The sequence below is a fragment of the Chelmon rostratus genome, chromosome 6, assembly GCF_017976325.1.
Source record: "Chelmon rostratus isolate fCheRos1 chromosome 6, fCheRos1.pri, whole genome shotgun sequence".
Lineage (NCBI taxonomy): Eukaryota > Metazoa > Chordata > Actinopteri > Chaetodontiformes > Chaetodontidae > Chelmon > Chelmon rostratus.
This window is the reverse complement of record NC_055663.1, coordinates 25,534,140-25,595,087: the sequence shown is the minus strand read 5'-3', so window position 1 is coordinate 25,595,087 and position 60,948 is coordinate 25,534,140. Positions and strand designations below refer to the sequence as shown.

The 60,948-nt window shown below is 43.2% G+C and overlaps 4 protein-coding genes across 11 annotated transcripts; 2 read left to right on the top strand and 2 right to left on the bottom strand.

Annotated features, from left to right (window-relative positions):
* Nucleotides 1–556: 556 nt before the first annotated feature.
* On the top strand, nt 557–35,948 carry lsp1a (lymphocyte specific protein 1 a). 2 transcript variants are annotated; one of them, XM_041939054.1, is made up of 13 exons: nt 557–985; nt 11,372–11,518; nt 15,787–16,189; nt 16,675–16,817; nt 16,924–17,161; nt 17,919–18,056; nt 20,305–20,348; nt 23,244–23,325; nt 25,907–26,044; nt 26,263–26,358; nt 28,130–28,216; nt 28,848–28,956; nt 35,155–35,948. In XM_041939054.1, exons 1-13 carry the CDS (start codon nt 927–929, stop codon nt 35,172–35,174), a joined length of 1,704 nt encoding a protein of 567 aa, XP_041794988.1. In that variant the 5' UTR covers nt 557–926; the 3' UTR covers nt 35,175–35,948. The 2 variants fall into 2 exon arrangements, with proteins under 2 accessions (XP_041794988.1, XP_041794987.1); XM_041939053.1 differs by having other exon boundaries at nt 559–985; nt 16,921–17,161.
* Nucleotides 29,639–38,971, bottom strand: prr33 (proline rich 33). Its single transcript, XM_041939051.1, has 3 exons — nt 38,916–38,971; nt 38,463–38,510; nt 29,639–34,641 (listed from the first exon to the last, which is right to left on the bottom strand). The coding sequence occupies exon 3, from the start codon at nt 34,624–34,626 to the stop codon at nt 31,276–31,278; it is 3,351 nt and encodes a 1,116-aa protein (XP_041794985.1). The 5' UTR covers nt 34,627–34,641; nt 38,463–38,510; nt 38,916–38,971; the 3' UTR covers nt 29,639–31,275.
* A 2,731-nt stretch (nt 38,972–41,702) lies between these two features.
* Nucleotides 41,703–53,620, top strand: tnnt3a (troponin T type 3a (skeletal, fast)). 6 transcript variants are annotated; one of them, XM_041938475.1, is made up of 15 exons: nt 41,731–41,775; nt 43,629–43,669; nt 43,969–43,982; nt 44,615–44,623; nt 45,121–45,279; nt 46,745–46,762; nt 47,557–47,575; nt 47,706–47,751; nt 47,847–47,963; nt 48,095–48,172; nt 48,459–48,572; nt 49,584–49,696; nt 49,875–49,965; nt 50,788–50,828; nt 53,315–53,620. In XM_041938475.1, exons 2-15 carry the CDS (start codon nt 43,650–43,652, stop codon nt 53,349–53,351), a joined length of 876 nt encoding a protein of 291 aa, XP_041794409.1. In that variant the 5' UTR covers nt 41,731–41,775; nt 43,629–43,649; the 3' UTR covers nt 53,352–53,620. The 6 variants fall into 6 exon arrangements, with proteins under 6 accessions (XP_041794414.1, XP_041794410.1, XP_041794415.1 ...); XM_041938476.1 differs by lacking the exon at nt 44,615–44,623 and having other exon boundaries at nt 41,730–41,775; XM_041938477.1 differs by lacking the exon at nt 46,745–46,762 and having other exon boundaries at nt 41,732–41,775.
* Nucleotides 53,621–55,826: 2,206 nt separating this feature from the next.
* Nucleotides 55,827–59,736, bottom strand: myod1 (myogenic differentiation 1). 2 transcript variants are annotated; one of them, XM_041938892.1, is made up of 3 exons: nt 58,991–59,736; nt 58,041–58,122; nt 55,827–57,381 (listed from the first exon to the last, which is right to left on the bottom strand). In XM_041938892.1, the coding sequence occupies exons 1-3, from the start codon at nt 59,579–59,581 to the stop codon at nt 57,158–57,160; spliced, it is 897 nt and encodes a 298-aa protein (XP_041794826.1). In that variant the 5' UTR covers nt 59,582–59,736; the 3' UTR covers nt 55,827–57,157. The 2 variants fall into 2 exon arrangements, with proteins under 2 accessions (XP_041794826.1, XP_041794827.1); XM_041938893.1 differs by having other exon boundaries at nt 55,827–57,378.
* Nucleotides 59,737–60,948: the final 1,212 nt, after the last annotated feature.

Sequence of the window (60,948 nt, the reverse complement as noted above, 5' to 3'; positions counted from 1 at the left end):
GAAAATATTCACTTTTGAGCAAAACTCTTCCTGTTGTCAGATCAGTTCTTCTACTTTAGATACTCCAATACGCTTTACTGCTGATGTTTCTTTATTTTTCATAGAATAAACTTTGACGCAGTATTTGTATTGGAGTATTTTGCATTTTGACGTTGATACTTTTACTTTAGTGAAGGACTCAGTTTTCTCCTCAGAGATAAAAGACAACCTTTCACTCTATTTTCTTCCTGATGTTTCTTACTAATCTATTGGAGGGAGATTGAAATGTTGGGTAGGGGTGGTTCAGTAGTGGATTTTTTTTTTCTTTTTGGGGGGGGGGGGGGGGGGGCGTGTATCGTCTTTCACTCTCCCTCAGGGAAGACCACATGACCCGGCATGACAGAGAGAGGCAGCACAGACAGAGAAAAAAGAGAGAGAGAGATGTTGGGCCCCGCTGCTCTGAGCTCTTCAATGAAAACCACATGTAGGACAGAAGGAGGGGGTGAGGTGTGTGTGTGTGTGTGTGTATAGTGGGGGGGGGGTTAGTGTAATGACTAAAAACCCAGCCTCCAAGACCGAGAGGAGGGAGTCACTCTGAGCGCCGCCGATATTCCCAACAAGCTTTGCAGGGGAGAAAACTGTGTGTGTGACACACAGCTAAAGACGAGTGTGTGGTTTTCTGTGTGTGTGTGTGTGTGTGTGTGTGTGTGAAACCACTAGAAGAGGCTTTGACAGTACAACACACACACATAATTTTGAGCTCTGGGCTTCAGTGCGACTGCAGGACAGAAAGCTGCCTTCAGTGTCGAGGTGGAAGCTGAAAAGAACAAGAAGAAGAGGAGAGATTTGTTCTCAGTGGCTGGTGTGATCTGCTTTGTTTCTACCAGAGGAAGAAGAAGAAGAAGAAGAAGAACTAGAAGTAGTGTAGAAGAAGAAAAGAGGCCAACATGTCCAACGCTCTGCTGAGGAGAAACTCCAGCAAACAGGGTTTACAAAACCTGATGAGGTATGTGATCGATCTTGTTCTGCTGCTGGTTTCTGTGTGTTTCTGTTGTGTACACACACAGAAAGAAGCAACTCGGGTTAATATTTAAACACCACACACACTTTAAACACACATTTACATCTCTCTCACACACACACATATTCAATTCAGTTAGAGATTAGAAAAAAAACCCTAATCTTTGCCTGAGAGGAGCGATCAGTAACCTGTTTTCATATTTTCAGTGTCTCTGATAAACACGTCTGTCTAATGGGAACAGTGGGATTACTGGTGTTTTGGGTCACGCAGGGTTTTGGGGGGATTTTGGGGTTTTGTATCGACTTACCTCCACTCACATGAATTAATCATAACAAAGGAACAGTATTAAAAATCCATTTTGTGCAGTGATCTTTATTATTTTGCTTTTAAAACATGGTTTTAGCGTGTTCAGTTAGTGGTAAAATAAGCCAAATGAAGGCAGGAAATGTTGGTTTTCAGTCTCTCGTCCGGACTGACTGAGGGGTTTGAGGCGACCTGGACGCCCGAGGCTTCTCTGTTTCACAGAGAGGGGAAGTAATGTCGCTGACCTGTGTCAGAGGTGAAAGGTCACCTGAGCCAGTCTTTTGTTTTCTGGGTGCTTTCGGGCGGCGGCACGTCCTGTCTTTTGGGAAGATGTTCTTTTCCATCCTGTGTTTGACTCCTCGGTGGTTTGACTGGAGGACATGAGAGCTCACTCACAACAGAAGTCTTTGGTCTTTGTGTGGGATGAGACGGTCATACGGTCAGAGAGTCTTGACTTGGCGTGACAGACCACATGCTGAATCTGGCCGGTCAGAGGTCTCGGTCTTTCATGGCTTGCGTGAGATTTAAAGGTGATCAGTTCCCCTCGACATCATTCTCCTCACTCGTCTCCATGTTCACAGCTGAAGAGCTCTCTGTGCTCCTATTGGTCGCTCAACACGTCGAAGAAGTTGTCAGATTCAGTGAGAGAAGGTGGAAAAATTCTCACTTTTTGTGCTTCATCAGGTGCTGGTTGTCTTCCACTAACACACCAGATGAAACCAGAAGCGGTCAGACCTGATGCTCATTTGAGTCCCAGATTTAGATCCCAGCATCAGCTGATGATAATTAGAGGTGTGGATTGGTCACTTCACTCAAGTCAAACTTCAATTTGAAGATTTTCTGACTTTTAAACAAAGTCAAAATATGCTGATTTGCTGTCTGACATGTCGGATGAGAAGATCAATACCACAATATGAAGCTACAGGTCACAGCTGGTTAGCTTAGCTTAGCACAAAGAGTGGAAACAGCTTGCCTTGCTTTGTCCAAAAGTCACAAAATCTGCAACTAGAACTTCTAAAGCTCATAAATGAACACATATCATTAAACATACGTGTAATCCAAAGAAAGACTTGAGTACAGAAAGACTAGCTGTTCCCTCCTGTTTCCAGACTTTGTGCTAAGCTAAGCTAACCAACTGCCAGGTGCAGCTTTATATTTAATGGGCAGATATGTTGTATTGATCTTCTCATCTTCTGATCTGAAGACTTCTGGTCTCAACGTGTTCATCAGTTCCAGTCAGGGTGATTCATCAGATGCTCGACAAGTGTGTGAAGCTTTGTGGACTAAGAAAATACTAGTAGAAGGTCTTCGCTCTGGTGACTTTCCGTTCCCTCCAGAGTTTCCCTATAGAAGGCTGATGCATGGATTTGTCACTGACTGTATTAAAGCCTTGCAGTTGTTGCTCTGAGAGCCCTCAGGGCGTCTCATAATCAGCGAGCTCGATGTAAACCTCTGACTCACAGCGAGATCTGAGCTCGGGCTGTATGTTTATGAAGCAGATAACAGCTGGAGGAGGCGGCGTCTCGCAGTGATTCAGTCCACTCAGCAGATGGCATCAGTCTGGCTGACGGCAGCGGTGACATCACTCCGAAAACCAACTCCCACACCAGCGCGACGTGTACGTGTTAGCCGAACTGTTTTACATCCGTCATCCACATCTGACAGCCTGATTCATTCTGCATTTTTAGGCTCGGAGCTGTTGAGGAGTTCAGGTTTATCCAGGCTGCGTTGCCTCACAATGATTCCTTCCAGTTTATTTGCTTTGCTGGAACTCAAATGTTCACATGGTTCTCACCACAGGGTCCATTTAGTAGCAGTTCTAGAGCTTTTGCTCATATCACATAATCTTCCTCAGCAGATGGAGTTTGTCCAGTCGTCTTGGAATTGAAGCGGTGTTAGGACTGAAGTTCAGTCTTTGTGTGAGCACTATATCTGTGTGTTAATAGGTGGTTTTGATGCTTTTATTTAACAACTTTCTGGTAAATCATTCAAAGTTACGGTTTTTCAGGCCTGTTTCGAAAAAGGTTTTAATGTTTTTATTATATTCTCTACATGGATAGACAGAAACACATGAGACTTAATGGCACTGACAGTTTAATCTGAACCCAGCTGTGGTTTACCAAAAAACAGCTGTGGAGACTAGCAAAGTACAATTTGAGGTATTTGTTCTGTTTCTTTCTACCTCAGTGCAAATATTTCACAGCTACTTTCAGATTAAGATCTGACATAAGATCAGTTTATTAAATACGACCTGTATCAGTACAGAAATCGTTCCGATTGGCTCCACATTCAAATGCTGCAGAGTTTAATCCCTATCAGAACATGTCATGATGACATCACTGCTGTCACTGACCTTGTTAGTAAAAAGAGATAATTGACGTGGAAGCATTCATGACCCCACTCGAGGGGCGTTTGATTTTCACGCCCTTGTAGTTTTACGGGTTGTCGCACTTCCTTTATCCGTGCTCATTGTGCACCACCCGTCTGTTCATTTTGTCTGTTTTCTCTCTATAACGCCATTAAATGACTCGTTAGCTTTTTCAAGAACTGTGTCACCTGACCAGCGTTGTTGTCTGGAACAGGTTTGGTGCTGAACATTGCCCACTGATGCTGTCATATTTCCATATTTACCTCACAGACTGCCTGTGTATCATCATCGCAGTGTCTGATCAACACTGAGCAGCCAGCTGTGGGGGTCTGGGACAAGCCCACCAGGAGAAAATATTTTGGCTGTAAAATCCCAAATCTGTTCTCCTCTGGCACATTCTAATGCCACTATTCCAACATGCACACTGATCTTAATTACTGCAAATTTTAATGAGGTGTTTGCCAACCTGATTGCAAACATGTAGTGAATAAAGGAGACTTTTTTCAACCACACAGTCTGTAAACAGCTTTTAATATTTAAAACCAGACCTGTTCCTGATCAGAACAATGCAACTGCAGGATGTCTGTCTGTCTGTGCAATCGTTTCAATTCTTGATGTGTTTTTAGATCAATTATTTTGCTAACATTGAAGACGAGTCACCACTGTCTGCTGGACAGGACACACACACACACACAAACACACACACACACACACACACACACATCATAGAGCATGTGGCTGATACAGTCGGTGCGCACACATTGTTTTGAATTGGAGGTGAGAGGTCACGTATTGCGAATAGCAACACATTCATCCAAACAGTTTTATAAGAATCAAGAATTATCATAATAAATCAGCCAGACGGCCGTTTGGTGCTATTTAAGAGCTCAGCGTCATCAGATAGCGCCGCCGACTGGAGCCCAGAACACACTGTTATCAGATCAGGTCAAGGCAGGCTGGCAGCAGGCCTGGTTTTAATCAGCTCTTTCTGGGAGACGAACGCCCCCCCGACCCGGTCCGGCTCGGCCCTCGGCCCTCTGCGATGTGATGTCATCCAGGAGGCATACCTGCTTCAAAACAAACTCGCTGCTGCGACCTCTGACCCCTGAATCCCCCACATGTGGGTGGGTGTCCTCAGTGTTTACGATCCAGGCAGATAACAGGCGGAGGAATGTTTTTGGGGGGAGGTGAGGGTGGAGTGAGCTGATGAGTGATGGGGTGCTGAGCTCCCCCCTCCCTCTGCAGGTTGTCTGGATTGAAGAGATGGAGGGAGAGTAAACAGAGCGGGGTTTCCTGTTTCCACTCATCTGTGAGGGCAGATGATGGGTTTTTATCTGTCGACTTCAGCGTGATGACGTGACTAAACAGTGACAGCACAAACTGCCAGACCCTGTACGATGGATCTGATCTTCATGGCACATTATGACATCCTTTAAAAAAGGAACAAAATCGATGCAGCTGAATCAGACGTCGTCTTTTTTATTCCACACTAAACTACTTAAAGGAGCGGTGAGTCGTTCTGCAGACAGATTGTTGATGTTCAGTGAATATCTGTCTGTTCTGTGCGCCCTGAAACAAAACCCAGTGTTTATACACAGCCCTGGATCTGTGGACTGGGCTACACAACACGATTGTAGCCAATCAGCAACAGGCGGCGTTCACGATCATGCAATCACAATCAATCAAGTGATCACATGTTGAAGAGGGTGAGTATGAAGTAGCTCAAACTATCTTCACCTTGAGCAGCTACAGCAGTAAAATGCTGCTGACTCATTGATGCATCAGTAATAATGATAATAATGATGATGATGATGTCAGTTATTGTTTTGTAGAATCTGATTTTCTGTACTTTTACTTCAGTAAGATTTCGAATGCTTTCACTGCGTGGTGTCAGCTCTTGTGTGGACGTGAAGGTTCTCGCAGGTCTGGTTGTTCCACTTTGCTTCAGTGTGATCTGAAGTCGAAAGTGAGAAACAGCTGAATCAGCTGAAGGACTCGTTTTGTTTGTTTCTGAAGTCGTAGTGTTACGAAATAATTGTGCAAAAACCAGATGTGCCATGAAAAACATCTCCGATTTCTTTGCTGTGAAGCTTTTGCTGCAGACGTCGTCCACTTAATTAAAACTCACCTTCGATGTTCTGGAGTTCCTCTCTTAAGCAGCACAGAGATGAGAGAGGCCGAATCAGTTCATCTAACAGATGGTTTACGAATTCAAAGGCATCAACCTTTAATTTGTAGCAACAAATGGAGCAGTTTAAGGGTATCATCTGCTGATGTGGGAACTTCTGGCTCCGGCATGAAGCAGAATACTTTCCCAGCTTCTCCGGTCGGAGGAGAACTTTCAGGGCGCTCACCTCTTCACCTTCGCTCTCTTGTTTCTGCTGCTTATCATTTTTGGACCAAATAAAGCTTCAAATACAAAGTTTGTTGTTGTTGGTCTTTGGACTGCTCACACAGAGAAAGATGTCCTGGCTGCATTTTTTGGATTTCGGTTTATTTGGTTTCACATTGAGCGCCTCCTGTCCCCCCCCTCGGTCCCTCGCGATGACGCTCGGCCGGTCACTCTCGTGTGTTTGACGACTGCACGTCTCCTCCTCGTCCTCCAGTTAAAGCCTGTGTGCAAACAAACCTGCAGGTTTCCCAGACTTCAGGGATCTGTAGGAAATGAGCTGCAGCCGTGTGCCCTGCATGGGGGGGACGAACACCCAGACACGCAGCCACAACAGGGCGATTACTGTCTGCTCAGTGACTCGGGGGGGTTTGTTGGACTTCTGGTGGTGACAACTGGTGTCTGACTGCTTGCTGTGTGCAGCTACTGTTCAGCTTTTTACCGCAATGTAGGAATATTTTGTATTTCTGTCTCTTTAAAATCAGGATCAGCTTCCTCTGCTGTTAATGAAAAACTACCAATGAGAGAAATGAAGGGGCTCAAGCAGAGGCTCAGCAGCTCTGACACATAAATGTTCTAACGAAGCTGACCGGGACTGTCAGGCATCAGGTCTGGATATCTGGTCGTGCTCAGCGAAAGGTGACAGGGGAACTTTTTGAAAAGGCTTCTCAACTGAAGAAGCTAATTCCAGATGTGTTTGATTCATCATTTCTTGACGAACAGCTGCCAGATCAGAGCAGAGTTTACAGACACTTGAATCAGAATGTAAAACCTTCTTCATCTCCCATCATTCAACAGGAAGATCTCACCTAGATCTAAATCAAGGATACAGAATGTCCCAGGCTGAATCATTTAAGGGGTCCAGACTTGATCCAGTTAAGACATTAATCGTGTCAGAGCTGTTGTTGAGGAACAGTCAACCTCCAGGTGACACTGAGAAAAAGTCAGTCCAACATCATTAGCGTTTGGCTTCTGGGAGCCGCGAATGTCTAAAACTTGGTGCCAGGCCATCCAGTAGATGTTGATCCATCAACAGAGTCACTGCACCACGTCTTACCAGAAAAAATGGAGCAATATAAGAGAGTTCTTGTGTGTTTTAAAACCGCGGGACAGTGACGGGACGCTGCAGAAGCCGTGTTGAAGCAGGAACTGGGAACACATTCACAGCAGTTTGACTCTGCAGGTCTGTTCTGGGCAGCTCGAAGTCCCCAGCTCCTTCCCCGTAACTCGTCCGGCGACTCTGGTGACTTTTTTTCTGGGAAGTGGCGTCTTTTTTGTTGTTGTGTCAGAGTGATGCAATGCCCTCCGCTGCCCTGACTTGTCTCAACACAACACTGACTTCATCTCACAAACATCTTCCCACCGTCCTCGTCTGTCCCGCGGAGCCTGGCGGGCTTTCAGGCTGAAAGGAAACCGTGTTATTATTGTGTCATTCAACCGAGTCATCCCGCCGATGACAGCATGTGTGCTTACAAAAGAGCAGCTGAGGCCTTAATACTTTTAACCTCTTTCCTCCTGACGGCGAATCCCTCTTTCACTCTGTTCCAGTGAAAAGCTGCTGGACAACAAAGCTGAAGCCTGGACAAGTGCAGGCAGATAGAGAGCAACAGTGTGTGGTTTAGGGGTTTAGATGCTCTGTTGGCAGGCGATGAAGCGTTCATCTGGTTTGTGTGTTGTGTCTCTGGTTGATTCGAATGTTGGTGTTTGCACAACTGAAGGTTTTCTTTTTTAAAGCCTCAGCGCCAAAAACCCTCCAGAAATCATCTGTGTCACCAAAATGCTGGATCAGTTTCATGTCTGTGCGTTCTGCTAACCTAGCTTAGCACAAAGACTGGAAGCAGGGAAGAAGTGTTATTCTTGCTCCATCAAAGATGAAAGAAATACACCTTCCAACAACTCCACCCTGTCTGATTGATGCTGCATCCTGTTGAAGATATAAACATGTAAAACAGAGCATCTCAGCATCCTCAACCTGGTTTGAGCTCTGTCACCATGCTGCCAACTGAACCAGCTGCCTACAGGATGGATTAGCCTGCTAGCTAACCTCCATTAACAATCTCTTCTCTTTTTGGTGATGAAAAACCTAATCCAGGTGGTGTAATGTTTCTGGACCTTCTGCCAATCACACGACCTCCAGGGCTAAAGGGCACATCGTCAGCCTTCATGCGAGGAAACGTTCGTGGAGGCAGCGTGCTCGCTCTTGCCTCTGGTGTCAGTTTACGGAGAATCAACAGCAGACTTAGATAAAACCTGCTCAGCTACCACTGAGGAAGTGAAAGTGTTGTGCTCATGCTGTTGTGATTGTCTGGAGAGGCATCATTAGCCCGACACAGTCCAGACCAGCTCTCAGGGTTTCGGATGAGGCGGGTGATTAGATGACCTGACCGAGGAGGAGGAGGATGTGAACCTGCCGGTAATCCACTGACGGGGATTAATCATTCAGTCTGGATCAGGCGATGGAGTCGGTGCCAAGTATGACAGAATCCCACAGCGCTGATTAGAGAAAGGAGACGTAACGAGAGGGCAGAGGACGGAGAGTCTGCAGCTTTCAACACCCAAACTGCTGACAACGCAGAATAAACTGACCAATCGGCAGCCAGAGCCACCTACGCTCTGCTGTCAGGACGCCAACAGGAACACAAGGCCATTCTGTGCTGGATGGGGGTCACAGTTTACATTTAAAGCTGCTAACAGAAAAATATCAACAGCAATTTGTTGTATAAAACCACTGGTGGAATGTAACTAAGTATATTTACTCTAGTACTGTACTGGAGTACAATTTCAACATACTTGTACTTTTCCATTTTGTATTATTTTATACTTCTAGTCCACTAATTTTTGGAGGAAAATATTGATTAGTTTAGTTAGTATTCACTTTTTCGTCGATTGCCAAATCTGAGATGTGTTCAAACTAAATCTTGGCTGATGTGTGCAAACATCTGACAGATGCTGGTGTGTAACTAACACTTTTTTTTATCTCTTCTCTATTTGTCCTACTGTTACGCTACATGTTAGCATTTATGACTAAGCTGTAATTACCACTTGTGGCCACAGTGGCCACTGTTCAGCAAGAACATCAGCTGTGGCTCTAATGTGTTTTGAGTACCACATTGATGGATTTTAAACAATACCAATAAGTTCCAGGAAGCTTTTATTTTGAAAGTAAACAGTTTCTGTGTTTCAGTGACTGCCTATCTGCTGCTTCCACCACCTCTAAAACAAACACTGTTCATCCTGAATGTTACCTCTTCACCACCCAGCCTCTATCAGAGAGTTTCTGACCCACATCCAGCTGTTCACCGGCCTCTCCACCTCCCTCCCTTCATTCATTTCCTCTCAGTTCGACCCGCCTGCCCGCAGGAAGGAGGAGGAGCAGGAGGAGGAAGTGATGCTGATGCTTAGTGCGGAGCTCATCAGTATCCTGGTTGCAGACCTCTGAATCAATGTCCACATGATCGCAGATCTTTTTCAGTGATTTTCAAAAACAGCCGAGTCCATCGGAGCTCAGGATTAACGAGGACGTCTTATTGTGAAATATCAAACACAGTTCAGTGTATTTTCCACTTGGAGTCTGTCACCAAAAGCTTAACGGTTATTTAAACCTGCAATAACAGACTTTTTTGTCCACTTGGGGGCAGCAGAAACAAGCTGTGGCCACATCAGTAACACATGTCGAACTTGTTAGCAAACAGTTGATTATTTACACACCCAGCAGTTACAGAGCAACATGACATTAGTTTTATAGTCGTGTCTGTGTCACCTGATGAATGTAAGTCAAATATTGACACTCTTTTAGCTCTGTTTTTGGTCTCCACCAACTCCTGAGGGAAATATCCGGCTCTTTAGCTGCTAAATGCTCCACCGGAGGAGGAGCGAGAGGGGAGCCGACGCTGCAGCTTTAACTGCATGTAAACTTCACCTGAGAGGAAACGTGAAGGTTTTATCTGTAATGATGATTATGACTTTCAGAATAAAAGCTTCTCACAAAGGCTAATACACAGAAAAACTTACTTTGTACTCCTACTTCACTGCTATTCGAGAGGAAAAAAATGTAAATTGATGAACACATTAATGCGTCAGTGATTATAAATCAATCATGTAATATACGTTATTCTTAAATGGGCCATTCTGCATAATAAGTACTTTAACTATATTTTGATGTGAGCACTTTTTTACTTGAGTAAAATGATGAATTTGGGACTTTTACTGGTAACAGAATATTTCTACACTGTGGTATTACTACTTTTACTGAAGTAACGGACAGTACTCAGTACTGTGATTAAAGCTTGGTGTCGCTCAGCATTCATAACCGTGTGAGCGTTCACGTTTGACGCGTCGTCTCTGGATTAATAAAGATTAACAGTGTTTGTGATAAACGTTGTGACTGTTTATCCTGCAGATAAACAGTCGCCGAAGCTCGACAGATGTTCTGAATCTCAGCCTCTTCACCACTGAACAGACTCTTTGTTTTTTATATTAGTATTGTTCCACAGCCACAAATGATGAAAGACTGTGAGAAGCAGCGATGCCACAGTGGAAAAGTAGTCACTAAATGTAAAAGTGATTACTTCTGTCACCTTTCAGGGTTTGGAGGGATTTTCTTTTTATTCCATTCTGGAGATTTTCATTGACTTCACTGATTTTGTCCACAAAATTATAGATCTGAGCTTTTTCCTTTTTGAAGCTTTGTACTGATTTTAAAGTGGGAAACTTTAAAAACAGGTTTTTGACCAGCACATAATAATTCTGTAGAGAAATTATTACCACTAGTGCGAAAGCAATTAGTTGATTCATCAATCAATCAATCAATCAATCAACAGAAAACTAATCTGCAGTTATTTAACTCACTTCTCAAGCAACATTTTCTAATTCCAGCGTCTTAAATGTGATTATGTTTTATATCATTGCAAACTGAATATTTTAGGGTTTTCACCAGCAGAACATATAAATATTATGCTAAATAATTGTTGGAATTATTGATTTGTTAATTGATAATGAAATCATAGCTGTAGGTTTAGTTATCGAACGAAGAATAATTTAACATGAGGAAACAAATTTAGTTGTCAGGGTATTTATTTGTATGTTGGTGATACATGATTTGTTGGTTACTGTGGGAGTGGAGAAGAACACATCGATGCTGGTGGAGCAGAATTTATGAGCTTGTGATATTTGTCTTTAAATCAAAAAATGTAATGGAGAAAAAAGAGAATGGAAAGTCCTGAAGTGAAGTCTGACTTCAGTGCAGACCTGCAGTAAAGGTGCTTTGTTACCCCCCAGCCGAACTAACTGTGCCGAGTCTCCTCCTCTGCAGGCTGACGGCTCAGAGGAGCATCGAGGACGCCGAGGAGGTGGAGAGGGAGCGTCGTCGAAGAGCCCGGGAGGCTTCGCGCTGGACGAACGGGGGCTCGCCACCTGGAGAGTTTTCACCTGAGAACGAGACGCCGGCAGAGGAGAAGATGTAAGCACAGAAAACCTGAATCATTGAAATGTTTTACTCTGTCTTTACAAACAAGTACTTTTCACTCCTGCATGTTGCAGTTATCCCCAAAATACCAACTTTATAAGCAGAACAGCCTCGTTTTATCTTTAAATAATCCAGTGGGTTTAATGCTAACAGCTAGTTGATGGTATCTTAAAATGTGCATCACCAAACTTTTGAGATTCATGGAAACATTCCTTCTCGCCATAAAAAAATGACATCAGACAGTTGAATTCCTTGTCCGTTTAATCATGGGAACACAGGAAGTTATTAAGTGCAAAACATTATTCATTCACTTCCCTCGCGTCCAACGACTTCCTGTACAAGCTGCTAAGCGCGTGACTGGTGATAACTGTGAGTTTAAAGAGTCTGTCGTCATGTTTCCCAGCTGTGGAACTCGAAGCTCCTCGCCGCTTGTCGCACGCTCGCTGGTTTACAAGGTTTCGCGTCTGGTCACATAAAACAAATGTTTCCATTGGGAAAAGCTGCAAACAACCTCTTCCTCCAGTCGTGTTGACGTGAAGACGAACACACAGCTGCCTTCTCATTACACAACCTCCGAAGAATGTTTACTACAAAGCGTCTCAAGGGAAAACCGCCGCCGTGTCAAAGCTTGCGGCGTTTCAGCCGACTTTTAATTTCGCGCCCTTAATTACGGCTTGCGCCTCCAACACCTTCTCCTGCATCACTCCACAGGCTCAGGTGGTTTCTGGCTGCACCGACTCGTCCTGAGGTCGCTCCGCTGCAGTCTGTAATTGAAAGACGCAGCGGTGAGGTAATGCTGCTCTGAAATCCCCTGAGGTCGCTGCATGATTTCAGAGAGGTCGAGTTTCGGAGGTCAAACGTTGGCAGAGTTCGAGTCCGCGGATGTTGGCTGAAGTAACCGTCAATCTTCTGCTCAAGAGGTGTTTAAAGGTTTTGCAACGCGTATAATCAAACCATCCCAGTTACCGGTCCTGGATTAACAACAATGTGTTGTCAACATATCAGGCTTTTATACACACATAGTACTTGTACAGTAGTATATGAGTACAGTAGTAGAATCAGTTACTTGTTGGTTTTGGTCTTTCTGGGATCTTTCAGATAACAATAACATCAAGATAATGTCACTAATCAAAAGTTCATCTTTTGATGCTACTTTGCATGTTGTCAGACGTTCACAATAAGTTTTGCATTGAACTTGTGCTGACGGAGTGTTAATGGCTCGAGATTCTGCTCATCGCTGCCCCCAGAGGTGGTTAGAGAGCTTTAACATTGTGTTTAAAACTGCAACAAAGATGGCTGAGCTTCCAGAGGATCTATCTAGCCTAGCTTAGCATCAGACAGGAAGTGTGGCTCTGTCCAAATTTTGAAAAAGAGACTAAGAATCAACGCTCTGTGTGGCGGCTGCGGCTCAGCGGGAGTGGCTCGTCCACTGATCACAGGGTTGGCGGTTCGATCGCCGCCTCCTCCACGTGTCAGACTCCTGGTTGCTCTCCAGCCACTGGGGATGCACAGGGCAGAACATTCCTGATTGCCAAACCTGGATAAATGTGGAGGGTTGCGTCAGGAACGCTATCTGGCGAAATCAGGTTTCCAGACTGAGCTGGACGGTTTGCCAGTGAGATGGAAATAGGTGATCTGCTCTGGAGCAGGAGCATTGTATTAGTTTAATTACAGTTAAGCTACGTTCAAGTTAAGTCGAAGGCAAATATTAAGCTAAAATGTTTTGTTTAAATACTCTCTGCTGCCATGAGAGCAAAGCACACTATGGTTCGGTTTTAACTTCAGGAGACATTTTTAGACGTTCACTTGTGATTCTGAAGAAAACTTTGTGACCATGAGGAGTAAAATAATGAGAATCAGACAGGTGGAGGTGTGTCCTGATGGAAAACCTCGACCCGCAGGAACAGAACCACCGCTGCTCGCTAAGGCTGAGTAGCTGCAGAGAGATCAGACTCCCATCATGCAGCAGGGGCTCCGCCGGCCTCCCGACCGTCTTAATCATCTGGGGAATGCTGAGTGAATTCCTTTCTGCCAGCTCCTGGGAACAGAAAACACACTCTGATTACCTTCATTCAGCGGAGGGACCAGCTGGAGCTGCTCTGCTAATCGTGATGAAGAGTTCACTTAATCATTAATATTAACACCTCAAGTTCAAACATTAAAAAACAATGAATTAGATGAAACTGCGGGTTTAAACTGCAGTGATTTGCGTGCAGAGGGAAGCAGGTGGAGAGCTGCAGATCGTCAGCGCTGATGGATGATTGTTCTACACCTCTGTTCAGACCGACAGCACCGTCAACGCTGATCCACCCAGAGGAGCTGCTGATGATGATGACTGTTAGAGTTTCTAATGTCACACCTGAAGAAATTCCTCTCTACACCAGTGACTAAAATGTTGCTTCGGCCCGGTGAACTAACGGGCAGTGAAGGACGAAATGAAGAGAATGATGTCCGTTGATGTTCAAGTGACGTCAGGAGCAAAGGAGGAAGTCAGGTGATGTTACAGAGCTCCACAAAGTGACAAGAGAACCTGTTCTCACCTGTCAGGACCCTCTGGCTTCGCTTAATTTTTCCAACACGCAGGTTAGCCAGATAGACGTCCACAAACAGCCTGTTCTCACTCCCAACATGTCAAATCATTCAGTATAAAGAACGGGAAAAGGTCAAAGGTCAGGAGTTTGGGGTGGTTGGATGGATCAAACACAGGAGGATCCAGGAGACCAGGGTGGACCAACCAAAGAATAATTTCTTTAGTAGTTGAGGTAACCGACAGTTAAATGTGTTTCGGACACAGTCGTCAGTCTTAAAGCCCTGCTTCAACTCGTACCAGTCGGTTTAATGTGATATTTCTGTGTTTTAAAGTTGTTGTTTTCATTGTGTTCTACTGCATTTCATCATCACTGTGCGTTGTTCGTCTCTCATCGCTCACAATAAAAATATTATTGTTGTTTTACGTGTATTTTACAGTAAATGTGTTTGTTTTTCTCAGCCGACGAAAGAAAACTCCAAACGGACATTAAACAAAACTGCACTTATGACACAAGCGTGTGACAAATGAACTGCGTGAAACAGGCGTGAAAAACAATCCCAGACACGTTGTGAATGCTGCTGCGTGAAACGTGTTTCCTGTTTGTGCCGCTCGTTGGAGGAGGTTAGTCGTTCGTCAGCTGCACTCGGCTGCTCATGGCTCTGTGATCATAGAAGCTGATCAGTGGAGAAATGATTTACTCTGCCTCACGGAGGTCTCGTGTTTGGATCCAGCTGACTCTGATATGTTTCAGCTAGTACAGAACAAACTGATGGAAATGACAGTCTGACTGTTTTGGCGTTTCTTTAGTGCAGATGAGGCCTTTTGTCATGATGGCGGTGTAGGAGGAGCTGTCTCTCTCCTCTGCACATTAATAATATCTGCAGCAAATATCTGGCCAGTAGCTGCGAAGAGAATTTACCAAAGTGCTGGACAGGCTATCCTCAGAGTATCCAGATTACAGTCGTGATGAGTCCAGATTACTCTAATGTGAACGCCTCCCTGCGGTCTGAGCCCTGAAGGCTCGTTACTGAAATCACTTAACGCCGTTTGACGGACAGAATCTGAGCTCTGCTCCTCAGACCAGCTGTCACTTCTGAAGTGACTCAGGTCTGGACTGACGACCCTCCAGAGTCATATCAACAGGTTAAACCCCCACCAGCAGAGACGTCCCGACTGAACGAACAGTCTCTGAAACTGTCCATAGGCTCCAACTGTATTATTCCTCACAGCTTTTGTAATCATCACCAGCAGCCTGAACCCATCCGATGATATTTTGTCCCCACAAAACTGCAAAACTCGATATTCATGCTGCAGACGCAAAACTATTATACAAAATATCATAGAAAACCATCTGGAAAGCTGCTTGTGATGATTATAATAATAAAACATCTCAGGAGCACAACAAGTCCTGCAACAAAACAAATCAGCCAGTTAAGTGCGACAGACAACAAACCTTTATATAAGTGCGGGACCAGCTTAATTTCAGGGTGCTGAGGAGAAAAAATCTATTAAGACATTTAAATACTGGCAGACATCAGGGGAAGGAGACTGTTTTAATGCCTTTAGATTATTTTATTGTTTTTACACCAAACTGTAACCTGCTGAAGACGCTGCTTCAGTTCCACTCAGCAGGTTTTCTGACTCGCTATGATTTAATTTGTGTTTTAGTGTTCTGTGTTTTCTCCGCTTGCTGCTGGTTCACATTAGTCGTCCCTTCCTGTCTCGTCTTCAGGTACGACGGCGACCTGAAGCCGAGCAGTTCTCCGTCTCTGGAGGAGGACGAAGGCTTCAGCGACTGGACTCAACGGCGAGAAAGACGGAGGCAGCAGCGCCTGCAGGAGCTCAGTCAGGGAGGCGAGGAGGACGAGGACGAAGAGGAGGTCACAATAAATAAAGCTGCACCCGTAAAGACTGTCCAGGCCTCGGTCATGTCCTCCAGCCAGCTCCAGAGACACGAGCGGGAAGAGGTAGACAGGACCGAGATGGAGACGGAGAGGAGGAAAGAACGTGAGGAGGAGGCGATTCAAGCTGAGAGGGTGAGGAGGGAGAAAGAGAGGGAGGAGGAGGAGGACAAGAGGAAGAGAGAGGAGCAGATGACCAGGAGGAAGGAGGAGATTCAAAGGCCGAAAACAGAAGTAAGAGTTCCAGTCATTCTAGACGAGTCTGAGTCCAAGCCAAGACTATGTCAACCTATTCAAGACAAGTCCAAGTCAGTTTCAAGTTATTTAGTCCAAGTAAAGTCTAAAGTAACAGTCTGTTGTTGGGTCTCACGTTATTCAAGACAAGTCCAAGTCAAATTTCAGATTATTTGAGACAAGTGAGACTGAAGTTTAAAGTAATTCAAGAAAAGTAATTTACAACAAAGACAAGCCTGAAGTCATTGAAACAAGTCTCAAATCAAGTCTTAAGATCTTCAGGATAAGTCCACATCACATCTCCAGGCATTCGAGATGAGTCCAAGTCAAGTTTGACAAAAATTGGGACAAGTCCAAGACAAGTCCAAGTCATATTTCAAGTTATTTCAGGCTAGTCTGAGTCACGTCTCAGGTCATTCCTGGTCTAGTCATCAAATTTGCATGACGGGTGTGAGAAGCTGATCTATTGCACTTTTCGTGTTCAGGTGGAGAAAAGAAAAGAAGTTAAAATCTCCTACACGTCCAAGGTTTTCCTTCACCAAGAGCCGAAACACGACAACGCCAATGAAGACGCAACCAATGAGGAAATGACATCACACATGAGCAACAAGACAAAAAGGACCACCAGGTGTGTGGTAGACAATACTGACCTTTAATGACCAACATTTAACAGACTCAGTTCAGGTCGACAATTAAAGCGGTTAATGTTTTAAACCTCCTGGTGACTCCAGCAGAGTGATGGAGCCAGAGGAGGCGGACGCCATCCTGGAGACGGAGCAGCGTCTGGAGAAGATCCGGCAGAGTCTCCAGCAGAAGGAGAGCCAGGAGCTGGAGCAGCTGAGACACCGACAGGTCGAGGCCGAGCAGGAGCTGGAGGAGCTGAAGAGGAGGAGGGAGGGGAGGCGTCGAGTCCGGGAGGAAGAGGAGCGCCGGAGGGAGGAGGAGGAGCAGCAACGGCTGACCAAAGAGGAGGTGACCAGTCAAACAGAGCGAAGTTTAACTGAAGGAAAGTGTCCTCAGCAACATTTCCTATAAAAACTCTTATTGGCTGCTAAACCAGTGAAAGTGGAGTTTATGGGCCACAGCAGCCTGATAAAGCTAAACTCCCTGATTGTGTTGAAGCTCCATCCAATGCCCAGATCATCATCATCTTCTTCTTCTTCTTCTTCTGCTTTTAAACATGTCTCAACACACTGAGCGTGAGCAAAATCAGGACCAGAAGGAATTAAGCAGAAAACGTCCAATAATCAATTTACTTTTACACTTGAGCAAGGAATGATAACATTTAATATAAAAAGTGGTGTCTGATTATCTTGTATCCACAGAATTGTAGTCATTATACAGGTCTACAGAGACTTTTAGCCTCTTTTAACACAACAAACAGGAAGAGATATTTGAGATATTGTAGAGGAGTTGGTGGAGACCAAACCAGAACTAAAAGACAGTGATTGGACTAACATTCATCAAGAGGACACGAATGCTTTTCTGTTTGTGTTGGATGTCAACTCTTTGCCCACAAGTTTATAGGAAGATAACGTGTTAGTGATGAGCATCTTCTGACTAGATGTGGAGCTATTGTGCCCTCTAGTGGCCAAAAAATGGCGATTTTAAAAGTGTAATTTGTCCAAATCATATTAAGAAGCCTTTTCAGGCGCATTACCAGCTAATCAGACCCGTGCAGGTGGTGTAGAAATGTGGAGCTGAACAGTGTTTGTGACCTGACTCCCAGGAGGAGAGGAGGCGGATGAAGAAGGACATCGAGAGGAGGAGGATGGAGGCAGCAGAGAGGATGAAGAGCCTGAGTACGTCCAGCGTGGACGGAGACGAGATGTTCAGTCCCTTCAGTCCCAAAGCTCCCACACACAAGGTGAATATCAGCTGCAGGCTGCTTCACCTCACTTGTCCTTTCATCCTTTTTTACACAGCGTTCACAGTGCAGGCGAGGCCGAAACGCCTGACAGTTAACAGTTTGCAGAGTGTTGAACGGGTAAATCATTTATTTCTGTTGCAGTGGTGTTGGCTATCATCTGCAATCCCTACAGTCTGGAAAGCTGCTAATATTCATTTTTTTTTAAGTAGGAGAAAGTTTCTGGGAGCATGATTATAATATACAAACACAGATCTCCAGTTAACAGCTTGTTCTGCTGAGATGAAAACGGTTTCTGTCATCTTTTGAATAAGAGTTAGCCTCCTTTGTGAGTGTTTGGAGTCTCCGCAGCAGACTTAGTGACCATGAAATGAATGAATTCATGGAGGCTGTTTGTCTGTCAACAACAGAATATGTCCAAAGTTTCTCCAAAAACACAGCAGCCACCTCCTTCCTCTTTGTTTTAGTGCAGTCAGTCCTTGCAGGTGGTGTACAGCAGGTGTGAGATGCATTTCAGGATGACAGATCTCAGTATTGTTTGATTTGTGGTGCTAAAAGCAAGTAAGTATCAGATTTGAGAAGTATTTCCAGTTCTCGATTATTGTGAGAAACTTTTATGTCTCAGGATTTTTCTTTAGATGTTCTCTGAATGCGCTGACTGACTGACTGACTGACTGACTGACTGACATGACTTCAGTAAACAAACTGATAAATTATTGTGTGTTGCCTTCACAGCCGATGGGTTCAGGCTCAGCTTGTGAGTCGCATGTGTGTGTGTGTGTGTGTGTGTGTGTTTGATTAGTCAGTATGTCGTGGCTGCACTGGGAGAAGCATGTTGTGTTATCAGAGAACTCACTGATGCTTGAATTGGTTTTGATGTGAGTTTGATTTGTGAACAGTGACCTCCCTCCATACCTGACAGCATCCTGGCTGCCACAGATGGACTCTTACTTCTCGCTGTTGAATACAAAGTCCTGGAAAATTAAGCTTTCTTATCTCTTGCCCAGATGTTAATACCTTCTGGGAACAGGTCTTGTATGGACCTGCAGTTGTGAAAAACTTTATAATATGTCCACACAAGATTTAAAGAGGAAAAGCATCATCTGGACTTTGGAGCCTCTGTGTGTGGACGTAAAATCAGTGATGGTTGATGGAAATGTCCACTTGCATGACACTGCATGTGAGTTCTGCACATGTGCACCTTCTAGTTTTCTTTTCACTCATTGAGCTGAACGTTTGCAGACAGAACTGCACAGTGGGTTTACAGGAGAACTGAAACGTCAAACCTGATCAGTGATTCAAACTGGAAATGTGTCAAACAAGTGAGAATTAGTGTTAAAATATGGCTTTAATTGTGGTCAGCAGTTCAGGGCCTTGGTGCCGTCTTTGTCTCCACACGGTCTCATTTTAAACCTCAGTGAAGTAACCTGGTGCTGCTCCTCATCAGATTAAATCCAGCATCGACCTGTTCATACAGCTGGATTTGACCGAAGGTGGATTAATCTGTAGATGTTCTCCACATGTGTTGTGATCTACATACAAATAATAAGACATCAGAGCTACATTTACAATAGATGATCAATTAGGTTTAATATACTTTAATATATGTGTGTGTGTGTACATGAGTGTTCATCTAGAGCACTGTGTGTGTGCATGTGTGTGTGTGTGTGTGTGTGTGCATGTGTGTGTGTGTGTTGTTGTTGGCTGTTCTGACTGGATGTTTGGCCTCTGAGGGCAGAACATTGATCCTGAACATCAGTCCCCTGATGAAACAAAGCTTCACTAACATATGACAAACATGTGACTGCAGCTGCAACACAAGCCTGTTTATAGTACCACAGTACAGCAAAAACAGCCTCCATATACAGCACAGAGCCTTCATATACAGCACAGAGCCTTCATATACAGCAAAAACAGTCTTCATATACAGCACAGAGCCTTCATGTACAGAACAGAGCCTTCATATACAACACAGAGCCTTCATACTAATAATACTTACCCTTCATGGTCTTAACAATAACAATATTTTAATTTCAGTTTTATGTCCTGAGGTTTGGAGGTAAAACTTTCCAGAAAAACTGAATGAGCACAAAGTTAGAAGAAACCTTGTTACAGGAAATTCAAAGAAAGATGAGAGAGCCTTTCGTCTCGGACTGAGCTGTAATTAACACGTGAATCGAGGCAGCGACACGAAAAAATTCCCGTGTTCCTCTGAAAAAATGACCTCAGACTTTTTCTTCTTTTCCAGATCACAGAGAGAACGGAGTCGCTGAACCGCTCGCTGAAGAAAAGGTGAATGTCCTCGTCAATATCTTCATCAATACCGTCAACACTGATTGTTCTGTCCAGTGGAAAGATGCTGGATCTTCTGAGCATCATGTTAGAAACATGTCCCCCTAAGTTCAGCCTGACGTCGTCGGTATCGTTGGAAACGACGGCACGCTTCTGTCCACTTGTTTTGAATAAGCAGCAACCAGCAACCATAATAATCCACAACAAATAAAATCAAATAAAAAGTAACAACAGAATAAAATCTAATATAAAACAGACAGACTGAGCGTATAGATACATGTGCTGCGACGTCAGCAGGTTGTAACAGTAACTAACCACGTCAGCACCAGTAAGTTTGACCCAACTTTAAATCCTGCTGAAGTTTAATCAGAAAAACACGTGACGGACGTCTTTCCTTCAGCTCAGTTTGGAACTGAAACCTCCGGATGTCAGAAAACGTGCACGTGAAAAACAATTCAGTCCACTCAGACTGAAAAATAGAACATCTAACCAAGAAAAATTGAAAAACCCGGTGTCAGAGCTCAGTGCAGACCAGTGAAGTCCTTCCACACCAAACCAGGAAAACCTTTTCTTCACGGAGCCACAATATACGCTCCGAGCTAGAGAATGAGGATTCAGCAATGATCAAATACTGTTCATAGCCTTTAAATGTGTGTTCCAGCACAGATGCTCTTACTGATCCATTAGACAGTTTAATTTTCATGCTCGACTGATCTGCTGTTTATTCTGCTGATGAATTGTTAGGTTGACGGAGGCGGAGGTGCCTTCAGATTCAGGCTGAGTCAGTTTACAGTGATATGAAACAGAAAAGCAGTAAATCTTCACACCTGAGGAGCTGAGAATGTTTGTATTTGGATTGAAAAGCGACTCAAACGATTAATGATTATTAAACCATTGACACATTTTCTGCCAGCTGTTGGTTGCAGCTCCTCTTGCAGCTCTTGTTTGCCTCACTCAGTTTAGCTGGAGAGGGTCGGAGGTGACTTCTCCACCTCTCTCAGTGCGTCGTGATTTACGGATCGGCTAACTCCGTCCAGATGCGGGCGGCTGTGTTTTCTCTGGCGGTTGGTGAGCTACGGCGGCTCGGGGGCGCCTGCAGCAGGAAGTTATCGGCTCTGAGGAGCTCTCAGCAGGAGTGAAGCCTCTGTGGATGTTTTTATTGAAGAATAGCTGTTTCAGGATCAGGGACAGTGTGCAGAGGAGGCATCTTGTCAGCAGGGTTTCCTCTCAGACCAGTCAGACTTCCACCATCGCACACAATCGACTAAAGATTTGAATTTATTCGCAAACAGTATGACAGAAAAACATTAAGAATCATGTTCATGTTAGCAGAGGAAGATTTATCAATGCCTTTGGCAATAATCAAAGCCATATACTGATTTAACAGCTGCTTTTTTATGCAAATCATCTCATAATAACCGCTCATCCATTTTTTGAGCCATTTTTCTGCCATCACTTTTTACAGACGTTGGTAGTTTTTTGTTTATTCCCACCAACAAACAAGACTGTGCAGGCCTCAAGCGCAGGTGGAGACCAAAAACAGAGCTAATGTTGCTGTGAGTCCGCTGGATGTGGAAGCGGGCAGCTGTTTGCTAACATGCTAACCACAACTTCCCGGTGAAGTGATCATATCTTGAATGTTTTCAGCAGCACAGCTGTCGGGATGCCAGAGTTGGTCAGTTTGATCTCGACTGAAAATACCTCAACAGCTGTCAGATGGATTTCCACAAATTTCTTTACAGACTTGTAATAAGTCTTGATCGTCTGGCTTCTTCTAGGGCCATCATCAGGCCAACATGTCATTACTGATTGTTCAATATTTTGGTTTACGACCAAATACCTGCAAAACATTCCCCAGCTGTACATTGTTTTAGTGCTAATTCGCATTTGTTAGCATGCTAACACACTAAATTAATATAGTGAATATATTAAACATTACACCTGCCTAACATCAACGTGTTAGCATTGTCAGTGTGAGCATGTTAGCATGCTGAAATTAGCCATTAGCTCAAAGTGCCATGGTGTCGCAGAACAGCCTCAAAGAGCTGCTAGCATGCCTGCTGAATCTTCTGCCTCCAAGTGGCTGAAAATTATTAGAATTATAGCCGGTTTGAACAGTTAAATGAACAAAAGTCTTTCCAGGAAAAATACGATCAACATGAAAACAACACTGTTGTGATTTCTTTTATTGTGATCTATTTTTTTCATTTCATTTCTTTATCAGTTAAAATGTATTTGATCTGTAACTTTCAGTGTGATTCTCTGACCCCTGTCTGCTGACATGAACATGAACTACATTCCTCCCTGAGAACTGACTGACAGGTGCAAACGTCACCTGTTCAAACTTTATTGCTGAGGGTGAAAGTCCAAAACTTGACTGAGTCACAGCATCACAGCAGTGAACGAAGCAGATCTGAAACGTCTCGATCCAAACGCGTGAGATCAGTGACGTCTCTGACGTTATCTCAGACGCCGCTTCCTTCCACCGATCATGACATCATCATGTGTAGACACTCTTTTAAAAGTGGACGTCTCTCTGCGGCCTTGTTAAAACAGGTGATTCAGATGATGAATGGCATTCCCCCCACATTTCAGGGGAAATGTTCATGAAATGAAGTGTAAGACATCTCTAATTTTCTTCCATTTTGTTAAATGATGGAGCCATAAACAACGTGGAGTCTTGAATATTTCACTCAGTGTGAGCTGAAACAAGATTATACACAATATATAGTTTGCTGTGTTTACAGTGTGTCAGTAATGTGGAGAGACAAGGTGTTATAACCTTTACAATGACTGAAATATGGAGTCTAAGGAGAAATCACAGTGACTCATCTGATCCCAAATCTGTGTCTTAACTGGTTTTAACTGGTGTTTTCTGTTGTTTGTTCGAATCAGTAACAGCTTTAAGAAGACGCAGCCTCTCATCCTGCTGCCCAAGATCGACGACAAGATGGAGCAGTACGCCCACGCCGTGGAGGTCAGCTCACACACACACGCACACACACACGCACACACACTTGATCGTATTCATGGTGTTTCCACTGGTGAAGGATGAAGGGTGGATGTGCTCTGATATCTGAAGTCACCTCTCATGTTTATGTTCATTTCTGATTCACTTTCATCATTTCAGTTGATCAGATCTGAAGGTGCTGAGGCTGAGACTGTTTGTTTGATGTGTTTGGAAATGCGTTTGTTGTACCTTGTTGTTTTGTTGAAGCAGGAACTGTACATGATTGTATATATTGGGGAAAAAATGAGAGACAATGTAGAGTAAAATTTTCCTGTTGAACAGTTGCACATACTGTCATGGAGAGAGAATAACCTAAAATAACAGGAAGAAACAGAGTATTCAGAAACTTTACTAAAGTACCACTCTGTGAACAAGTAAAACTCCTGCATTGAAAATGTTCCTGAAGTAAAAAAAAGTGGAAGAAGAAACAAATAAGGTATCAAAAGGTACCAATCCAGAGAAATTGCATTAATATATGAGGTGTCATTTCAAGAAATTAAGTAATTGATTAATTGGCTAATCATTTAGTCAGTTTTCAACTCTTTTATATAAAATGCATCATGTTTTAAAAGTTTTAGTTTATTTATCTGTTCTGTCAATCTTGATTTGTAAAGTAATTGTAGTGAAGTAAAAAGTACAGTATTTCCCTCTATAAGTATAGTGAAAATGACAAATACTCGAGTAAAGTACAGGTACCTCAGATTAATATTTGAAGCTACATCCCTCCAATACTCCATATGAACGCAGCTGTGACGAGCGTGACTCATTCAGTGCAGCCTTCAGGACAAGTTCAGGCTCATCGTCTCACCTGATTCACACCTGTTCCACCGTCCAGTCACACTGTTTGCACCTGTACTCGCACTCAGCTCCTCAGTCTGAACACGGTGCTGCTATAGTGCTGCTAGCGTCCCCCAGAGGCCACATTGTTCATTACGGCTGCTAGTGCCAGTTTTGTACAGCGCAAACACCAAACTAATGATTTAGCTTTTCTCAGAGCCTGAGAGCCTCGTCCTGAGGGTGGCCCCAGAGGAAGGGTCCATCCTGTGGGGCCACCAGAGGAAGGAAACATAATGAAGGTTGAAGCTTTCAGGCATTAATACATTGATCACGTTGTGTTTTATGAAGACTCCATGTCAACATTAACTTACTGAACTGGTTTTGTTGCTGCTTTGCACATCTGAGCTGTGGAACTATTTACTACTGCTGCACACTGTTTATACAGTTTGTTACGTTCGTGCTGTTTTATCGTATTAATTATTTTATTTTTACAGAATCTGTTGTCTTTTATAGCACCGAGTACAGCAGCTGCAACCTTAATCTCATTGTATGTATAGAGATATTCTGTGCATTCATTTCATGGACGTCAAAGGAGGAGACAGTTAGCCTAGCTGTGCCCAAAGGTAACAAAACCAGCACCTCCAAAGCTCAGTGATGAAGAAAGAAAGAACTTGTTAGAATTAACTTGTTAACTAGTGAGCTTCAGAGGTTTCCAGTCTTTATGAGAGACACTAAGATATACTGAGCTAAGCTAACAGTTTGTAGCATTGTGTTCAATTTACTAACATCAAGGGTATCGAACTCTCCTCCAGAGATCAAATAAGAGCAAACAGTGGAAGTGTAGCGTTACGGTGGTGACCCCTCTCATTAAGGGCAGCTGATGGACCTTTGGACTCTGACTGTTGAAAAGCAGCTGAGCAGCAGAAAGCAGCTTTGACCCTTTTTGTGCTGAGGTCACAAATCTCTGCAGCACCTGGGCGATGACACCAGCGTGTCGCAGCTTTGTTTCTGCGTGTGTCGGACAGATATACGACGGGAATTCCCGATGTTCGCAGCTCTTTATTTTCATCCTTCCGTTGGCTGCTTTCACTCGTCGCCTCGGGCGGTTCCCAGGCTGATTAACAGCTCGCTGGATGACCCGGGGTTAAATCAAGACACTTTTATTTATGGAGAGCTTTAAAAAAAAAACAGGTTTGACACAAGGTGCAGTAAACCACAGAAATTACAGACGTGAAGAAGAAAGAATATTCTCATCGTAAACCAGTGATGAGATGATCTTTACATCTTGTTCTCACATTGATGAACTGCATTCGTCTATAGGGGCCCTAATGTACGGAAGTTCAAGGCTGCCAATATTAGCATTAAATAACAAAAGCCAAGATTTCTTTTTCATATTTAAAAATGAATGATTATTCCATTATCCCATTTTCCCGAGGCCACTTGGCTAACACCAGAACATCTTATTCATATTCCAGCCCTTTAATGTAAGCATTGTTGTTTATTTTCATGAAATGTTGCACAGTCTGTAGTTGAGTTATTAAAGTCTTTAGGGTAGTTCAACAAATGCAAAATCAACTTTTTTTAAGTATTTTCTAAAATCAACTTTCATGCATTATTATGCAATTATGATTCTTCTTTATATTCTTCTGTCTTTAACATAAACTCACTACATCAGAGGTGTGGTACCCTTTGTCCAGTCAGACGTTAGCATTTAGTTTGTTGTATGACAGCATTACTGTACATTAACCCAGGGTTGTGTGTTGTTGTGCAGAACTCGCAGGAGGCCCGGGCAGTGAAGGCATCACTGGCCGACCTGCCTTGCTCACCTGAGGTCGTCGCCTCCAAGAAAAACCTGTTTGAGGTCGGAGAAGCCTGGAGCCAGAGCCCCACGAAGGGGGCGACCAGCAAGGTAAGAAAGCAGACTTTTCTGCTCAACACCGATTATTACCTTAACCCTAACCCCACATGGATGGAAACTGTATCCTGATTGGTTGGTGGAGGTAAACAACCAAGAGGCATTTCATTCATTTTGCTTGTCAGCTGTAAAACAGCTTCTGATGAGATGTTCAGAAATAAATCGTGACAGCGTAAACACAACATCTGTTCTTTCGTGTTTTTCTGAATCAGGACGCCGAGGGGCTGAAGGTGGGCGTGGCCGGCCTGATCACTCAGTGGGTGAAGGGCCCGTCTGAGGGCAGCAGACAGTCGTCCTGCAGACCGACAGTAAGTCGTCTTACTAAAAGCAGAGTGCAGAGTCAGAGCCTTTCAGATGTTTTCAGTTTCACCAAAGAGACTGAATTTGTCCTCTAAGCTTCTCACATGGTTTCATTTCTATCAGTTTTCCAGCCTCATAAGAAAAAGATGAAATATTTCACAAGAAAGCAAAGATTAGAGAAACTGAGAATTATTATCAATTATCAACTGAATCAGAACTTTGTTTTTTCTTCTTTACTGACAACCCCTCAGATTTATCTGGTGACCCTTTGGAGGGGTCTGACCCCCAGGTTGGACCCCACTGAACTAAACTAGCTAACAGTATATGCAGCAGCTCCAACAGTAAAATGCCACTCTAATATTGTTGCTTCAGTATGAACTATCTAATCATGTCAAACAGAATCAGAGTCTGTCACAGGAGACAGACGGTTCTTTTACTGCTGATACTTTAAGTACATTTAGCTGATAATACTTCTGTACTTATACCTCAGTGAGATTATGAACGCAGGGCTTTTAATTGTAACAAAGTATTTTTGCATTGCTGTAGTGGTACTTTTACTTTAGTAAATTATCCGAGTACTTCTTCCTCCCAGACTGACAGCCATGTGATGCGTTCAGGTGCATCTTAAAACTTTGCGATGTGAGGTTTCCCTCTTGTGGAGAAAAAAGACATAACAACATCAGAACATCTTCCTCCTCTGCTGTACCTGAAGAGGATTTCTCTGCAGTCCCTTTATCTGAAAAAGATAAGATAAGATATACTTTATTAATCCCCAGATGGGGAAATTTGGGTGTTACAGGCAGCAGGTAATGGCAGTAGAACAAAAAAATAGCAACAGAAATAGAGAATACAAAATACAAAATAAAAGCTGATTATATATATGTCCATTTTATACAAAGGGCTATGTCAGAAAAAAAAAGAAAAAAAAAATATATATATATATATATATATATATATATATATATATATATTGCTGCAAAGCACTGCAAGAAAATTGCCATAAAAATATACTGCCAAGAATTCTGTAGAATTTCACAGACTATACACAGATTGCACATGGAATAGATAAAGTGACTACAGCATCAATGATATTGCACATAAATAAATATGTATATGGCACAGGGGAATATATCAAATATTCAATCTGTAAAATAAGGTGAATAAATTTGATTGTTTCAAATAGTAGAAAGAATATTTGAAAAAAAAAGGTTGCTTTAGATTAGAAAAGTCTTTTTTTTCATTTGCAGATATACTGTTTTTACTACTCTTATACTCCGTATTGTTTGTACTGAAAGTTAATAAAAGAACAAAGAAAGCTCTGACAGCAAAAATCCGGACACGATGTGCTGGAACTATTTCTAGACAAACGACAGCGTATCTATCCGCCCAGTGCTTCTGTGCTTTGTGGGTTGCCAGATTTGGTCTGTGAGCTCAGGTTTCTGGTCTTAGGTCAGGCACAGTGACACCAAACCTGGCAACAGAGTCACATGATCAGCTAATGTTCAGCATGAAGTAGTTCCAGAACGTGGGTCCACCTGAACCACAAACCGGGTTCTGCATTTCTGCCTGTGAGCCAATTTCAACATGTTGATCAGAGCGTTTGAGGTGTTGGCGGGTGGGTTTCTGAGCTTTGGACAGAGCCAAGCTAGCTGTTTCCCACTGTTTCCAGTCTTTATGCTAAGCTAAGCTAACCATGTCCTCACTCCAACTTAACACACAGACTTGAGAATGATGCCATCAGTACATTGATGACGTATTGATTCTTGATTGATCTGTCAGGATGTGAAACCTGGAGATGTGATGCAGAAGAAGAACATGTGGGAGGTGATTGGAGACTCATCAGGGAGGCCTGGACAGAGAGCCAAGGTGAACACACACACACACACACGCATACAAAACACACACTACACACATACACACACACACACACACACAAAACACACACTACACACATACACACACACATACAAAACACATACAAAACACACACACGCAAAAATCACACATACACACTTACACACACATACAAAACACACACACACACACAAAACACACACTACACACATACACACACACGCATACAGAACACACGCACACATACAAAACACACACTACACACACACATTCAACATACACACACACAACACATATACAATACACACACATACTGTACACACTTACACGCTCACACACACACATACAAAACACACACACCACACACACACACACACTACACACATACACACACACACACGCACACACACACACATACGTACACAAAACACATACCACACAAACACACACACACTACACAACACACACACGCACAAAACACACACTACACAACACACACACATACAAAACACACATACACACAAACACATATAAAACACACACCACACACACATACGTCTGACAGGAGGTCAAACACGTGATAAAACATTTCAGAGCCTTCAGACACATCGAAGGGAACAAACGTTGTCTCGTCTCTCCTCAGGCCTCAGCAGCTGGTAAAAAGTACAAATTTGTCGTCACTGGTCATGGAAAATATGAGAAGATCCCCGTGGAGAACGAGGACGGAGGAGAGATCACTAACGGAAAGTCTGGTAGGAGGAAACATCTCAGAGCTCATCGCACTTTAACAGCAGCTCACTTCCTCTGTGGGGTCCGGAGGGCAAAGAGAAACTCTGACGGTCATGTTTCCTTCTCAGCCCCACTTTATATCTTTACATCCCATGAATCAAGACTCATAACTAAACCCTGTGTTCTTCTGGTCCAGCTGATTAGGATATCAGAGAACTTGTTAAATCACAGGGGAGAACACCATAAAGATCGAATATTGGTTCAGTGCTTCATGTATTTATATGACCGATGATCCGAGTGAGTAGCTTTATTTTATTTAATGGACTAAAACAGAAGTTTGAGGTTTTATTGTGTGACTTTAACTGGCAAAGCTACTTTTTTAATAAATAAAATCAAAGAATCACTTTAAAAAGTGTCCTTTAAGGCACGTGTCAGTGGTGCAGGAGCAGAAGGCTTCAGACAGCAGTGATAATAAACCACAGTGACACTCTGGTCACACTTGGTTTGACCGTGTAAATGTCGGGCTGTCAAATGAGCTTAAATAGCCTCTTTTCACATAGTTTCACTTCTGCAACGTTAAGTTAATGAACGAAAATATCTTCCAGAACGTTCCATTCAGGCACCGCCGTAAGGGTGGGAGAAACAGAAACTGTCTTGTAACTGCTGTTTAGTGTTCAAACATTAGAAACACAGATAAAGTCAGTGAGGAAACTCTGCGTATTTATTTCATGGGGCTCTGAGAGGAGAATCACAGGAAGTCTGACCTCGAAGGTTTACAGTTTACCTGCTTTCATCAGTAACTCCAGCACACGCAGTGGAAATCATTAGAAAGAACAATAGAAAACAAACGCTCAAACATAACACTGAAAGAACAAAGTCCGGGTTGGCCTGCCTGCGTCACCGTCATCTAAAGCCCGCCTGTGTCTCTCGACCTTTGACCCACTGACCTCCATCGTGGTGGAGGCTGCTCTTCATCGTTCTTCTCTGACTACTTACAGAAGCTTTTAGCTCAGCAGCCATCTTCAAGTCACAATGAAATCAAACATTTTATTAGCAGCTAATTGTTCACTATAACTATTTTTAGGTTGGAGAAATGTTCGGTGTGTGAGTGAAATCACCGGCCGGTTGCTGCGATAGTGAACATTTACTGTCTGAGTGTGAATTTTATCCCTCTGTGGCGCCTCCAGAATCACATTGGAACAAAAACTGTGGAATAAACTACTTTCTGCAACAGTCCCACAATGCAACGTGCTGCATTTTATAGATGGAAAATTCCCAAATCTAAATTTACTGCTCAGTATTCACTAAATTACTGAGTGTAATGTATGAGTGAGTGACTTCAAACAGCTGAAACACATCATCAGAACCAATCAGAGAGCTTCCTCTGTGATTGAGTCACAGAGCCTCCGCTGTGATTGGTGGAGATGAAAAGAGGGAACATTTTGAAGCTTCACGATGGTCAAAGTGATTCGAACTCAAAACATTTCGCTAATTCATTCATACATTCATTTCTTTATCTTGCATTTGCTCTTTATTATTTTGACAATAAATGAATAAATAAAATTCACATTTTTTTTGTCATCTAATCTCAGTCTTCGCAGCCTCGCCAGGTGTTTTCTTTAGTCCCACCACAGGAAGTCAAATTACGATGCTCTCAAAATGTTGTTTTCATTGTGACTTAAAGAAAGTTCAATCCCAAAAATAACCATCTAGTCTAGTTATACTCTACATACACATTCATTATCTTACCCTGAGGCAAGTAGCACCATTTTGAATAAAACTGGATATTTGAATGATCATTGAAGAGAAACAGAATTTTCACAAGTGATTTGTCTTAAAATCATTAACTTTTAAATTCTAAAACTGTCAATTATTTAGACTAGAAGTTGGCTTTTCATCATGAATTACATTCTAAATCTTAAGTGATCTACTGCGTATAAATAAATGTTTTCAAATCCGTAGCTTCTATCTATATTCAATCTATCTTTACTGTGAACATGTGATGAAAGGAACAAATGAGAAGCTCCGAAATTACTTAAAACATAAACGCTTTAATCTGATGTGATGTCTGAATGACTTTAAGACAAATGTAGCGCTCTCTTTCAGGCTAATCCACAGATACAAACATCCAGACATCCAGTCACACAAACGCAACACAAAGCATTTGTCAAGTATAAAGTTTAGGCTGAGTTTTCTACAACACAAACTACATTCGTTTAACACGGAGACTCCAGACCTGTACATGATTTCTGTTGCTAAGATTTCTGCACCTGTACATTAAACACAGAACTTTTTCTTTACATTTTCCTCTTGGCACTTTAGATTCTATATATTAAAGTAGCTTAAGTAGCAGTGAACCCCCTTGCCTTCCTGTTAAAGTCTTTTGGTTCCTCGTCTTTACCTTTCCGCCCAATCAGACCCATTTCAAAAACTGTTGAAATTTTCGTCACCGGCCTCGAGGCTGCTTCTCTAAGCTTTTTCGCGTCAAACTTTGGACTGAAGAGCAGCACAGGCAGACGGTATGCAAATGAAGGTATCTCTTGCAGCTCGTCCTTCGTCCCTTCCTTCGCCTCCTCCTCGTTTTTGTTTAACTCGATCTGGTGCAGGATGTTCTCTTTGGTGGAAAACATTTGGAAGAGGACGGCGTCCCACATTTTTGTTGCCTTGGGAGCATCTTTGGTTTGGTTCTCGCCCTGAGTGCCTGGCTTGTCGCCAGCCTTCTCATCTGCCTTTTCCAGCCCGCTCTGGTCCTGCTCAGTGGCCTCCTTTTGAGAGCCTGTCTCTGGAAATTTGGGCTCCTCCTGCTCCACCACCATGTGCTTCTTAAGCCGGGACCAACCGCTCACTTTGGACTTCATCCCCTTTGGCTTTCGTATGACTGTAAGAAGGGCCTCGGCTGCTGGTAGGGATTCATCGCCTTCCTGTTTGTCTGGTGCGGATTTAACTGCCGAAGCTGATTCCGATTTCTTATCTTTTCCTTTGTCTTCACTTCCTGTCAACTCAGCAGCCGCTTTAACAGGGAGAGCAGGTGCCACAGCGTTTGGCTTTGAGCCTTCGGCTTTAGCCTTGGTGGCAGCTGCAGACTTCTCCGGCTCTTTTTGATCAGAGATGACAGCTTTTGTTTCAGTTCCTGATTTCTGCTCCGCAGTCTGGGCTTTATCTTTGCCTAAAAGTTTTCTGACTGCCTTCAGAGGATCCTGGTCATTACCTTTGGGCAGAGGATGTTTGGCTTCAGGAGCTGTTGTCTTTGCTTTGGCGGCTTCTTGAACGGGTGTTTTCACCTTCTGTTTCTCAGGAGTTTTACCCACTTCCGTTGGAGGTTTAGCCTTTGCTGTTTCTTGAATCACAGTTTTTTCTTGTTTTACTTCAACCTGACTGGATGCCGTACTTGTGTCTTGTGTTAACGTTGTTCCTGAGGTGTCAGATGCTTGTGAAACAATAATAACAGGGACTAAAGGGGTGGCGGCAGCCTTCTCATCTCTTAGATGGGTTTTATTTGTTTCTTTGGGGGTTTCTTTGACCTTAGACACCTCGGCCGTAGATTGTGCCTTCACAGACGGTTCTTGGGTAGGTGTTTCATATTCTGCTGACTCCTCTTTTGTAGCTTTAACCTCCTCATCAGTTTGCACCTTAGAACTGGAGATACCAAATGCTGGAGCATAAGTTCTGATTCCACCATAAGCAGCATATTCTGCTGGTGTCAAGCCACGATACAGAGACTTTGATTTCTGAGCCACTTGGGTCGGAGTTTTAGGTCTCTGAAAGGCTACAGGTGATACACCAGAAGGTGATGTCCCATACGTAGGTGTCTTTGGTCTTTTATAGCCAGGTGATGTGTTCATAAGTCGGGACGCCTCGTATGTTGGAGTCTTCGCCCTCTGGTAGCCACGAGAAGTCACTGCTGGTGTTGTTGGCACAGAAGAAGGAGTTTCAGAGAGCCTTTGAGAGCCAGCTGGAGTAGATTGCATCTTCTCTCTTGTCAGATCAGGCTCTGATTTGGACTTTTTAATGCTTTGTTGGATTGGTATAGCTGCAGGTGTCATGTCTGAATGAATGTCCCCATTAAGTATTGTGTCAGTAGGCTTAGGCTCAGTGGTCTTGACACTTTGGGAAGCAGATGGACCGCTCACAGCAGAAGCTGTTTTGGGCGATCTTGACCTCTCTGGCTCTACTGTGATTGGAGACACTGCAAACAAGAGAGGATTGGGTCTTGAGATTTCAAATACAGGTGTTGCAGCCCGAGTTATATGGTATGCCGGGGTTCTGGGCCGCCCGGCTGAAGTTCTTAATGTTTGGAGCTCGTAAGTTGGTGTTTTAACTCTGATTTCAGAAGTTGGGGTGGCTCTTTTGATTTCAGAAGTTGGGGTGGCTCTTTTGATTTCAGATGTTGGGGTGGCTCTTTTGATTTCAGAAGTTGGGGTGGCTCTTTTGATTTCAGAAGTTGGGGTGGCTCTTTTGATTTCAGAAGATGGGGTGGCTCTTTTGATGTCTGATGTTGGGGTGGCTCTTTTGATGTCCGATGTTGGGGTGGCTCTTTTGATTTCAGATGTTGGGGTGACCCTTCTGGTTTCAGATGTTGGGGTGACTCTTCTGATTTCAGATGTTGGGGTGAGTCTTTTGATTTCAGATGTTGGGGTGACTCTATTGATTCCAGATGTTGGGGTGACTCGTTTTATTTCAGACGTTGGAGTTATTATGGTGTTCATCTCTTTGGTTGGTGTGGTGCCTCTTTTAGTGTCTGACGTTGGTGTTCTTCTCTGAAGATCTGTGCCCAATAAAGCAGGTTGAGTCAAATCTTGTTTTGTTTCTGATGATGTGCCAATAGCCATTAATCCAGCTGAGTCATACACCGGTGGGGTCCTGGATGTCTCATAGTATGATGTACTTGCTGTGTACATCCTAATTTGAGGGACATCAAACATCGGTTTGGGCGATTTTGAAGGTTCAGTTGCTTTGAATGTTGGACGTGGACTTCTGGATTTGACGAGCGGGGTCAACACAGTGAGAGGACGGATTAAAGCTTGCCCCCCTGTTGCTGGATAAGGAGTTGGACCTGGTTTTGTATATTTTGGCTGTGGGGTTGCTTCAGCTGCAGCAGGTGTAAGACCGGTATGAGTTTCAGCAAATGTGCTAAAAGCTGTTTTTTTCACTTCAGCAGCTGGTACTGTTGCCTCTGGCACAGAGGAAGCTGGCAGAGATATTTTGGGTACCACCAGCTGGGGGACTGGCCCTGGAGCAGGAGAGACTCCAGAAAGGGTGGCCGGCGCAGAATATGAAGAAACTGTGGTAACATGCTGCGAGTAAGAGTACGAAGGCATCGACACTGTCTGAGGTGAGAACCTCGCTGCTCTGCCATATGCTGCACGCTGCGGGTAAGGAGACGCCACATGTTGATACAGCGGCCTGACGGTGAACCGTGGAGCCTGCTGGACACTGTAGAGGCTGAATGGTGTCTCTGGAGTCTTGGGAGGGGTGGAGTGGTCACTGTGCTCGAGGTCAGGGCTTGCTTCATTCACAGGGGAAAGGCTGGAGCGGAAAAGTGCAGCGGATTGCGAAGTCTGAGCGGAGGCCTTTTTCTTGGCGGTTCTCTTGAGGAGTTTCTGAAGTCGAACATTGTCCTTTCCGGGCTTGGGCAGCAGGGGTGGCGGGTACTGCTGGGAAAGCTGGGTGACAGCACCGTAAGCGACAGCCATGAGTGCTTCAGCACCCTGTGGAGAAAAATTCAAAAAGAAAAGTTCAGGAAAGGCAAATTCATAGCGAGTCATGATCGAAACATTTCTCAAATATTAAGTACAGGCCGAATTCTCTGACTATCCAAGATTAAAACGCTCGACCTGTGCATCAGTTTTGTTGCCAAGATTTCTGCACTTTTACTGAATATATTTCACAACATTTCTTTTGTCTTTGTGTGTCACATTAGACACAGTTTAAGTAGCAGTGAAGGGCTTTTTCTTCTAAATTTTTTGGTTTTCATTTTTAGATTCAGTTTTAGTCTCAAAATGTTTTAAAATGTTGCAACAGGAAATGCATCAATGTTCTGTTTTATTGAAGGTTTCAAAGGGTCTAAAAAGTTGATGGAATCTTTATGAACTCTGTTGTTAGTTTAACCTAAAAGTGTTAAAAGCTAAAACTTCACAAAATGAATAAAGGCAACAGAACAGAAATGTGGATAATTTTATAACATCTGCATATTTAACATTTTCTTTTTGTGTCTTTTGCAGATTTCTATCATGATTGCTGAGGGGGTGTCGTCTCTTCAGGAGGACACCGCTGGCTATAAAGATGTCAAACAGAAGCAGCATTGACAGACTCAATATTTCATTTATTCCAATAAATCACTTTTTCTGACTCTCTCAGCTGGACGAGAAACCAACAGCTCAAGTCCAAAAGATCTGATCATAAAATGTCTACATCTGTTCAGTTTTCTCTTTCCTCTATCTGACAATCTGTTTCTATGATTATGTAAATATCTGCCCATGAGCTTTAACGTTTCTGTATTCTTCTTCACGACGGTATTTAGGTGAATCATCCCTAATCTCTGCTTGATCCTTGTACGATGGTATGTAGGGAAACTCAAAAGTCTTTTGAATAGAAGAAGTTTAGTTTTTCCAATCATGTAGATTTAATGGATCACGCTTTGTGACGTTGTCCGTTCTGCACATAAACTTTGGCTGAGGAACAATCTGAAACATCTGAGTTTGGGAGAGACGTAAAGTGCTTTGAGTTCACACTGATTGAAATAATAACGTAAAGTGTGAGTTTTAGCATGTAGGCTCACTCGGTGCAGCCATGTGCCCAGAATGGAGCACACTGATTTGTTATCTGTCTCATCTCAACAACCTTCACCAAGCAAACGCCTGATCAATACAACTGAACTCTTTTTCCTGTGTATGTTTTTATCAGCTCTGTCTCTGTATGACTGCAGACATTTTTCACCTTTAATATCCATTTATTGAGATTTCAGATTGTTTGTGTTTATAACCCCTTTTCTTAAATAAATTAAAATAATTTTCTACCTTTGCAGTGCGCTCAGTTTCATCTCACTTTTGTCTCTATTCATTGTTAAATTCTCAAACACAACTTTTACATATGAAATGTTTGTGCATCTACTCTGGCCAGACCAAAGCGAGACACCACAACCACCACTAAATATCCATCAGATTGTCAGAGTTGATTCATGGTCCCTTGAGGATGATTACTAATGATTCCTGTAGTGCCACCGTCAGGACAAAAGTTTCTCTGCTACACAAAAATATAATCTTACAAGCAGATTCTTATGACATTTCTTAATTACATTCCTGTTCCTCAGAGGGTGAACCCTTCAGAGTCGAATGACTCCCTGCACTGTGCCCAGGACAACTTATCTATCAGGCAGGATGTGAATAGTTATTACTCAACAACTCGACAAGTGAAAACATTATCTAAAGGGGATTTTTCACAGAGCGGCAGACTGCTTTTATCATTTGCTCTGGTGAATAAAAAACGTATGGAACTATTAATAAAGACTGCTTTGCTCTTAACCTGGTGTTATAATTTAGTAAGTAATAATGACTTTATAATCTGTTTTCAAAATGCTTTATAAATAAAGTTTTATATACATCAAAGCACAATTAACTGTAAAGATCAAACTAAAAATGCAATTTCACATTTTATAATTACATTTTAAAATCACACTAACGCAGTTTTACTGCACAGGATAAAATATAACATATAAATCAGTAATTTGGTTCTAAGAGCTTGCGTGTCCTAAATCTTACACAGATGTACTGAAGCTGACTCCTCATGCTCAGAGATCAGTGCTACAACCAGACAAACCAACAGGAGAATCAAGCTGAACCGGGATGATGTTACCGCCTCACAGCTGATCCTGGAAGCTTTTACTTGAACTAATTTTAGTTTGAAGGCAGAGAGGAGTCCGGCCAATCAGCTGCTTCCCTTTTTGAAGACTCCTGGCATTTTACAGGCATCACCTTCCCGAAAACAATAAATCAGAATGCTGTGATGCAGATCAGACGGAGCCTCCAGGGATTAACAGACAAACTCCATATCCCAGGAGTACCCTGTGCAACCAGCGTGTAAAAACTGAGATGATATGTCGGCACTGACTGCAGTTATATAAAGTCTATTCTTGTGAATGCAGACACAATATTTCTGGTAATGTCTTCATGTCTTCAGCCGCTGTGGTCAACAATTAAAGTTTAGCTCGTAGGTTTCTGTCCCGTGTTCACCTGGTGTCAGAGGTTCAGTTATGATCCATGCACAAAATTTATACAATAATGACAGTTTAGGATTTAATTTTGGGTGCCAGTGTCCAATAAATTATAAGAAATTGTCAATTTGTAACCTTAAAATTACGTGGTTCAATTTGTCTTTTCAGAATATTACAATTTACAGATGGAAGTTATGACTGACTTCCACAAAGGCTGCAAATTTCATCACACCTAACTTAAGCAGAACAAACAACGTACTGATGATTTGTCCTGAGGGTGCGCTACAACAAAGGTCATGGTCATTAAGGTCTGAAGAATTCATCCTCTGAGGATCTGTCCATTTTTATTTTGACATTTCTTGTGTACAAGTGGAAAATTTGTCCCAGTGATGGTGCTAGAGGAAAGGTTAGGAGGGGTTTATCCTCCGGAAACCCTGAACATCCACAGATTTTTGATATTTCTTGCATACAAGAGCAACATTTATCCTGATGGTGGCGCTAGCGGAAAGGTCAAAAACAGCAGAAGGAAATATCTGCACCCTGACCAGAGGAACTTGCAGGCCTCTATGAGGTTTTATGCCTCTTCCCACATAAATACACGCATATAGATGTGTATATATATCTGCTGAAGGGTGAAAGTGAATGCACAGCATCTGACCTCATGACATCACAGTCCAGTGACACTGGATAGGCCCTCAGAAATATATATCACTGAGAATACCCAATCACACGAGAGGACGAGGATTTAACATAAAAGGACTGATAAATGAGCTCTAAGTTTGGGGAAATTTGGTGAAACTGTTCTTTTCTTCTGTGTGCTTTTTTTATTTCTAACCACGCAAAAGGTTAAAAATGACAAGCATCACGTAACATTAGTGGAATAAACTTGACCTTAAAATAAGAGTCAGATAAGTTTATGATCACTGACATCATGCAGTCTGTACAAAAACAACTGTTTAATATCTTCAGTTTACTATGTGTGTCACCTCAGTGAAATGTAGGCCAGAGCTGGTTGTTTTAAAGCCCCCCCCACCCCACCCCCGCCCACATCCCTCCCTGAACCTGCTGCCAGCCCGACACATGAGAGCCCACTCCTCCTTTTAAGGCTCTGGTAGGTTCGGTATTTGGAGCGCCTTAAGGATGCAAGTTCAAAAGAGGAAAGGGTAATAATAGCAGTGTAATGAAGACCAAGCTGGGCCACAATGGCCTCCTTAAGTAAATGAATCCACCCCAAAAAGTCGGTTACCTCCAGTGAAGTTATGAGGCTTGGCACACAAACACAGCAAACAGTGAGTTTAGATGGAAAAAGAAGGAACATACCAGGTAAAAACTTGTAGCTGATGTTCAAAGCGCTCCAGGCAGGTTCCCCTTGACACGACAGGAGAGAACATTCATTCAGGTTTAAGCGTAAACCAATCAAATTTAACTTTATTCCCCGCAGTCACACAGCAGGAAGGTTACGGCTCAAATCTAACATGTGATCATCCTTCAGTTATGCCTCGCTGCAGCCAGGACAGATAAGTCACAGGGCAGAATGTGTTTTGAAGACACAGGGAGTAGAATCAGTGCAAGGCTAACACTTAGCTCAGCCCTGCTGGTGCTTTAATGTTGCACTGAGGACGAGAAAAACCACCCCGAGCTCCCCAAACCCGTTCGCTTTCTGGCTGCCGAGGTGGGGGGTTCTGCATTCGACAGCAGCTGCCTCCCAAACGCTGCTAACAGCTTCCCTGCTCTCTATCTGGAGAATAAAATGTGTAATTATGGCGTGTTTACCTGTGCGACTGCTGCTCGGGGGGCGGCCGGCCGGCTGCTGCCTGCTTGTCCCAGCCCGGAGTGTCAGAGCGGCAGGTTCATGTTGAGCCCAACTCGACCCCCCTTCCTACAAATGGAAGGAACAGACGCCATGGCAGTCCAAAAATAAATCCTGAGCCCTGCGAGCTGCTCAGATTGACAGCAGCGTCGTCGTGACAGCAGAGCGAGGCGAGGTGCACCACGGAGAGGCCACAGGACTTTAGGTTTCACCACCTCAAGGATCTAAATGTGGGGCCTGAGGGCCACCCAGGGGTCCTTCAGGGTTGCACTTGGGAGCCAGCAGGGGGCTCCACCATGCGCTCAAAAAGGGTTAAATAGAAATAATCATAGTTCAGGGGTTCTTGATGGGATTAGGGGTTTTTGAGGGGTTCTTTCACCCATAAAGATGGATTTTATACGATCTTGATGGTAGTCAGGGATCCTTTATGAAGATATCTGTGATGTTCACAAAACAAATATGGATGCTTCAGATCAGCCAAAGTTCAGTCCACAGTTCAGTCTAATTAAACCCAAATTTAATGCTGTTATACCGTCAATGCACAACACCTCAATTCTTACACAACCAACTCTGTGATGATGCGAACATCTCCGTCTCCATCCACCCTTCATGATGTGACCTCTGAATCACACTCAGTGGGGGTTTCTTCCAAGTTCTGAATACCTTGAGGTACTCTTCCTGTTATTCCTTGAGGTTTACTTAGAGTTTTTGAGGGGACTTCATGGGTTCAAGGTTCTAGGGTTCAACCGGGTTTCAGGAGTCCTCACAGGAAACGTTCCTATGTGAACGAGCCTGTGACACCCGGTGATTCAAAAATCTTTAGAAGCTGTTTTAAAGGCATTGGGGGATTACAGGGGTTCTTGAGGGGATCCAGGAGTGGGTATGGCATTCCAGGAGTATTCGAGGGGGTTCCAAGAGTGTCATTACGGGGATTTTAAGATGTGGTTCCAGGAGTCCTTGAGAGAGTTCCAGGGCATCCTTAAAGGGCAGATATCAAAGACAAACCTTTCGGAGCTGGTAGTTGTAGATGTATTGATTGTTTTGATGTGTTTAGGGGGTTCCTGGATTATTTCTGCTTCTGTTCTACAGGTCCTTGTCGGGGGGTTATGTGGTCTTTGAAATGTTACAGCAGTCCTACAGAGGGTTTTAGGGATCCATCACAGGATTTTGGAGGGTTCTGAATGATTCTTTATGAGGCCATTGACCTCTGCTTCGATGGGGTTTTACAAGTATTTCTGGGGGTCCCAGGGGTCCTTTAGATGGTGGGCTTTTGTGCGATTCAGGGGAGCTTTCAGGAGCCCTTGAGTGAGTTCCAATTATGTCACAGCAGGTTCTTTACGATGGCATAACAGTCTTGGATGGGATGGTCCTTAATGGGAATCCAGTCTTATCTGAGGTCTCTCTGAATTCCAGGGGTCCTTGAAAAGATTTCAGTTTCCTTTGCTGGGAACTGCTTGTGCAGTTTGGCACAATAAAGTTAATTTGACCATCATGTATTTCACATGAAATTAGACGATTCACCCTATAACAAACAGCTGGAGCGCAGACAGCTCAGTCCAGCTGTAACAGCAGCAGGTCTCTGGCCAGGGGTTTGTCTTTTTGTCTTCCTGTGACGTGAAAACATTTGAAACCCCCTCATGTGGGTGACCAAGAGCCTCTGTTCTTTATTGTGTCATTGCAGCTCCCCCTGGAGGACAGTAGAAGATCATTCAGGATCCCAGCTGCGGTTGAGACTGACAGTAACACCACAGATCCAGTTTAGAAATCAAGCTTTGGTGTTTGCTCAGTGACTCGTGCTGCAACTTGTTTAGACTAAACAATGAGGAACAGTTGTAGCTTAACTGAAAGACGTGAGTAACAGATCAAACTGAGAAAAGAAAGTAAACACAGGCCTACATTCACAATCCCTCATTCTTTTTATTTAATTAAATGTAACTCAGTCCAACACAACTTTATTTATAAAAAGATGATTACCTAATCTTCAGTGGGACAAAAAAAGACATTCATTAACATACATGTCACTTATTACATAACTAAAAGACACGGATGAGTTTACATTTGCCTGATTCACGCCATGAGGAAAGTCAAGCTGTCAAACACATGCAGCAGATTGCACAAACAATTCTCATCTGACAGTTTAATTTCCTCTCATTTGAGCATATTTTTCCTTTAATTGAACCTAAACTGAGGACCTACAGACTGACAGCCTGGTGGTGTTTGTGTAGCATCTCAGCTGTCATGGGATGTTGTTTTAGCTTGCTTTGAGGACCTGCATGGAGTAAAGCTGTCTGACGTAGATCAGTGATTTTACTGATAATACTTTTGCCCTTTTGATTGATTCTTCCAAAACCAGCGAGTCAAAGATGCCAAGAAACAGATCAACATTTCCAGCTCGGACAGACGAATTGTCCAGGTCCTTGTCCTCCTGTGACCATGCTGTACATCATGTTTATGTGTCCCAGACACATAAGAGTTTCAGCTCTCCTCTCCCACTCAAATGAAATTTGCTTGCCTAATGCAGCTGCCCCAGAATAGCAACCTGGGGGCGTCTTGGCTGCCCCCTTCTCCAAACTTGAGCCTCCCTCCTTAGCATTCAACCCTTCCATCTCCTTATTGAGTGCCAGCAGTGGGAGGGGGACCCAAGCCGTGGAACCTGCCCCGCCGCAGGCCCGGCCTCGCCTCCGGGACGACTCCTCGGCCAATGGGGAGGCCCAGCGGATCGTGTGTCACTATAACAGAAGGACATAATCAGCGCGGTAAGTTTGCAGAACCTTACAGCCTGTCTCGGCCAGCAGGGAGCTCGCTTCTTTCAGCTTTTCTGAGGTAAGGAGGAGGTGAGAGAGTGAGAGTGTGAGTGATAGAGAGGAAGCTCAAGTGCAACGTCCACAAACATCACCCAAACCGAGGACAGCTGAGTCCACATGTGTTAAAATCACTGCCATGACTAAGAGGCTGCTGCCGAGGTCAGGGGTGAGACGGTTGTGTTCAGATGGTGGATCACAGAGAAGGTGATGCTTCAGCGTCTGAACTCAGTGGCAATGAAATCCAGTTTGTTGGTGTTTGACTGCAGCTGTGTGGCTGGTTTCTTGTTTGTTATCTCCAAAGCTGAGAAATTTGGTTTTTTGAGTTTGTAACCACACAAAATCCTCAGCTGAGGTTAAACCACGAAGCTCTGAAGTTCTTCAGGGCGCCCGGTGTTATCTTGTTGTTGTTTTTGTGCCGGTTTGGTCGGGGTCCAGTGACCCAGCCGAGGTTCATACCTGAGGGATTTACAGATGGCTCAAAGCCTCTGAGGCAGCTTTCCGCTTCAGGAGACTGAAGAAGATACTAATGAGTTATGTAACATCGGGTTATTATTTGTGATACGTTAAGACAGGGACACGGCTGTAACTTGTTTTTGGACTGCAGGTTTTCTTGGCTCGTAGGTTAACGGTTTGATTTTGCTGTCCATGAGTGAAGCTGTAAATGGGCGTGGCATGTGTGTACATTAAAGTGCTCATAGCTTGAGGATCAACACTTTAACATCTTGAACAGGAGCCAAGAATCTCCAGACTGGATGTAAAGGAATCATCTAAATGTGGACGGTTTTTCCTGACTACCAATGTTACACGTTGGTGTAAACACTCAAAACAAATTTGTCCGGAATTTACGAGATTTGAAGAACAAATAGCGGTAAGCCGGACATTAGACCTCTAACCTTCACGGCTCCCTTTCAGGGTTTATTTTAATTCTTGAGCAAAGTGGCCTCAGTCAGCAGGGAGCCTCAGGAAGATGATTGAAGGAACCATGTGAGAGTGAGACGGCCAGATAAGGAGATGATGGTGGAATTAGGGGTGGTGGTCCAGGGGAAGGAACCCAATCTTCAACACTGGGTCCTCTGAAACCGGATCTGGGACCTGTGCAGCTGTCTGATGGAAATAGTTGTGATGTCGGGACGCCTTCATGGTGGCCTTGAGCTAATGAGGCTAATGGCCAACTAATCCAACATTTAATCACTGATAAATTAAACTTAAATTCAGGTTGTGCGTGTTCGTCATTGCAGGGTTTTGATCAGATGCTGTATCCAGCCTGAATTACAACAGGACCAAACACTGAGAGCGACTTCGGATGTGAAAGAATCTGCTAGAAGCTGAGGCTATGTGTTTCTAAAGATAAAAAGTCTTTAACGCCTCGGATGCCAGATGGATGCAGGGTGATGGGAGAGGGCAGGAGGCTGACCTTTACCCCTGCAGGACTCTTTTTTTTCCAACTGCAACATTAATCTTCTCTCTGAGCGGCTGAAAACATTCCACTGGCATAAATCTATGTTTGGCCCCCTTCTCACTTATCATTAGAGAAGCAGATTCAGGACTGAGGCTCGAGTTTCAGTCCAAACTCCAACGCTAATTATAAACCCAAGGTGTTCGGATCTGACGAATTTTGGGGAACATTTCAAAACCAGATCCCGGTAAAACATTTCAGGCGATGGGGAACTAAACCTTTTGAAATTAATCTACATTAAAGAATTTCTTGGGTTTTTTTGGGGGGTGTTGGTGAAATATGTGTAGGCAAGCAGGTGGAGTTTGGTCAGGGTGGGGCCGGCAGCAGATATTTAAGACATCTGCAACTTAATCCTGAGCTATAAATACTCAGTCGCTCCTTACTGACTGACTGACTTTCTTCTCTTTTGCCTCCAGGTTGCAAAGTCCACACTCACCATGTCTGACACTGAGGAAGTGTAAGTCAACTCACATTTTCATTCACAAATTAAAAACTCTGAACCTTCTGAAGAGCAGTTTGACAAATTAATCTCAACTCACTGTCCACTCACTGGCTTTTTGTTTGTCCGAGAGTTTGACAGCATCTCTGTGGTGACTTACGTTCTTCAATTAAAAGATCTGGACGAAGCTACCAAGTGGACTTTGAATTAAGACTATTTTGCCAAGCTCCTGTATTCCTGGTCAAACGTGAATTTTCATGCTACATTTTGATGATTTGCTGTAAGCCTACATTCTTTCTTTCTCTTTTGTCTTGCAGTGAACAGGTCGAGGGTAAGTAGCACCATTTTCCTCCTTTAAAACAATAAAATCCACAGACATTAGGTCTAGGTACAGTCCGGAGTTCCATGCTAAATCCCAGTTTTCTTCCTGAATCTTGCCTAACTGACTTTCCATCCCCTGTAGAGAGTTATTTGCACTGGACAAATTCATTCGTTTGCAGGTTTGGCTTGACTCCTCCAGATTCAAGTTGTGCAATAATGCTCTCTCTGTTAAGCAAATGTGCACATACATCACTCTCCCCCTGTAGCATGGTTGCAGGCACCAATGCTGGCATCAGGACAGTGACAGAGCTGCTGTGTGAAACCAAAATCTAAACTTATCCAATTTTTAATTGTACAAGCCTGCACTGACCTGTTGGCAACAAGTCCTGCAACTCTGCATGACCATCTGCCACTGAACAGTCCTCCTGAGCTGAACAGCCTTTCAGATAAAAGGAAGAGTGACATTCAGGAAGTTTACCGCCACTTTGACCTGCGAGCTCTGCTCGGCCCAGGAGGACTGTGTTGTGTATGCTTAGCATGGATCCCCAGTGTACCCACATTTTGTATTCTGTCAAAAATGGGTACAAAGGGGATCTTTTGATAATGTTCTTCTGCTCCTTTCTTTCTCGGACGGACGTGAAGAATACGATGGTAAGACGCAGCCTGCAGACTCCGGATGATAAATCTCACGTCATTGATACTAATTTGTCAGTCACTTTGAAAAACGTGTGCTCTTACTTCCACATGTACTTTCTGTGGCATGCTGGTTAACACTAACAGTGTCTGAGATATATGAAAAGACACAGGTCAAACAAGTAGACTGCGTCAGGATAGAATTTGCCTCTTTCTGTCTTCCACCACACCGACTTGCAGTGCAGGTACTTCCAGGAACCGATAACATTTCATCCATCAATGACTGAACATCAATGACTGACCTTTTCCCTCCTGTAACTGTTTGCTGTCTCACCTGCTTTAGCACCATCCGGTGGCAGTTCCCCCAAACTGCACCGTCATGACCCTCCTCGTATCTTACATCTCCCCTCTCATGCACTCACCCGACCACCTCTTTCCCTTTTCCATCTTTCCTGCTTCCATTAACCCTCTCACCGCCCTTCCTCTCCCCTCGTGACTCGCTGCATGTTGTGTAGCTGTAGAAGAGGAGGTAGTAGAGGAAGTAGAGGTGGCCCCTGAGGCGGCCCCTGAGGCAGAGCCAGAACCAGAGCCAGAGCCAGAACCAGAACCAGAGCCAGTGGTAGAACCAGAGCCAGAGCCAGAACCAGAACCAGAGCCTGAGCCTGAGGTTGAAGGTATGTGGCATGGAGGGGGGAAGGGGGTATTCTATCATCCTTTCCCAGGCGTCAGTTGCGCTCCACGGGCTATAGCCAGCCAGACAGACCCCACTAATCCTGATCCGCACACATGTTCACCATGTCTGCTAATGCTAACACTACCTTCCTTTCACCTCTGGACAAAGTCATAGACGGCCCGTTTATGCAGCACTCAAAAGGGAGCAAGATGGGATGTGATTTACTTTTAATAGAAATATAAACATATGTTGACATGCTGAGATGATCCTACCCAAAACTTCTTACAGCTACTGTTTGGCGGATATTTGAAGGCCAATATTTTTGCACTGAAGCTCATGTTTTAGGCTGATATGAAGAGCCAATGTCTGACCCCCCCATGTAATTTTCATTCACAATTCAATTTACAATTTCTGTTTACTCAGCAAATTAACACGTGTGGACAAAGTGTTCTGTTGGAAACAGGGAATACTTAATTCAGGGTTTAAATTCTAAAAAGGACAAATATTGGCCTCTTCTATCAGTCTGACTCTACTTTTACTACTGTACCACATGTACTCTGAGTACGAGTATTAGCACTAGTACTTTGGCGTACATGGTTGCGCTTTCATTATTTTGATATCTGATGAAGGTAAACATCAGATTACACGCAAATCTTAAACTGCTCCTGTTAAGCTAAGCATGAAAATAAACGTTAAGCAAAAAGAAGAGAAAAAGATGCCGCGTTCATCTTTTTCAAAATTTGCATAATGGATATCACGGCCCCATTTTATAATATGCTAACATGCTGGTGGGAAAGTCCTCAAAGTCGCTGTTGCATTCACGTGCTATTTTGTTGAAAAATGTAATTCTAAAAAGAAACGTTGCTTTTGATTTAAGGCCATTTGATAGCTAAATGTGCCCTGACTCCCCAGCTTCCGCATTTTACGTTGACGTTTCTGAAATGTCCTCTGGCATGTGACTGCAGGGCTACATGTTAAAGGGATCACACTTTGTTGAGCTGCGTGAAGGTAAAAAGTTCTCAAATACTGGCCTTTATTTCCTTTTATTTGAGATTGTCCCGCCTTATTTTGTCACATTTGAGCCTGAGAAGCCTATGGTATAAGTTTATATTTCGATTTTTTAATCACTGTTAGGCCAATGTAAAGAAGCAACAGAGCGCTGCTACAGTACGTGACTGTTGTTGTACAGGTGGAGTTACTCTGAACTGAAGGCAACCTGCCTTCATTTGTTCATGGTGTTCATATTAGTGTTATATTAAAGTAATATTTCGGACGGGGCTAGTATTTGAGAATGTTCGGTAATGAGAATTCCTCTTCATCTCTAAGCGAGTCGTTAGAGACGCTGAAGCTGCCGCGGTGTTGTAGTTTCACTGTGTTGAGCCAATTGTTTGTAATTGTTGCTGCTCTCGGTCGCCTGCTAACGCTCTTGTCTGTTCTGCTTTGTTTTGGATGCTTGCTGCATGCAGAGGCCGTTGAAGAGGAAGGTATGTTGATTTACAAACTCCTGACCAATCTGAAATCTGTCATTCTGGTTTTGGGAGGACCACAGTGTCCAGGTCTGATGTCTGTACTCGGGGGAACGCCCGCTGCTCACAAAATGTCCAAATTTCAGGAGCGCTGCCCAATTGGCACAGAGAGATTGAACTCTGAAAGAAAATGATTCTCATTGAACAAGCTTCGAAACAAATTGTGCTAGTGGAAAAAAGGGTGAAAGAATATGAAATGCTAACAATGCTTCTCTGCGCAGCGACCCCACCGTTACTCTCTTGCTACGTCACCCGTCATCTGCATGGCATGGAGCCGCCAGAATCTGGGTTCAAACAAAAAGAAAGAAATGGAAAAGTGACTTTGTCTTGCTTGTGTAAAAAATGATTTTGGGGTCAAGCCAAAAAAAAAAAACCAAAAAAACAAAACATGGCACACATTGTAGGTCCAGCACAACGATACCAGCGACTTTTCAGACAAAAGAAAAAGAAATGCACTGTAGCGGAAGAAAAGTGATGCAACAGGATTCAGATCCACTGTAACTGCACTCACTTCTTAATCTCCCGTTCAAACCGGTTTGGGTCCTTTTCATCATGTGAAGTTTCTATTTGTGTGCTCTTGGAGTATTCACCTGTTGTCCTAACTCTAACTTCAACGATGATTAATCTAATGTGTCACGTAGAGCCAAAACCACACAGTTTAATCCTTGTCATGCCTGAGAGAAATGAAATAATCTGCCTTGTTTCTAACCCGATGACATGTACTTGTCCCCTCTTCATTTCTTAACCTGCAGAGGAGAAGCCAAAGTTCAAGTAAGTTTCCTTCTCAAGTCAGACTTCAAATCATTTCTGTAGACAGAATCTGAGCCCCCCCCAACAAACACTTTAAAAACACGCTACAATGAGCAGCAGTGAACTCAACGCCAAACGCTCTCTCCTGCAGGCCCTCCGCTCCCAAGATCCCCGACGGTGAGAAGGTGGACTTTGATGTAAGCAGGCCTGAAGCGACGACCTGAAGGATTTCTGCTGACGTTGAGAGTTTCTGTCGGCTGAGTGTCGTCTTCTGTGCTTCTGCCCCCTGCAGGACATCCAGAAGAAACGTCAGAACAAGGACCTGATCGAGCTGCAGGCCCTGATCGATGCTCACTTCGAGTGCAGGAAGAAGGAGGAGGAGGAGCTGATCGCCCTCAAGGACAGGATTGTGAGTTTTCAGCCACTGACGTCACACCGTGGCTGCCCGTTTCCAGAATTTATGCTAAGCTAACTTCGTGTTTGCTGACTCGACCCGTGTGGATCGAGGCGAGTGACGCTGTGTTTGCTGCTGTGCCGCAGGAGAAGCGTCGCGCCGAGAGGGCCGAGCAGCAGAGGGTCCGCGCTGAGAAGGAGAAGGAGCGCCAGGCCAGACGTGAGGTCGGTGCTTCTGCCTCCACGCCAACCTCACAGACTCCACCTTTAAGCTGTGGTTCAGTTTTCTAAAGAAAACGTTTCCACATTCAGTTTGCAGTCACGATTTTTGTAATCTGTATCATTTCTGTATTCACACTCCTGAATATAAACGGCAGTTGATGGTTTCCTTGTGATGTAATGCTGAATCTCCAGTTCATCTCTCAGTGTTTTCTGCTGCTTCTCCTCCGCTGACATCATCAGTCAGCGCCGCCGTTTCCTGCTCTCACTCTGACTCGTTTGTGTGAACCAGGAGGAGAGGCGGCTCAGGGAGGAGACTGACGCCAAGAAGAAGGCAGAGGAGGAGGCCAAGAAGAAGTCGGCTCTGTCCAGCATGGGCTCCAACTACAGCAGCCACCTGCAGAGAGTCAGTTCACACACTCACACTGTCGACACTAACTAAGTACTTTTACTTAAGTACTGCAGGTATAATTGTAGGTATTTAGATTTTTTAATGCTTCTTTACATTTTACGTAAATATTGTACTTTTTACTCTACTACTGTAGTTACTTGTTACTTTGCAGAGTAGGATTCCAAAAACCTGCATCCATCCAATAATAATCCAAGAATATAACATAACAAAAATGTAACACTGACAGAAACCAAGTTGGCATGGAATGAGTACTTTTACTAGATTGAACTCTGAAAGAAAATGATTCTCATTGAACAAGCTTCGAAACAAATTGTGCTAGTGGAAAAAAGGGTGAAAGAATATGAAATGCTAACAATGCTTCTCTGCGCAGCGACCCCACCGTTACTCTCTTGCTACGTCTTGTACTTGTTACTTTGCAGAATAGGATTCCAAAAACCTGCATCCATCCAAGAATATAACATAACAAAATGTAACACTGACAGAAGTTGGCATGGAATGAGTACTTTTACTGATAATACTGACATACTTTTACTTGTAACAGAGCGTGTTTAAATAGAAAGAAAGAAAGAAATACTACTCAGATATACTCTGGACTATACTAGATCCTTTACTGAAGTAACAGTAGAAATGCTAAAAATACTCAGACAGGAGAAATCCTGAATTCAAGATGTTACCTAAGTAAGTGCAGACGTATTATGAGCAAAAATATACTTAAAGTATCCAAAGTAAAAGTACTTACGATGCCTTTCATAGTGTTATATTATAACAGAATATTATATTCTGCTGGTTTATCACTAATAAATTAGTAGTACTGCTTCATATCACATAAGCATATCATGTTTTCTATGTGAGGAGTAACTAATGATTGTAAGTGTCAAATAAATGTAGTGTAGTAGGATCGAAATACTCAAGAACAAGTATGTCAATATGTGTAGTCAGTGATTGTACTTAGTTACATTCTGCTGCTTTTACTCGAGTAAAGATGTGAATCTGTTCGCTGAACAGGCCGACCAGAAGAGAGGAGGAAAGAAAGAGACTGAGAGAGAGAAGAAGAAGAAGATCCTGGCGGCCAGACGCAAGCAACTGAACATCGACCACCTGAACGAGGACAAGCTGAAGTACGAGTCAGCGCGCGCGCACACACGCACACACACACACACACACATGCACACACACACGTTTCTCAGGGCTCAGACCCTAAAAACACCAGCCCGGGCATCAAATGACACAAACATTTCATGTTTCTGCGGTTGTGTTTGATTGGTTTGGACTCACGCTTGTGTGTTTTTTCTGCAGGGATAAGATCAACGAGCTGCACGAATGGATGTGCCAGCTGGAGTCTGAGAAGTTCGACCACATGGAGAGACTGAAGAGGCAGAAGTACGAGGTGAGAGCGTCCCGTTGTCCACTGAGTGATCATGAAGTTCACTGTGTTAATCCTGACAGAGCCTCGCAGACTGAACATGAACTTGAAGAAGAGGACAGCTTTGGCGCCTGATAGAAGAGAAAATGAGATGGATTTGAACACAACATGAAAGAAAAACACAAACCTCTAACTTAGAAAAGTTTGACAGCCGGAGACATTATGTCTCGTTATGAGCAAATCCTACAAACGATGGAGCTGATGATGGTTTTTAAATTCATCCGCCATGTTTGCTGTGTGCCACTGGCTTCAAAATTGAGCTTGTGCAAAGGTTAATTAGCATAATTTTTAAACAGAAAGGCCGTCACACAAAATAAATCAAATCCAGCTTTTATGAAGATGATTTAAACCCTTTTTTGATCAATCAGATCATCAGATTGTTCCAGATTCGACAGTTTTAAAGTGTATTTTATTCACAAATAATTCTTGAATGGCTGCTTGTTCGTTATTTTTCACCTTTGGCTTCTTTTGCTAAATAGAAAAAAGGTTCGTAGAAACATTTGTTTAATTTTCTCGCAGTAAGACACAGAAACAAAAGTTCTGCTTCGGTATCAGTAGTGAAGGTCAGGGGAAACAATACTGAGTCCTAAATGCACATTACAGCGGTAGCATTACAGCAGACGTCCTGTCTCTCAACCAGTACCAGTTATATGTTGTTGTTGTTGTTGATGATGATGATGATGATGATGATGATGATGATGATGATGAAGATGCTCCTGGGGCGACGTCCAGCCGAGCGTTTCTCTGGATTTGAACCCTCGATGTGATCTTTGGTTCTCTCTCCAGGTTACAACCCTGCGTAAGAGAGTTGAGGAGCTCAGTAAATTGTAAGTAGAGCTAAGCAGGGTGCTAGCCGCTAGCTGCATGTTAGCATGAAGGAAGGTCAGAGAACCAGAGCGCCCCCCCCCCCGCTGGCCGAGAGAGGAGACGACACACCACCAAAAAAAAAAAAAAAAAAGAAATGAAATGAAAGCAAAGACAGAACTGAAGAGTTTGTTTCCAAAAGTGATTCAGCTGTGACGTTAAACACAGTTAAATTTCAGGGTCCAAATTTTATTAATGTTTTAAAAAATAAACGTATATGAGTTCAAAGATCTCTGAGCTGCCACAGCAAAGAAAATTATAATTCTCAGTCTTTTATTAAAAGGAGTAATTTTGTCTTTTTATTCAACAGTATTTGTTTCTGTCTATAATGAAAAACAGATTCTGTTACAGAGATTTGTCCTGATGCGATATTAACCCTTCCTCCAACAATGACACTTCTGAGCTTCCGTATGTTAGTTAAACAAATGACTGGAAAGACTCAACAGTCACAAAACTGGATCCTCATTTTAAGTTTGATATGAGACAATTAAATCACCTTTCATCCTTTCCAGTGGTTTTATGCTAACTCGTTTTTAGCAGCTGTCATTTGATCGATTGATCAGTTTTGGAGTCAAACTCTTCAGTTGGAAGCAGATAAGGTGGAGGTGAAGGTGGTGTTGGGTGACTCAGCTCCTCCACATCCTGTCCAGGTCTGGATGTCAGTTTGAGCATCACAGAGCTTCGGTCAGGTGTGTGAGCGAGCGGTCCAACAGGTAAGTCAGAGCCGAGGTTTCAGAGCCGAGCTTTCAGCCCCGGAGCCGGATCAGGAGGGCAGAGGGAGGTCCTTCACCTCGGAGGTAAATGTGTTCAGGTGTGTGTTAAAGCTGCTGCTGTGTCGTTTTTCAGGTGCTCATGTACAGGAACCGCATTGATGAATTACAGAAGCAGTAAGTACTGTCAACGCTGCGTTCACTGACACGCCAGCTGTTGTCTGTGTGACCCCTCCCCTCAGCCGGACATAACTGTCCCAAACCTTCAGGACAGTTTATGTCAGTTTATGGCAGAAAACAGTTCCCTTTCCTTTAATAGAAGTTAATAAATAAAAGCCCAAATCTCAACTTTTTGCATTTACATTCCTAAATTTCAGTATGAACACATTCTCGTATACTTTTTGTATTTGTTGAGACAAAAAAAAAAGCCATAAACACACCAAATCCTCACTAACACCAGCAGTGAGCCTTCAGGCCCGAACCCAGACTGTCTGGAAAATGTCTGGAAAATGTCTGGAAGTCAACATGGAGGTAGAGGACGGCCTCTGTCCACCTCACAGCTCATACATGTTGTCACGTCCAGTGTTTGTCCAGAAATATACGCCAGCAGCACTTTGTCATCAGGACTGAGAAAAAGAGTGAGAGTGGAATGTTAGCAAGGCTAACTAGCTATGTTAGTTAGTTAGCTAGGCTAACTAGCTAACGTACAAAAGTTGTATTGTTTGCAGCTGATGAATAAGTCAGGAGCCAGTTTTCATAATGTTAGCTTTCTGTCTTTCACCTTTTCTACCTCAGTTTAACTAAACTCACCTGAAACTCTGGTTATTTGTGTTTGAGAAACATTTTTGAGGAGGTTTCCTGACGTTCTCTGAAAAAGGATGGTTGATTTAGCGTATGCTGGATGGCCGGATCATCTGAACAGCCGCTTTCAGCAAATCCAGAAAGCTAACGGGTGCAAACAGCAGCGAGTCATGATGTAAAGCAGTGCATCCTTTTTCAGAGCGAAGGTCGGGGTTCTCCTCTTCATACTGACCCGTTTACTTCACTGTGTGTGAGAGCCAATACGACAGTACCTGTAAAGGTGTTCTCGCCAGGTTAGTGTCTGCTGGACTCAGTAATGACTCAGTCTGTGCAGGTAAGTCCTGCATGAGTTTGTGATTGATTTGTGTCTGAACTTCAACACGTCAGCACACGTCTGACTTCCTGCCGCAGAGGAAACAGTCAGCGGCTGCGTCATCGACCTGAACAACTGTTTCAAGCTCAAAGACAGAAAACTGAACCAATCAGCAAATGGATTTTTACCAGCGAAGAATATCAGAGAGACTGATAGTGATTTAGTGAAGGCTCTGGGCTCTCTGTGGCTCATTCTGTTTAAATTTTTTGATAAAATCACTCAGTAAAACATAATTTTTCAAACTCAGTGGTGTTTATCTCCCATCGATTAATTTAACTGAGTGTTTTTCTCCTTCATCTTGAAAAAGCTAAATTTCTGAATGGATTTCAAGCTAACAGACGTGCTAATCGACGGCTTACAAAACGTCCACCTCCGTATTCACTCATAGTTTGCTGAGTAAATGTTGCCGCATCAAAACCGGCTGGACAAAACGCCCGCCTCTGAGCAAGGCAGCAAACCAAGACAGGCTAACGGTTCGCGAGGCGAAAACCGAAAGCCAGCCGTCTGAATGAAGCTTTGACAAAGAGCTCTGACGTGTTTCTGTTATTTCTGTTTCGTATTACAGCAGCAAGAAGGGAGCCGCCGCTCGCCGCAGAAAGTAGATCGGCTCGCCTCACCGCTGCTCAGAAACCAAACCACCATCGCCTCGGACACGCGCCTGATGAAACAACGCGCGCGGTGGCGAAGGTCGTAGCTCAGAAGAAGCCAGTAATGCTGAGGCCTACTTCGTGGTTTTCAAACCACGTCCTGATACGTGCAACCAGGAGCCTTTAGCTGCTGTTCAATAGGAATAAATTAGCCATCATGCTTCCTCGCCCTCCACTGTTTGGTTCTCAGTATTTTTGTAAATAAAGTGTGACTCTTCAAGCCATGTCTTTAGATCTGTTGTCATTCAGAAGTCAATAAAGTTAAGTATTTTTAGCCGTGTAATTTTAAAGTCCTTTGTTCAACGCTGTTTCCTACCTGCAGAGTTTAATTGACTTTTTATTGCTGTAGTCAGCAGAATACTGAGCTCTGCATCTTCACCAGTAACCGCCACAGAGTCTCACTGTGTTTTTATCCAAGTGCAGACAGGACGGTTCATTCTTATACTGTTCAAAGTATCACGGTTACTGCACAAGACTTTCATGATGAAATGAAATGTCGCTCCTTCCACAGAGTAAACGAGTATTTCAATCAGAATAAAGCTGGATATGTAAAGCTGCTTATAACCCAGAAGGCCGGAAAGTTCCGGTCATTCATTTGTGTTGAGTTAATGAAGCGACTGAATCGGGACAGAAACGCTGCTCTTGGAGATGAAAGGGGCTTTTCAAACATTATTATATTATTATTTTGGAAAAAAAATACATTTCTGGAGAAATGAGTCTAACTGAAAAGTTTGGGGCAGAAAAATGTTTACAGGATCCTTCAGTTCTGGGTCAGAAAGCTGCTTCATGGACTGATTCATGTGCCACATGTTATCATCAAGGCTTGAAGCACCTGACTGAGAGAACAGGAAACAGGTGTGGTTGTTGATTGTGAACACCTGTGTGCAGGTGCAGGTCTATAAAGTCCAGCAGAGTTCAGTACAGCAGAAGCCTCTGAACACTGAGCTGTGATGATTTCAGTCAGGAGCAGATTCGAGAGAAGATTCGCCGTGAGGGTGTTTCAACTCCTTCGACGTGACCTGAAGCAGCCTCTGAGTTATTATTCTTTGATTTCGTTTGGTCTTAAGGTCCCCAGACAAAAATGTTTGATGTCTTAGTAAGTGAAACGTCTTAATGAGATGTTCCACCACGAGTCTCCATCAAAGCTTCAGGGCAAACATTTCATCAAGTCACAGGAGGACATCGATGGAAGTCATAAAATGACTCAAACTGGTTTTAGGGTCCTGGTGTTGATGCATATTAGTCCCCCGTCACATAAGTTTCCATCCAACTGTAGCTTCAATTTTAACCAAATGAAAATGCAAATGAAGCAATCTGTCGCTGTTAATTCTGCTGTCGGAGCCCTAAACCCTGCAGACGACACAAGATGAACTGAAAAGTCTCCAGTCGAAGCTCAAACGATGGAAAACCTGAAGGAAATCAGACATTTCTGTCAGCTTCATGTATTAATGTGAGGAAGGTTTCATCCTCCTCATCGCTCCCCACACAGATCTGATGTTTTTGTGGGTTTGTACTCCTGCATCTTAAATCAACTTAAAGCAACTCGGATGAGAAATTCAACACAGAATAATTATTTATTGGCCTTTAAAATAAAGAGTTTTGAACTTCTGTATAATAAGTTCCTATTTTACAATCGATAAAAACATGGAGCGTGTGATTGGACAGGAGCCTCCTGTAGAATATAAAGAATTAAAAGAGAATATATTGTGAAACAGCTGGTGGGTGGTAACATTTCAGTAGAATGGAAGCTTGATCGACGCGGTGCAGAAACACCTGCAGTTCTGCTGTGCAATCACACGATGGCGCTACTGCTCTTTGAGTCAGAGAGCAGGCGGTTTGAGGTTGAATGTTCTGCATTTATTCAGCAGCTTGTTTAACAAAAATCACACTTTTACATCCACGATGTTTAAAAAGAAAAAGATCTAAACGCTGATTGTGTTTTAGAGAAATCATAATATTCATGATATTAAAATTCACTTCTTCAGTTTTTTCACTCAGTATAAATGAAAGTTTTCTGGGTGACAAAACTCAGAAAAAACACTGCAAGAACACATTAAACATTTAGAAAAAATAATCAATCAAAATACGTAATAAAACAATTATAATTTATATTAAAAGCAGACTGGTGTGAGTTTTAAAAATGCATAGCTGCTGTTAATAATTAAATGTTTATGAATTTTCTAGTTATTAAATATCTCACATCCAATTAAAATGAACTTTATATCTAAATGTTCTGTTGCATGTTGCAAAATATTAAATGTTTCCTATTTGTTGCCATTACCCTGAATAGAAAATAAAAGATGCTAATTATCTGTAGGCCTGAAGAGCAAATTATCGCAAATAAAAAGAATGGAAGTTCTGACGAATTTTTACATTAAAAATAACGAAATAAAAAATCAGAGTCATGTTGTTATGTATAAATAAGCAGGTTCATTTATTTGTCATTAGACTGTCACTCAGTTTTCAGATGTATAAATATAAAGTTTAAGTTTAACATTTTCACAACAAACAAAAGCACAGACAGAAACATTAAATACATAATTAATACTTTCAGTTGGAACAAATTGGCTCTTATTTACAGAATATGTACAGAAACATAAAAATGGTCCTCCGCTGCAGTGAATGAAGGCGGCTTTGACTTGGACAGGAAGGAGGTCTGAAACAAAGTCACTATAATACTCCCACGGTTGTATTTGTGTGTGTGTGTGGTTGAGTTGTGTTATTTATTACTTATTTATTGGCATCTTTCTAAAATATCACAGGATTATTGCAGTTCGTTTGTCCTGAGGGAACTGAACAGCTGGGGCTTTTAGGACTTCAGATGGACAAAAGTGGAGGAATGTAAATGGATGAGTTTTGTTGGCCTCCGTCCTTCATCAAATAGAATAATACACCAAAAGGAAGAAAAATCCATCTGAATGACTCGGCTGAGCCTTAAAATATTTTTCCATAACTTAAACGAAATAAAAATACAGCAAGAAATGAACTGATTACTATTCATCAGTAAACCTCTTAAAACCACTTTTCCCAGCATTCAAGTGGTTTCATCTAGATCTGAAATTTACGCCACTTATTTTAACAGCAGGAAAGGGAATCAGGGGGTAAAATATGGAAGGTCATTCCTGCCAGAAAATAAATTAAACTTTTACTGGGCTTTAGCTGACTTTCAGTTATATTTTTATATTTGTTTCCCTTTTTCATCAAAGTGTGAGATCAACAAAATTAATTCTGAAAAATTAAAATTACATATTTAGCATCATGTAATTCTGACTTTCTTTCTGCTAATTATTATTAAGATTTGTTTCTAATTTGTTTCTGATGCACATAGAATTTTTTACATTACATTTGCAGCTACTGAATTAAGACTGAATTAAGATTTAAATTGTGATATAATATTGTTCTTATTAAAAAAAAAAAAAATCTTAACTCGTGGTTTCCAGAGCTTTCAGCTGTATCACATGATCTTCATCAGTGCATGGATTTTGCTCAGTACCTATAAAAATCTAGAACATTTGATATAAAACATTAAATCCATCCAGTGATGAAAACTGAGTAACGTGGTTGAGAGGTCAGTAACAGGAAGTAAGATTTGTAAATTGGCCTTCAGGTTTTTTACATTATTGTCAAACTGCAGCTTGAATGATGTTTCACATTCTGTTCTGTTGGTTTGTTTCCGGCAGGAATGAGCTTCCATACTTTCTCAGCTTAAGTGTGTGGATCTGTGTTGTGTGACAGGATGGTAAAGTCCCAGGTGTGAGGCTCTATAGGACTTGGTAGATCAGGTTGGGGTCCTGGCTGGCAGTCGGGGAGGGGATCTGGATGGGCCCCGGGGCAGCAGCCTCGCTGGCCGGGTCTGCCGGCGGGGACCCAGGACCATCGGCGGGCGGCAGCAGGCTGCTGTTGTCAGTGGAGATTCGCTCCACGATGCTGGACAGACAGTCCAGACTGGAGACCACCGAGCTCCGCTCACTCTTCAGACCGCCTGCTGGAGACGAAACAGCGCAATTAATAACTAAAAAAAAACACTTTTCTTGACTCTCATGTTAACAGTTAAATTACAAAATAATCCAGAAAAACAGCAGCTGAGTGGAAATGGAAGAAGCCTCATTATTGAGTGATTGAACTGCCGTCAGGAATTGCGTCACATGTGGTTTGGTGCTTTTTTAAAATTTTTATTTTATTCCATTTGTTGGAGTTTTATTTTAAAAATTGTGGATTTACTGCAAATAAAAATATAAAGATTATTACAAAAGGGATGCGTTCATCTATGGATTGATTTCATGTGTTTCAGTAAAATGTGCCAGAAGTTGAATATTCGTTCTGATGGAGCTCCAGTGTTCATCTTAAATGATTTAACAGTTTTATAATATCTAACAGTAAAATGATACTTTCAGTAAAATCTTCTCTTTTTGACCTGAGCAGACAGATTAGGCTTCTTATTTATACAAACGCGTCTCTAGAACTGAAACCTTTGATGGTTTTATTGGCCTCATTTAGCGGCTGTTTTTACGGCTTGTCTTGTTGGTTTTTACCTGCTGGTTTTCTTTCACTACCAAGTGTCAGTAAAGTCATTAAGAATCTTAATTAGCAGCGTGATTGGCCTGTTAGCAGCTGATATCAGTGAGGTCCTGACAGGTTTCTCACCGTTTGGAGTCTCGGAGAAATAAGAGCTGCTTTCATAACTTCCTCTTCTGTTTGACTGACAGGTCGGGCCGTTAAAATCCGTCTGAGGAGAGAAAGAAGATGTTAGAACACGGAACTCTGATCAGGTTCAGGAAAACCAGAAGCCTGAGGTGGCAGCAAATATGACAAAAAATGAATGGAAATAAAAAAAAAAAAAAAAACTGAGTCCAAATAATTTACAGAACTGTAGAAAAAACAGACGAATATTTCTACATTTACAGACTGAATCATACAGAATTATTATAGATTAAGATTCTTCTTAAATGAAATGATTCGGACTTTTTTCTCGAACGGCTGAATTAATGCGGATCAACGAAAATTCGATTCATCAAATAAAGTGATAACAAAACGAAGTGGAACAGAAAAACACTTCAAGTCTTATTTAATCGATGTTCGTTTCTGACGCGGTTTTACAGTGAAAGTCAGTGTTTTATTCACTGAGGACAGAAGCGATCATTAAGATGCTGCAACAGGCGCTGTGCGGACCGACGGCGAGAGGGAACAGACTTTGCATTTGTTCTTTACTCTTCTTTCAACGCTAAATCACAGAAAAACCACACTCAAACGAGCTACAAAACCCCAGAGATTCAACCGCAAAAATAGAGGAAATATCCACTTTAAAGCTGTAACGAACTTAATAAGTGAAGTGAAGTTTCATGAGTTAAAATGACGCGTGGAAACGTTCAAATCAACATTTGAAGAGCAGCCATCGTAAACCATGAGATCAACGCACGTTTCATTCATTAAATATAACATAACGAGCAAAAATCAAATGAAACAACAAACGAAGCAAAGTTTCCCGAGTCTTGAGTGAAGGAACGTGTCCGTGCGTAAAGACGCACAACACAGCGCACAGACAGACTCCTCTGCACTGACCCCCCTCCTGAACACCTGTCAGGCCCTGAACTCACCATGCCGTCGGAGCAGTTGGAGCGGGGGCTGGAGGCGTCTGAGTCCCCGCTGTAGTGCTCCAGCACCGGGTAGAAGCTGTCGTCCTGCCCACCGCGCAGCAGCGCCTGCAGGGACTCGATGTAGCTGATGGCGTTGCGCAGGATCTCCACCTTGGGCAGCCGCTGGTTGGGGTTGGCTGTCGTGCAGCGCTTCAGGGTCTCGAAGGCGTCGTTGACTTTGCTGAGCCGCCGGCGCTCCCGCAGCGTGGCCGCCTTCCGCCGGTCCGCGTTGGTGGTCTTCCTCTTGCAGGCCTTGCAGGCCCAGAGCAGGCAGCGGCCCGCCTGGTGGTGCCCGCTGGGGGCGCGGACGTGCTCGTCGTCCTCCACCTCGGCGTGGTGATGGAGGTGTAGCAGGGATGACGGAGAGGATGAAGAGGAGGAGGAAGGGGAGGGTGAGGATGAAGAGGAGGAGTCGTCCGGCTTCAGAAGGCCCACATGGACCAACCGCGGGTCCAGGTCCTCAAAGAAGTGCATGTCGCTGGTGTTGAAGCAGGGGTCGTCATAGAAGTCATCGGCGGCAGGGATGGGGAAAGAGATATCCGACAGCTCCATGATTCAGTCCCAAACACACCGAAGAGGAGGAAGAAAATCCAGCGAGAGAGACGGAAGCGTCTTCAGGCCAAAAACCAGAAGAAAGAAAGAAAGAAAGAAAGAAGAAATGAGAGGAGGGAGACTCAGAAGCAGTTTCAGTGATGTGGGGGAATGTAGAGTCCTGTCACAAACTGTTCTGTCCTCTCAGCTGCTGACCTGGAGCCCCTTATACCTGGGACACCCTCGGGGGGCGGGGTCAGGGTGACGATGACCACTGAGGTCTGACCAATCAGCTGGCGGCAGGAGGGGTTTACAACTTCACGGTAATTAGTGTACAATTACTCCTAACAGAGCAGTAAGAGCAGGGTAATATAGTGCTGCACACAGCGGGGAACACACACAAACACTGCAGAGAAATCTGATTCAGACATTTTCCTCTTCTGCGTTTTCTTCAGGTTCTTCTGCACCTCACGATTCTTCCTGACTGAAACTCACATGTGGTCAAATGTGGCGTTTAAATAAAACAGTTTGCAGCATGAAGTGATGACAGGAGTGTGAGAAAGAGAGATAAAACAAAAGAGAAATTTTAAATCTAATCTCATCTGATTCATAAGAAGACAATGAGGGATAAAGACAAAAGAGAGACTGAATTAAAGGGAAGGAATATGTTTAAAAGGAAGGGTTTGAAGGCATAATATAATAGTATAATATAGAATATAGAATAAACGAACATTTTCATTTATTTAAGTCTATTAGAAAAAAAATCTAAATCAAAGCAGTAAACGGTGAAAAAAGCTTGAGTCGTATTAATGTTTATTTCAGGTGTGAGGATTTAATAAAAGTGATCAAAATTAGGGCAAACAAAATTTAAGACAGTTGTTCTTATTCGTTTGTTGGCATACAGCTGTGACTTCTGACCTTTGACCTCCTCACCGGTGTTTTGTGATGTTGGTGATGTCGGAGCTGAAGCTGTTAAAAAAAATCTGATATTTGTTTCATTTCTGTGGAGGTAAAACTAATCAGAAGAGAAGCCTCCAAACAGCGCCTCCGTTTTTAAAGAGTGTAAATACTGCGTGAAAGTGTGAACTCAGTAATCAAGTTAAATGTCATTGAGCTTATTTATAGACGGAGATTCACGGACCTCCGCCTCCCTGCCTGCAGCTCTCCACCCAGCTGTCCTCACTGCGCCGACTCCATCCACAAACATCAAAATACAGTTTGTTATTTTCACAGAACATGCAGCGGTTTCACATCGCTGCAGTACAGCTGAGCTGCTGCTGGAGGGCGCTGCGGAGCGGATCCTGCAGACCGGCGGGGACTCTGTCTGACTTGAGCTTGGTCTTGCAGGCTGTGAATTAACTAGCCATCAACCTCTGCCAGTCAAACGT

Bases quoted from the DNA above. Each gene is read 5' to 3' on its own strand.
- lsp1a (XM_041939053.1), top strand. From the start codon at position 927: ATGTCCAACGCTCTGCTGAGGAGAAACTCCAGCAAACAGGGTTTACAA. The intron at 20,349-23,243 runs GTGAATGTCCTC...TGTTCGAATCAG, and splicing joins AACCGCTCGCTGAAGAAAAG to TAACAGCTTTAAGAAGACGC. The intron at 26,359-28,129 runs GTAAGTCGTCTT...TTGATCTGTCAG, and splicing joins AGTCGTCCTGCAGACCGACA to GATGTGAAACCTGGAGATGT.
- prr33 (XM_041939051.1), bottom strand. From the start codon at position 34,626: ATGGCTGTCGCTTACGGTGCTGTCACCCAGCTTTCCCAGCAGTACCCG.
- tnnt3a (XM_041938475.1), top strand. From the start codon at position 43,650: ATGTCTGACACTGAGGAAGT. The intron at 48,173-48,458 runs GTCGGTGCTTCT...TGTGTGAACCAG, and splicing joins AGCGCCAGGCCAGACGTGAG to GAGGAGAGGCGGCTCAGGGA. The intron at 49,697-49,874 runs GTACGAGTCAGC...TTTTTTCTGCAG, and splicing joins CTGAACGAGGACAAGCTGAA to GGATAAGATCAACGAGCTGC.
- myod1 (XM_041938892.1), bottom strand. From the start codon at position 59,581: ATGGAGCTGTCGGATATCTCTTTCCCCATCCCTGCCGCCGATGACTTC. The intron at 58,123-58,990 runs GTGAGTTCAGGG...TTCTCTCCTCAG, and splicing joins CCAACTGCTCCGACGGCATG to ACGGATTTTAACGGCCCGAC. The intron at 57,382-58,040 runs GTGAGAAACCTG...TTTCGTCTCCAG, and splicing joins TTTCTCCGAGACTCCAAACG to CAGGCGGTCTGAAGAGTGAG.